This window comes from Miscanthus floridulus, chromosome 8 (genome assembly GCF_019320115.1).
Source record: "Miscanthus floridulus cultivar M001 chromosome 8, ASM1932011v1, whole genome shotgun sequence".
Lineage (NCBI taxonomy): Eukaryota > Viridiplantae > Streptophyta > Magnoliopsida > Poales > Poaceae > Miscanthus > Miscanthus floridulus.
The window spans coordinates 95835505-95907008 of record NC_089587.1 but is presented as its reverse complement, the minus strand read 5'-3'; the positions used below and the strand labels follow the sequence as shown (position 1 = coordinate 95907008).

Sequence of the window (71504 nt, the reverse complement as noted above, 5' to 3'; positions counted from 1 at the left end):
ATGTTGACAATTGAGCTTCTCTAGCATTGAAATCAACTAAGTATAGATTCTCATATCTAAATCCTTTGAATATCAAGTTAGAGCCATCTACACTTATAATCTCTACATCATCCACACCAAATATGCACTTGAAACCAAGATCACATAATTGAGCTACCGATAATAGGTTGAAGTTCAAGCTCTCTACTAGTAGCACATTAGAAATGCTCAAATCATTGGATATTGCAATCTTACCAAGTCCTTTGACCTTGCCTTTGCCATTGTCACCAAATATTATACTATCAATCCCATTGCTCTTGCTTTCATTGATTGAATTGAATATTTTTGGATCACCGGTCATGTGTTGTGTGCACCCACTATCAAGCACCCAATGCCTTCCTCCGGCTTTATAATTTACCTATAAAAAAAGATTAATTCTTTTTAGGTACCCAAACTTGCTTGGGTCCTTGTAGGTTAGTTACCAAGGTCTTTGGTACCCAAATAGCCTTCTTCTTTGGGCCCACAATTGATGTACCAATGAACTTAGCCTTCACACCATTGGCACCCTTATAAAGCATGTAACAAGAATCAAATTTGATTGAGGATACATTAGGTAGCTTGTTCTTGTTAGTCTTATAATGTTTCTCTATATGCCCAACTTGCTTGCATCTATTGCAAAACCGACTATTGCCCTTCACAAAGCTAGCCTTGGGAGTGACAAAGGCCGCCTTGCCTTTCTTGGGGGTATAGCCTAATCCCTCTTTGTTGAGAGAAAACCTTTGGCTACCTAAATACTTTAGCAAGCGGGCATCTCCACCATAGGCATTGCCTAAGGCATAAGTGAGCTCATTTACCTCCTTCTTGAGGTTCTTATTTTCCACCATTAGTGATGTATCATTCATAGGTGGAGTAGAAGTGGTAGTTCTACAAGAAGAGTTAGTGAGAGCAACTATAGTGGGCATACAAGAATCATCAATAATATCACATGTTAGTCCCACATCACATGTAATCATTACTTGCTCCTTTTTGGCCTCCTCCTTCTTGACTTCCTCCACTTTGACTTGCTCAATGAGAGAGAAGTGAGCTTTTTCAAGCTTAGAGTGAGTTTTGCCAAGCTTCTCATGGGCTTCCATTAGCCTCTCATGAGTGGCATTTAGCTCATCAAAGGATTGCTCAAGAGATTTTAATTTCTTGCGCAATTCTTTGCACTCCTTTCTCTTCATCTCATTGCAAGCATGCGCTTGCTCATACATGTCCAAGAGCTCCTCCTTGGAGTACTCCTCATCATCATCATCACTCCTACAAGCATCACTTTCGCATTCATCATCATCACTCACATCATATTTTACCTTGGTAGGTTTTGCCATGAGGCACATCGATGGAGTGTCGAAGATGGAGGGCTTGTTGTTGATGGTGATGCTTGCTAGTGCTCTCTTGATAGATTTCTTGTCATCATCACTAGAGCTATCACTATCCGAAGAGCCATCACTATCCCATGTGACTACATAGCCTCCACCCTTCTTCTTCTTTTGGAAGGTCATTCTCTTTTCCTTCTTCTCCTTCTTTTATTTCTTATCCTCCTTGTGCTTCTTCTTCTCATCCTCATCATTATCACTATTGTATGGACAATTTGCTACTACATGAACGGGGCTCTTGCAATTGTTGTATCTTCTCACATACTCTTTCTTCTTGGTGTGATCTCTTCTCTTTCTTGCACCACAGTCCTTCTTCTTCATGAACTTGCCCATCTTGCGCACAAAGAGAGCCATAGCCTCATCATCAATATCACTTAGATCTTCATCATCACTTGATTCTTTCTTGGACTTACCCTTGTTTTTGTATGATGATGAACTAGCCTTCAATGCTATGCTTTTCTTCTTCTTGTCCTCTTCTTCCTTCTTGTCCTCCTTGTCATCCCCCTTCCTTTCCACATGGTATGTCTCTTATGTCATGACATCACCTAGTACTTGGTTGGGGGTAATGTCCTTCAATCCTCCTCTTATGATGAGCAATTTTAACATCTCAAATCTTGGAGGTAAGCACATTAAGAATTGATGGGAGACATCATCATCCTTGATCTTCTCTCCCAAAACCTTCAAGTCATTGACAATGACTTGCAATTGATGGAACATCTCCGGGATGCTCTCATCATCCTTCATCTTAAAACTTGTCAACTTGTCCTTGAGGATGTACAACTTGGCACTCTTCACCACCGGTGTGCCCTCATATGTTTCCTCCAATCTCTTCCACACCTCATTTGCTCTATCACAATCCTTGATTTGCTGAAACACCTTGGAATCAATGGCATTGTATATGGTGTTGAGAGCCATTATATTGCATTGCTTGTTGATCTTATCTTGATTTGTTGGATCATCAGGATCAATGATAGCATAGTCATTCTCGGTCACTTCCCAAACTTGATCATTGATTGAACCAAGATACATTCTCATCTTTCTCTTCCAATAACCATAGCATGTGCCATCAAAGAATGGTGGTTTGCCCCCTACATGGTTGAACACAACTTGAGCCATAATTTGACACTGAGGTTGTTAAGCCTTTAATCAAACGGTGACCACGGCTCTGATACCACTTGAAAGGTCCTAATATGGCTAGAGGGTGGGTGAATAGCCTATTTAAAAATCTATAAATCAACTAGAGCAATTTGATTAGTATGACAAATAGCGTAATGCAAACTTGCTCTAGCTCTACAAGGGTTGCAAGCCACCTATCCAACAATTCTAGTTGCAATGATTACTTAGGCACACAAACTTGCTACTCTAAAGAGCTCAACTAGATGAAGGTAAACAATAAAGCAAGCTCTCAATTCTAATTACACTAAAGAGCTTGTATCAACTAGTTTACAAGAATGTAATCAAGTAAGTAGGGTGATTATACCACCGTGTAGGGGATGAAACAATTACAAGATGAAGATCAAGCCAATCACCGAGAGAAAGCAAATGACAAGAGACAATCAATTTTCTCCCGAGGTTCACGTGCTTGCCAACACGCTACGTCCCCGTTGTGTCGACCAATACTTGGTGGTTCGGTGGCTAAGAGGTGTTTCACAAACCTCGTCCATACGATAGGACACCGCAAGAACCGACCCACAAGTGAGGTAACTCAATGACATGAGCAATCTACTAGAGTTACCTTTTGGCACTCCGCCGAAGAAGGTACAACTCCCCTCACAATCACCGAAGGCGGCCATGAACAATCACCAACTCATGCCGATCCTCCACCGCTGCTCCAACCGTCTAGGTGGTGGAAACCACCAAGAGTAACAAGCGAAATCCACAGCGCAACATGAATGCCAAGTGCCTCTAGATGCAATCACTCAAGCAATGTACTTGGATTCTCTCCCAATCTCACAATGATGATGGATCAACGATGGAGATGAGTGGGAGGGCTTTGGCTAAGCTCATAAGGTTGCTATGTCAATAAAAATATGCAAGAGAGTGAGCTTGAGCTGGCCATGGGGCTTAAATAGAAGCCCCCACGAAATAGAGTCATTGTACCCCTTCACTGGGCACACTGCGGGCTGATCGGACGCTCCAGTCAGACTGACCGGACTCTAGACCCAGTGTCCGGTCAACCGATGTAAGCCACGTGTCATCCTGCGTTCAATAGGAGTCGTCTGATCTCAATGGTCATGACATGACCGGACGCGTCAGTTACAAAGTGACCGGACGCTGGATCTCAGGGTCCGGTCGTTTCCAGTAAGGTTCCAAACGTGAGATTTTACGACCGGACGCGTCCGGTCATGCTCGATCGGACTCACCCAGCGTCCAATCACTCAACTTCTCTTCTGTATGCCCTATGTCAGCGTACGTCAGCACTGACCGGACGCACCCTGTCAGCGTCCGGTCGCTTTCAGCGCCAGCGTCCGGTCGAAGACCAAAACACACACCCTCTGCTGCTACTGACCGGACACTCCGGTCCAACCAAGGCCAGCATTCCACTAGATCCTAAATACATATGCAAATAAGTTAGAGCATCTAGTGGCACTTTGATAACCGCATTTCGATGCGAGTTTCACCCCTCTTAATAGTACGGCTATCAATCCTAAACGTGATCACACTCGCTAAGTGTCTTGATCACCAAAACAAACTAGCTCCTACATTTTATACCTTTGCCTTGAGCCTTTTGTTTTTCTCTTTCTTCTTTTCCAAGTTTAAGCATTTGACCATAACATTGCCATCACCATTGTCATGATCTTCGCCATTGCTTCATCACTTGGAGTAGTGCTACCTATCTCATAATCATCTTGATAAACTAAGTTAGCACTTAGGGTTTCATCAATTAACCAAAACCAAACTAGAGCTTTCACCAGCCCACCACTAGACAGTCCCTGGCATTCCCCCCTTCTTAGGGCCTGTTTGGAACGAAGGAATCCAAAACGCAGGAATAGGAAAAAACACATGAATAAGGTATGATGAAAAGTGAAAAACTACGGGATTTTAAAACATAGGAACAGAAATTTTAGGCTGTTTGGAACACAGGAATTTATAAACATAGAAATTGTAACATGTTATCTTCTTATCTGCTCTCCTGCTCGTCGATCTTTTACTTTAGCAGGTGTACTGTATTCATTAACTACATCCATTCTCTCTCCTGGACGTTGTTATCTTCTTATCTGCTCTCTCTATCCAAGGCGGGAAGAGCGTATGCAGCCGTGATAAGCGCCAGAGAGATTTCCATTGGTTCTGACCGGATGCTTTTTTTCCTGTGAAATGCACGTAGCTCGTTTCCTTTCCTCAGGAACGGAAATCTCATTTCCCATGTTTCAAACGCACCCACGTACTTCCTTTCCTTAGGAACGGCATCCTCCAAAAATCCTGCAAAAATCCTACAATCCAAACAGGCCCTTAAAGTTCGGCTTGCTCCGAGGCCGATCGAGAAGATGAGAACCACGAGGATCCCAAAGACTGAACGAGCTCTTGTTGTGAAGATCATAACCTCTGCACCTTCCACTTAGAAATGCGATGTGATCGGTGGAAGCACCACACTAGAGTTGTCTTGACTCTGGTCTTAGCTCCCAAGCTACTATTTCAGGTACGAGCCTATACCGAGACTCCTGTGTGACAAACAGCGCTCGATCAAGCAGCAACTTGCTGTAACTTGAGAGCCACATCATACTAGTAGATGACACTTCACCATATAAGTTGATAGCATGTATCTCAGCCAATACGTTTGATCGTGGTGCCCATTCAGCACTCTTCTGATGCTGGATACACAACGATAGCTGTACCTCTTCAGGACATGATGGCCAAATGATTCTCTCTTGCCTCCAGGACAACTGCTCTGCCACATCAAATGAGCAGATGGCAAGTTCCCTCATGCCATAGCACATATGCGCATGATCAGACACCCCAAGATGAGAAAGCTGCTGACAATCATGGATTTCTGCAATCCAGCATTGAGTTGTTGGCAAACTCCAGCATCTTCCTCGGACAAACACCTGCCATCCCACTGAGTTCAAGGAAGCAACACCAAGTTCAAACTGAGAGCGTTTGAAAAATAGATGTGGCTGCTAGGACACCTGAACCATGCTAACAGCAATGCAGACTTCCACTCGGTAAGAAATAGGGGTCCCTGATGCACTGTTGATCGGCAGGAATCCAACAATGGCAGTCCCAAACCTGCCATCTAGCCCAGCTGAATTTGAAGCCTGCGCAGGAGAAGCACCAAGTAGCTGCAACATTGTACGACAACCAAAGGAAGGCCAGGGTGTTGGCCGGAACTTAGCTCCATTAGACATGATCTCCAGTTGAAGGTCGGCCATGAGCATCCAATCAAGAACAGGCAGCTTGCTGGCAACTAAACCTGTCACAACCAACTCATTGTTAACGGTAACAAGAAGTATTTCAGGAGGTGGCACTGGCTGGAACACAATGCAGCAGGTCATGGACCAATGCAGTCCAGCTCTGAGTAAACAAATAGTTGCCAAATGGGTGTCCAACACTAGTACTGAGGTCAGGTTGCTGTTCAACAAGGCCTTCATAAGGTTCAGAATATCCTCTACTTGCCTTTGAGTAGCAAGAGATGACGCCGACAAGTATTTTATCTGCCTTCAGACGTATGTTGCAAGCGTTGGATCTGGATGTTTCAAAAGTAGATTGGTGTGTTGCACATGAGATGAGTGGGAAGCAAGAGGGGATGACTGCGGGCGACGTCCGGGCGACGCAAGCGGGGGCGTGTTGGCACGATCGCGGAATGCAGGCGTGCCTGGGAAACGAATTGGCACGGGCCACGTACTGTCTGATGGATCAGTATCCGATTAGATGTCCGGGTGCCAACAGTTCTGTTAAATAATGGAAATGGAAAAAGTCACATGACCTTCCTCAACTATTGTTGGACAAGCGCCGCCGGCGCAAGGAGAAGCGCCGGGCCTTGGCGCGGAAGCCCTTCGGCCTCGCCTCCTGCTACGGTTGTGGCACCCTGATGCAAACAGCAGAAGGGGCCGCACCGAGATATGATGCATGTTGCTAGCGTACATTTTAAATGTTTCAAATGTTTAGAAGTATGTTACAAGTGTTTTTATACGGATGTTGCATATGTTGAATTAGTCCATGGTTGTACACGTACATTGCAAGCGTCTATCCCCCAATGTTTCATATGTTTTTCAGACGTATGATGCAAATATGTTCATCCAGATGTTGCATATGTTTCACACACATGTTGCAAGTGTTTAATCTGGATGTTGCGTATGTTTGCAACGGTTTTCAAGTGTTTTCAGGTGTTTTTGTAAGTATTTCAGACGTATGTTTCAAGTATTTTATCTGCCTTCAGACGTATGTTGCAAGCATTGCATCTGTATGTTTCAAAAGTAGATTGGTGTGTTGCACATGAGATGAGTGGGAAGCAAGAGGGGACGACTGTGGGCGACGTCCGGGCGACGCAGGCGGGGGCGTGTTGGCACGACCGCGGAATGCAGGCGTGCCCAGGAAACGAATTGGCACGGCCCACGTACTGTCTGATGGATCAGTATCCGATCGGATGTCCGGGTGCCAACAATTCTGTTAAATAATGGAAATGGAAAAAGTCACATGACCTTCCTCAACTATTGTTGTGGTCTTGTTTACTTCCTCAAACTAGAAACCGGATGTTTTGGCTCTGCAACCATTGAAACTGATTATTTATTCTCCTTGGGTGGTTTTTAAGGCGGTTTAGTCTTACGTGGCGCTACGTCAGACATTATACTTGACGCCACATCAGCCACGAGGAGGCAAATCAGATTACATTGATAGTACAAGGTAGGGTTGGACGAAAAAATCACAGCTCGGCAGTTCGCTTAACTTGGCTTATTTGTGGCTCGGCTCGAGCTAAGCCAAACATTTAAGTCATGTGATTAACGAGCTAGTTTGCTCGCTAGCCTAAGGCCAAGAAGAGCCATATGGACAACAAACCGGCCCAATTAGCACACATGACCCACTTCCATGAAAACTACAGTTGCTAAAGGCTCCGTTCGGCTTACCCAGAAATCGGTTTGTTCGGCTTGTTTTTTCAGCCGGAATAATATTTTTCTCTCACAACAATTCAGCCGGAACAGTGTTTTCCATCAATTTCAGCCAAGTTTCAGCAAGCCGAACGGGGCAAAAAAAAAATATGAAAATCTACAGAAAAAAATCAATGGGGACGGTTGTGTGCCCTATCTATAATCATTTGGATGAAGATTGTAGCCATCTTTTTCTCAAATGCACAAGGTTCAAAGAGTGCTGGCGTGAATCTAGAGAAAGAAAAAGCTCTGCTTGAAGGATGTAAGTCAGGGACTAGAGTTGAAACACAAGATACTGGTTTTCCTGTGGCAACGGTGGTTGGCAAGGAACAAAGCTAATGCAGGAAAAAGAATGGCCTGTGAGTGTGAGATCTGCAGCTCTATTGCTTACCATCAGATGCAGTTGGGGAAGATTCAGAACATGTCCACATTAACAAGGCTGAGACAAGGTCCTAATGGAAGCCGCCACCGTTTGACTGCTACAAGATTAGTCTTAATGCCTCTTTCTTTCGGAATATCGGCAATGGAGGAAGGGTTTTTTTTTTCTAAGAAATATGTAGATGTGCAATGTGCTTGAGGTAGGGACTGAGAAGTTGCAGACTTGCATGTAAAGGCTCTAGCAACGGTAAAAATAGGGATAAAAATGGACGAAAAATCCCTCTTCCGTATCTATTTCCATATTTTTTATAGATACGGGATCAGATTCGGAAAAGCAGGGATAAAAAAACGGAATCTAGATATGCAAATATACGGAAAGGGACAAATACGGATAGCCGACAAAACTAAATTAAAATTACATAATCTAGTTTTCTCAAGTATGCATGTATAAAGTCACACACAATATTAAACACATATAAAGATTAATATAATATTCACTTTCATATCATGTGTGTTAACATGTTAGCATGCATATTTGGAGATTAGTAGGTGTATTAACATAACACGAGAACATGTAATTGTTACACATATCACGCGTAGATTGAAAACGGGATGAAAACAGGATAAAAACGGGCCTATCCCATATTAAAAAGGGATCCCGCAAAAAATGATGAAAACAACCTCTAATGTTCTCACAAATCCGGAAAATGAGATTCCGCAAATATGGAAACCGATGGGGAAAATAGAAAATAACATGGGACGGGACGAGATTTTTCCCATATATTTTTATCCCTACTTAAGGAGACGGAAAAGATTTGTACGCATTGGGATGACTAAGATTTGTACAGAGACTGGTTCTCAAAACATATGTTTTGAGTGCTCAAAACATATAGCAAAACATATGTTTTGAGTGCTCAAAACATAAGATTTGTACAGAAAACATTTAAGTAATGTGAAGTGCTCAAAACATCAAAGTGGGACCGGAATCCAAATCCATACGGGGTTGTGTTTTAGACAAATTCGAGGTTTATTGCTTTCTAAGTTTTCCACTTGCTTAGTTTCGGTTTCTAACAGATGTTTAGTTGCCTATGGTGATTCAAACGTGTTTATGGACTATACACCACACTTTGTAATTCAAATGGTCCCCGGCGATTAGTATCTACCGTGCCCTGCTCCATCTTCCTCTTCTCGCTAGCGTCGTTCCATGTGTGTGCTTTAAGTTCCCTTGGCTTTGGTTTGTCCAGCTACGTTGATGGATGTTGTTGTAGTCGTTTGCCTAATTGCAGCGGATACTTTGTCGTTATCGCTCTTCTTTGGTTGATGGTTTGCTATCGTTGTTGCTCGGGTGGATGCTTTCTCGTCGATGTCGCGTTGGCCTCCCTTCGTAGATGCTTTGCCCCTGAGTGCGTGATGGCCCCTACCGCCTGCGGATACTTTGCCGCACCGGTTCTTCGCAATGAATACTTGGCCGCTAGCGCTTTCTTTGGCGGATGCTTTGCCGTCGTTGCTGCTTGGGCGGATACTTTGCCACTACTCTCTTGCGGACACTTTGCCGCTCTTGTCGTCTCTGGCGGATGCTTTGCCGCCGTGCTACCGGATGTTCGTCTCGTCTCCTGTTGGTGGATACTTTGCCATCACGGCTTCATTATCTGTGTTAGGCAACCTGGCGCTGTGTTTTTTTCTTCCGCATGTCTGATCGGTTAGGTCTGAGGTGAAGGATTCCTTCTCCCCGCTTTTTCTTGTTGGTCTTACTGTTCTGTGAGTTTAGTGGTAATCCCTAGATTACCTGTTGGCTCACTTGTAATGAAACTTCTATTTTTTTCTTAATGAAATATCAATTAGGCACGGCCGAGAAAAAAAATAGTATCTACCGATGCAAAGGAAGCTCTTTGTTTACGAGTTTCAAAAAAAAAAAGATGTAATGAATTCCTGTCGGGAAGGGATTAAGCCTCACGTCTGACGGCCCTCGCGTTTTTTTATTTTTGGGCACGACACGCCGTATTCTGGGTTGTTGCGACTGAATATTATCAGAGAGCGCGTGCATGGTTCCGATAATAATTTACATAGATAGATCGGCGTTGCCAGACTGGCAGTACAGTACGTATAATATATAGCATTTTCGCTTGACTGATAAGTCATGGCAGAAAGTATTGTTGGCTAATTTATTGGTATGGCTTATAAGCCAAGCTAACAGGGTCATTGGTATGGCTTATAAGCCAAGCTAATAGGGCGATAGTAGGGCCTTGTTTAGATGGCCTCAAAATTCAAGTTTTTTCACTCTCTCCATCACATCAATTTTTGAACGCATGCATGGAGCATTAAATGTAGGTAAAAAAATAACTAATTACACAGTTTGGTTGTAAATCACGAGACGAATCTTTTGAGCCTAGTTAATCCATGATCGGACAAAGTTTGTCAAATACAAACGAAACGTGCTACAGTGTCCAGATTACAAAAATTTGCAATCTAAACAAGGCCTAGGTGAAATTTTACGGTCCATCCATTCAGATAGATCTGTTGGCTATAAAATAAGAACCAATATAGTAGAACTTAAGTTGTGAGCTAGAATCAGAAATATGTGAGTCCAGAACTAAAAATATATGCGCAAAGAATTATTTCCAAAATAAATTTAAAGGGTAGAATAGTACTTTTGTGTAGCTGCTGCCTCTTATCTCTTGTGCGAGCCTTCGTCTCTCCTTTCATGTCTGCGAGCGCAGGCGGCGCGGCTCGCAGGCCTCGGGGGCTGGCATGAGGCTCCCCGGCGCATGCAGCCCCGGTGGATGAGCCCTGCAACTCCCTCCCTTTCCTAGGTTCTAGCACGACCGCACTGTCAGAGATTTTTTTTTTATTTTTAACACTTTTGTAAACTAATTTTAAATCTAACACTGTTTTATTTTTTTTTTCAAAACTAACACTTTTGTCCGTGCCTATTTCCCTGGTGTAGCGAAACGCCAGTGCCACGCCATGCATGTTGGCGAGGCGAGAGGGATGACGTGGCGACGACCGGGGCGCTGACCGGTGACGTGGCACAGTCTGACGTGTCACTGATCTTGACGCGGCAGTGACGCGCCCTGATCGGTGGCGCGGTAGAGCCGGCTAAAGGCCCGCGGCCCAGTCCCGCCGCGCCACACCCTACCCACCGCACGCACGCCCGCACCCGCCGCGCCTGCTCGCCGCGCCTGCCCGCTGTAACACCCTCGGTGTTACACTGTACGGTTTTTGCTAAGACACTACATGAGCATCAAACTTGTGTGTAAATATGTGTAATATAGAGTATACATCGATATTCGGAACTTGAAACGTTCATTTGAAACAAGAAACAAATGTTACATTTCATGTCTCTTTGTATCGTTTAGGGTTCTTAGTGATTTTTTATCGAACAAAAATGCTATAGAATGTTTATGCGAACTTTGATAAAGTTTGTGGTACGAACTTCGTAGGCAACGATAAAATACGTGCGGTCGGGGACGGGGTTCGCTAGCTAGTGTATCGTGTAACTTGAAAATCGCATTTGACGCGAAATCGTTAGGACTTAACCGAAATTTCCCACATCGGACAATGCATTGACGAAGCTACGTTCGGTAATTTTTGTAGAACGACCAGGTTAAGGAGTGGTAAGATGCTTTGGCTTAGTTCGATAGCCCTAGGTACCCGCTTGAGTGTAGAATAGCTGGTTGGACTCTTGAATCATTAGGTTTGAGTTCTTGAACGACTTTAAAAAGCGTGCAAGTCACGTGTTGAGTAATGCCAGCGCTTGGGGCGCGGTCACCGCACGGCTCTCGGTGCTGCCGCACCGGCCGCCATCGCGCCTGCGCGTGCACACCCGCACGTTGGCTCTGTGCTGTCGGCCAAGGTCTCCTGTTGCCGTGCTCTGGCACACGGCATGCGCACGCGCTGGGCCCGGCCATGCCTGGCTGCTCTGCTCCCCCTCCCTCGCGTCTGCCCGAGGCTGCTGCTCACCGTCGCGTCGCTCGCACTTCACGCCGTCTGGCGCTACCGCACCGCTACTGCTCCCGTTGATGTTCGGCTGTGCGCACGCGTGGCCTTGCCCTGCTTGTCTCATTCTCACGCTTGCGCACGAGGCCACGCCAAAGGCTCCCATCACGTCGCCTAGAAGGTCGCAGGCCGGCAAAGCCGTGCCAAAGCCTAACCAATGTGCTGGCCCCTTTCCTTGTACCGAGCATGTTTGGTGGTCGAGTGGAAGGACAATGTCGTGCCTAACCGGCATTGTTGTGGTGGTACAAGGGAGGGGCGTCAATTTAAGTTTTGCCGTCGCCGGCCGCCATAAGTCCGTAGGCGTCGTCCCTACAAATTGGCCTCGCATGCTCCACAACTTTCCAATTAACCGTGCACACTACGAGCTAGAGTAGTTAGCTTGTGACTGGAGTCGTCCCGACATTCGTTCGGCCTACAGTGAGGTAAGGCGGGGCGTTCCCCTCGCGGCGGTCCGCCATGGCCGCCGGAGCGGGCGCACGGCCAGGGCGTCGTGTGGTGCTTCGCTGTTTCAATTAGGGTATGCATTACATAGTGATTGACTTGGTGATCATGCTCGTGCAGTGGTTTCGCCGGTGGAGTCGTGGGTCGCCGGGAATGTTGTCGCCGCTCTCGCCGGGAACTAGAGCGACCCCACGTACATGGCCAGTTGCCTTGCCGTGCCCCGCGACCTCATCCAGGCTGTCCTACGCGTCGCTGGTAAGGCCCTCCTTAGCTGGGTGAGTCAATTGGGGCTGAGGCTCGTCAGAGTGCGTGGCCACCACCGACGGACGCCGTGTCATCACTATGTCCGTGGTCGGTTGGATTGGGAGAAGGATTGCCATATCTAGAACCTCTAAGGGGTTATCGGTACTCTAGGGATGGAGGCTAGGAGTAGTGGTAGAGCTAGGCTGGTGAAAGGTCCTAATGGCTAGAGGAGGGGTGAATAGCCTAATAAAAATTTTTACAACAACACTTAATAAAATGGTTAGACAATAATGAGGTGAAGCAAGTGTTGCGCTAGCCTACTCAAAATGCAAGCCATCTACCATAATTCTAGTTTAGATAGTATCTATTCACACAATAGCTATGACACTATCCTATGCTAGTGTGCTCTCAAAAAACTAACTAAAGAGCCACACCAACCAAGCAAGCAAGCTCTCACAACTAGCTACACTAAAGAGCTTGATAAATAGTTTGCGGTAATATAAAGAGAGTGATCAAAAAGGTTATACCACCGTGTAGATGGAGGAACCAATCAATCACAAGTATGAATAACAATAAAAGCCAATCACCTCGGAATCAATGATGAACACAATGATTTTTTTACCGAGGTTCACTTGCTTGCCGGCAAGCTAGTCCTCGTTGTGGCGATTCACTCACTTGGAGGTTCACGTGCTAATTGGCTTCACACGCCAAACCCTCAATAGGGTGCCGCACAACCAACACAAGATGAGGATCACACAAGCCATGAGCAATCCACTAGAATACCTTTTGGCTCTCCACCGAGGAAAGGTCAAGAACCCCTCACAATCGCAACGATCGGAGCCATAGACAATCACCGCTCTCCGCTCGACGATCCTCGCTGCTCCAAGCCATCTAGGTGGCGGCAACCACCAAGAGTAACAAGCAAATCCCGCAGCGAAACACGAACACCAAGTGCCTCTAGATGCAATCACTCAAGCAATGCACTTGGATTCTCTCCCAATCTCACAAAGATGATGAATCAATAATGGAGATGAGTGGGAGGGCTTTGGCTAAGCTCATAAGGTTGCTATGTCAATGAAAATGGCCAAAGGTGTGAGCTTCAACTGACCATGGGGCTTAAATAGGAGCCCCCACGAAATAGAGTCGGTGTACCCCTTCACTGGGCACAATGCGGGGTGACCAGACGCTCCGGTCCAATCGACCGGACGCTGGCCCTCAGCGTCCGGTCACGTGATACATGCCACATGTCCCCTGCTTCAAATACTATTCATCAGATTTCAATGGTCATCTATTCACCGGACACAGCAGCTCAATGTGATCGGACACTGAGCCCCAACGTCTGGTCATTTCCAGTAAGCATCCAGAGATGACTTTCTTTGACCGGACGCGTCCGGTCATGCTTGACCGGACCCTACGAGCATCCGGTCACTCAGTAATTTTTCTCTACGCTGCCCGACAACAGAACTGGACACACCCTGCCAGCGTCTGGTCGCTGGATGACCTAGTGTCTGGTCGTTTGACCGACGCCAGCGTCTTCGCTGTTACAACTGATCGGACGCACCGGTTCCTCAGAGACCAGCGTCCGGTCACCTTGTGACCAGCGAGATTAACTCCTTTTTACTTCTAACTTCTTTACCCTTGCTCAAATGTACCAACCACCAAGTGTATCACCTTGTGCACATGTGTTAGCATATTTTCACAAACATTTTCAAGGGTGTTAGCATTCCACTAGATCCTAAATGCACATGCAATGAGTTAAAGCATCTAGTGATACTTTGATAACCGTATTTCGATACGAGTTTCACCTCTCTTAATAGTATGGCTATCAATCCTAAATGTGATCACACTCTCTAAGTGTCTTGATCACCAAAACAAAATAGCTCCTATGGTTTATACCTTTGCCTTGAGCTTTTTGTTTTTCTCTTTCTTCTTTCCAAGTCCAAGCACTTGATCATCATCATGCTATGATCTTCATTTGATTCACCACTTGGAGTGTGCTACCTATCTCATGATCACTTGATAAACTAGGTTAGCACTTAGGGTTTCATCAATTCACTAAAACCAAACTAGACCTTTCAGCCGGATGTTTAGCTGGCGTCACCGCGGCCAAACCCCGCCGTGGTGCATGGCCATGCCTCTGTACGCCACCAATCGTGATGCTAGATTCCTCGTTCAACTGTGGTTGCATCGAGGAGTGTCTCGGTGGCAAGTATTGCTGTCGAGAGGATCGGTGCTCATTGGCGTTGGCCAAAAACGCCGCGGCCTCTGTTAAATCCGGCCAAGGGTGTCAGAATGTAAATTCGAGGTGAGATAGGGGGATAAATGCGAGCGTCAGTGAGAGAGTAGAATAGTAGGAGAGACAGCGGAGTCATTTAGCGAAAATCTAGGGTTTCTTTTGCATATTTGCCGGCGTGCGTGGGTCCTCCCCGCCATGGGCTGTCAGCGCTCTGGGCTGGGCCACGCCGTGTGGGCTGCACCGTGCGCTGCGTGTACACGCACGCATCGCACCGGTTTGGGCCGAGCCGAGGAGTTGGGCCGCGCGGTAGAATTCCTTTTTCAATTCTCCAACGAATTACCAACGTTTATTCAATATAATTTTTAGCTGAACTTTGATAAATTATAGTAAATTATGTAGTCGTCCAAAAATAGGAAAACCAAGTTTGTTAGGTTTATAAAAATACCACCTACTTGTTAGTTTAGTTAGATTATAGTTAGCTGTAATAATGATAGGTTCATAAATTCAAACTAAAGAGCTTAGTATTATATAGATAAATAATTGTAGGAATTTTTGTGGTAAATTGGTGAAAGCTATAGCTATGAAAATTTTATAGTAGGCTCACTAGATTATTATATACTTGCTGTAAATTTTATAGCTCTAGAGTAAATTGATAAATAGAGTAGCTATTATCCTTGCTTTATCATATATAGCGTAAATCAGCATTAGGAGTAAGAATACCTGTAGTTGCTCTAATAATGTATGCCACACTTCATACTTGTTATTGGTAACACTAGATAACTTAGTATCGTGGTCGGTAGCACTAGCTTAGTAGTTAAACAAACATACTTTTATTTTAAGAGTTGTTGTTGCTATATTACTAAGCATTGCATCATCATTTCATGCATGTAGATCACGAGTTGGTAGAATTCGTGCCCGTCGACGAACAGGAGTACGACGAAGTCATTGAGGAGTATGAGAAGGAGATCCTCGTGTAGGAGGGAGCCCCAGAGCCTTTTGGTGCTGACCTTACTGACCCGTCGCCTGCCCAAGACAAGCCCCGGTGCATAACCCCTATTTTATGATCACTATATATATATATATGATGTGCATTTAAGTTACAGGCATTTTATGAAAACTACGTGCATAAATATATCCACCAATGAGTCCTACTAGTATAGGTCGAGTAGCTGCTATGCTCAGGATGGCAGTAGCGTGGGTAACCTGTCGTTACTCACAAATAGGTGATAAATATGATCACTCATGATAAAATAGCGGGAAAGGAAAAATGGTGACCGGACAGGGATATAGTTTGGGTACTGGTGGATGTAAGATGTTGTGTCCTGGGGCCAACGGGACATAGCTTGGTTACACTTTTTTCTGTTTGGTCGGTTAAGGACTGGTCGTTGCAATGGACGCAAGGCAAGTCATAGATCTATTGTCCCGAGCACATACTTGGGTATGGGCATAGGTAAAACTTGTTGCTCTCTTGTTATGGATCTGGCTCTTTCTGGATTGACTGATTGGAGGCGGAGATGGTGGAGGTCCTTGCACCGCACTGAGTCTGGGACTCAGGAGTGGAGGTTTGGAGTCTGAGTTTGGACGGGGACCTAGACACCTAGGACAGGAGGGCGATGGGTTAGTCCTACTTGTGCCTGGAGTACAGGCAGGGCGTGTGTTTTCAGAGCACCCAGCTAGGCACATTGGTTCGTGAATCGCTACCAAGTCGGTACGACTTGTCTTATCTCTAGCATCATAGTAAGAACTGAAAGTTGAAAAAAAAACAAATGGAACTGATTGCTCAACTCTTGCTTGAAAGTAGAACATGTGCTTATATAGACTGGATAGATAATAACTTAATATGGCAGATAATAATAACAATAAGAACGTACTATTAGTATTGCTTTTTGCCAAAAGAAACCAGCAAACCATAAAGCTTATCATATTCCTTGGAGTCAGAAAATTATTCCCACTAGTCAGATAAGTCTTACGAGTATGTTGTGTACTAAGAGTTTATTTACCCCTGTTGCAGATAATGCATGAGAAGTACCCTTGTGTGGGGGATTCTTCTGGTGGGCACAGACGGATCCTCGTTCTTATCGCTAGATGTTTATTTTAAATTCCACTGTTTATCATTCCGCACTCTGACATTTGGTAATGTAATAATGTAATTTTTAAGAAACTCTGATGTATGAAATAGACAAGTATTGTAACTCGTTCTCATTATTGGATCCTTAGGAAAAATATGGATCTTTCGGGTTCTCCCTTAGGGTGTGCCCGACGGATACCACCCGCTGTAGCTTGCTTTCGGGGTGTTTAGTGTCTGGCGGAAGACGAGCACCTCCGTAAGCGTGTTATTTCGAACGGTTCTGCCACACCCGCACGCCACTCGCACGCGCTCGCTACGCCACGAACGCCGGCGCGCCACGTCCACCCACCGCGCTCGCACGCTAGCACACCACCCCCTCTAGCCGCCCACCGCGCCCTCCGACCACATACATAGGTATTTGTAAAATTTTGCTAGCTTCTGTAAAATTCATATAGGTATTTGTTAGAGTTGGGATGGGATTCCCCCTTACAGTTAGAAAAGGTCGTATCTTTTAAAGTGGGACAAATGATTCTTTGTAGGGCAACATGAAATCAATGTTTTTACCCTAGGGTGGTAAGGAGGGGTAGAGGCAATGTTAGTAGGCTCTCCTCAATTATAGATTGTGTAAATTATATACTATAAATCAACAGTGCAATGAAAAAGAAAGGAAAGCTATATAGCAAATGCAGTTATGACATCTTCTAGTTGTCTTGTGTCTGAATAGCTATACATAAAAGTTACTTATTTTCGTAGTAAAGTTGTTTAATATGTCTGTTAATGTTACTTTAAATATATATATGTGCTTTCATATTGTGTTCGTATTGCATAACAAGTAGTTCAAATTTTGCAATGCTACATAATATTAATTTAAATATTGTTCATTTGAATACTCTAACCCTTTGTTTATCAATTTGTAACAGGATGGCCCCTCCCATGCAGCACCAGTACCCCTTCTTGAGGTGGAGTACAATGACCCGTACCAAGCACACTTCTTGACTGACACCGACGCAGATGTGCCCTTGCCTCCTTTGAGGCCCCGCACGCACACCAGGACGCACCAGTGGGATAAGCGTTATGCGTCGTACATACGGTGTGTCGGCTTCCTCGAGCTTGTCCATGTTGTCAACTATGGTCTTCCACCCCTTGACCCAGCACTACTTACTGCAGCTGTATACTGGTGCGAGTGCCTTCATTGTATGTAAACATTCTTATAACAAATTTGAGGTAACTAACAGTCGTTCTATTCTTATAACAGGTGGAGGCCTAAGACCCACACGTTTCACCTACCTTGCGGTGAGATGACCTTGACCATGCAGGACGTGAAGGCTATCTTTGGCCTTCGGTTGGGGGGACTTCCAATGATAGATATAGTTGACAATGATCACTGGAGCGAGCTGGTGGTCAAGATCACTGGAGGGGACTTCCACCACAAGGTAGGTGGAACGATCAGTTCACTGGCTTTCTTCCATCGGATGACGAGGTTTCCAAGAAAAATAAGTGAGCAATTCAAGTCTATTTAATACTTGCATTGCTTTCCTGCAGCCATCGGGTCTCATTTTCTTTGGTGAATTTCAGAAAAAGTTCTGGTGTTTCATCGTCGTGGATCACAGAGCGCTTTGATTACTTGGACCCATAGGCTGATGAGGCTTAGATCGACAGGTTCGCTAGAGTGTGGCTCTGGCACTTGGTGCTTTTCTATTCCCAGACGCCTCGGGCAACACCATCAGTTGGATCTTTTCTGACATACTACGCCAGCCGTGGGATAACATATCAATGTACAGCTGGGGCAGCGTAGTCCTGGCATGGACATATCGACAGCTATGCGTCGCCTGCCGTCGCACCTCAAGGTATGCGAACCTTGGAGGTTGCTCCTATCTACTCTAGGTTTGGTGTTGGGAACGATGGCCCGTTGGGCGGCCCCTTGTTACTGGTTTCCCTGTAAGTACTTTGGTTCACTATATTCTTCGAGGCAGTTACATATGATGAAATTATTAATAGTTAATTTATTATCGTGTTCAATGCAGCATTGGAACGGGCAGGATACATTGCCTATAGCTCTGTATATCTGGACGCAAGCAGAGTTAGTTAGAGGGAATGTGAAGCACAAGTACAGGAAGTACACGGACTGTCTCGACGTCCTGACACAGCACCAGGTTATGCTCTCTTTACTATCATACATGTGTTTTGTTCGATGTACACTATATCACAACCTAACTCAATTACGAAATGTTCAGGTGCATTGGTGTCCTTGGGATGCTCCGGAGCTCTAGGACTATTTGAGTCCTGTCACTAGGGATGAGTCAGACGAGTATCGCTACAACGTCCCTCTTATTTTCTTCCACGTGGTCGAGATTCACTTGCCTATCAGAGTTTGCAGGCAGTTTGGAAGAATGACAGGCTACCCACCACCGCTTTACTCCACCAACTAAGAATTGCACGGGTGCGTTATCGATTAATAACAAAGCTATAATTCAGAGGTGTGTATGGTACAACTAACAATCGTTTTGTTGCAGGTATGACCGCAGAAAGAGGTATAAGACCAAGGATTGGCGCGTGATACACAACGCGTACATCTAGTTGTGGCAGACCAGGGACCGATAGCCGGTCGATGTGGGTCCCCCACACGACCAGCACACCTTCGACGAGTACCTACAGTGGCTTCACCGGTCTATGAGGACATATATCAAGCCCCCGTACACTGAGGAGACGATTGACTAGGACGACGAGGAAGATGTGTACGACGTTGCCACTAGGGACGACACACAACTACAGAGAGCCCCGCTTCAAAGATACATGGTAAGATACTCGAATGATATAATTTGTTATCCATTTGGTATTAAGTATGTGTACTAAAACTGTCCAACCGCGTTTCTGTACCTAGGCGACACAATTGTCAAGGCTGTCCAACGAAGCAGCGTTTCGGCTTCATGAATCTAGAGGGCAGGGGTCAGGCGTTCTCGAGGCTTTTATGGAGGTAAACATAAACTTGTCCGTTCTAAAAATATTTCTTTAGTGTATATGCGTTTGTGAAAGGCACTAACTTTAACATCTATTCATGCAGAAGGTGAAGTGGAGCTACATGAAGTTAGCTCAGAAGTTGAGCTGTATGGACACTCCTTGGGTGGAACCCGATTACCCGGCGCGGTCGGGTGCCATGTCTTCTGGCTCTTTAAGGACACCAGCCGGCTCTTCTCAGCTGGTGACAGGTGCCGCTTTCGCTGTGCGTACACCACCACATTATAGCGTCGGGAAGGACCCTGCAAACTAGGACGGCGAGGACGACGATGACGACGACGACGACGACCCTCGGGCTTCCGCATACAGCACCACTAGTGGGACCCTTGGTAGCAGGACGAGATCGGCATGTCTCAGCTAGGTGGTACCTCGCTTGGTACCCAAGGAGCCTCACATGTAGTAACAAAGGTAGTTTCTTTAAATACGTAGGCTCCATGAACTAACGATCATAAAGATTATAAGTAATCGTGTATATCATACACTTGCAGGGTACGAGCCATACGCACCAGCAACGTGACTACGCCGACGTTGGCTACACTCCCAATGTGTTGCCTATAAATTCGAAGAGACAGAGGCGTCCGAGGGATCCTTACACTCCTGTGACTTAGTTGGTTATGTCGAACTTATATCGAATAAATATTATCATCCGAAACTTGCAGACTCATGAACCAATGAAAATGTTATGTAGCAACTTGTCAACTTGCGCACAGACTCTATTTATTTGCTTTATATTTATTTCAATACGTCGCGGCAGCACTTGTAGTTGTTTACAGCACCGACAGCGGCTTCCGTTCAATTGCAATTGAGGCTGGTCGGCTTCTGTCTACGTCCAGGTCCTGCCGCGCCGTGGGCCTTGGCGCGTTAGATCGATGGCGCGGCACATCCTTCCACGTCACTGGTCAGCGCCCCGGTCGTCGCCACGTCATCCCTCTCGCCGCGCCACCATGCACCGCGCCAGGGAAATAGGCACAGGTAAAAGTGTTAGTTTTGAAAGAAAAAAAAACAATGTTAGATTTAAAATGAGTTTACAAAAAACCGTTAAAAATAAAAAAATCCTGTCAGAGGGACGGAGGGACGCACCGCCATGGCTCTCGGCTTCTGCCGCTGCCATGGTCCGATGATCGCACTATTGTTGGAGAGGAACTTCCGTTGGCACGTCGGCACACATGCTGCCATGGCTGCTGCACCACGCCGTTGAGATCACGCCTCCATGGGAAGCTCTAAGACACCCCAGCCGGCAGTGCCAAGAACTCGAGCTGGAAAACAGCTTGTGGTGGTTCTCAGAGAGAGAACTCAGGCATGATGCTGATGTGTTCTTGGCCAAATACATGTCTTCACTTCTCCATGTCTCTGAATAGCAATGTGCCATACTCTCTGAAATGCAATGTAATGGTAGTGCTGTTCTCTGAATATGTAATGTATGTGTGCTCTCTGAAATTTTAGTGCTGCTCATTTCTGAATTAATGCATGTTCAGTTTTATTTTCAGCAATTCTATATGCATGGTCAATGTCTGAATATCACTCGTTCCATTCTACATTCGGTAGCAAACATTTCTTGATAATTTGTAGGTCATTTTAGTAGAGTTGAGTACGTTGTTGAGGTTGTAAAAACATCGTAACACCTTTTTTTCATTTCTATCGTCTAATAAAAATCCGGCAAAAGCTTTTTGCCGCCTTTCGAAAAAAATAATTTGTAGGTCATTGTATTCCTGAAAAATAGATTCACCCAAAGGAATTTCATGCTGTCATCCTCTCTACTTGACATCAGTTATATGCTGTCAAATTGAGATTATCACAGTTCTGAAAACATCAGTCGTTCACATTCATTATTTACTAACAATACCAATTCACATCAATTTACAATCTGAATTTAATAGCGAGAAATTCACTCTCAGTGTAGATCAATTATAATCTAAATTTGACATCCAGTCCTAGTATTATTCACTTAATTTCACTCTAAGCTCACATCAATTACAGTCTCAATTTCACATCGATTCTTCCTAGACGTGCTGCTCTGCTGTTTCTGCAGAATTGAAATTGAGAACACCGTTACAATCACAGAGCAGACCCGCGCAAGGCAATCAGCAGAGCACCGGGCGAGCAGGCAGACAACGATGACTACCGGCTGGCCAGGCGGTCAAACTCTTGTGGCCCCTTCCAGGCGGCAGGGGTGAGCCCGGTCGAGCGGCGGCGAGGACATTCCATGCGCGGGCAGCGGTGAGCCCCTGGCAGGAAGGCAGCCGGCGGCGCGAGCTCCTGGCAGGCGTGCGGGCGGCGGTCAGCCAATCCCTCCACCTGCCGCGACAGAGCAAAATAGAACGGATAACCCTCATGTAATGAACAATTAAAATTACTAAACTATCCTTAATTATAATTAGTTTTCTATTTTTTCAGTAAAAAAAATCGAGTGGGAGGAACCGGTGGTTCCTCTCAAGCATAGTAACACAGCTCTATATAGTAGTAGATGCAAGCCTGGCAATTGCAAGCGCAGGTGGCGGCGTGGCCGGCGTGACGCGAAGAAAACAAGAATACGCGTGTGCAGCATGAGCATCTTTGGCTATTGTTATTCTCTCAACCTAAGGTCGTCGCCTCTCTGTCGTCCGGCAGCGGCAGGGCAGCTCCAGGGTGTTCACAACCCTGTCCATTGTACGCGCGGTGCGGCGGTGAGCTCCCGTGCATTCCCGCGGTCGGCGCGCAGCCTCCGTCTTCTTTCTCCATGTCTTGCATCGTATCACCACATCATCCTTTCACTATGTTTCTCCATTGTTGACGATGATAACGACACATAATAAGATAAGATAATATGTACGTGCGTGCCTGCGGAGTAATCATTTTAGTTCCATAGCTATGGCCTAAGACTCTGTTTGGTTCCTTAATTCTTAAAATGATCATTTTTAAATTTTCTTTTAGGCCTAGTTTCATCTAGAACTATCAAAGTAACAATTATAATCTTTAAAATTCATATTGTTTATATCCTAATCCGTGTACTAAATAGGATCACCGTTAGGGCTGTCTAAATTAACCAAGCCAGATCCGACAGCATCGGCCGGTGCGTAGCTACCACCTGTCGCAATCACAGCGGTCACCCGATGTGACAGGGAAGCCAAGGAGGGGTATCCAAACACCCCATGAGCACGGCGAGGCAAAACTACCGGGACGATAGAGACCTCACGAGTCTTAGAAGATAAGGATAAGGAAATAGAAAAAGGAAAAGGAAAAGAAAGGGAAAAGAAAAGAAAAAAGAAAAAAAGTTGTTAGAGATATTTCCCTTTTTATCTACTACAAGCTTCATCTAAGGGGTGTTTGGTTCGAACTACTAAACTTTAGTAGCTACTAAACGGTTTAGTCACTTTTAGTAACTCCAGAGTTACTAGAGAGGACTAAAACTCTTTTAGTAGCTTTTAGTCATAATGTTTGATTAAAAAGTTACTAAAGTGACTAAAAACTACTAAATTTAGTAGCTACTAGGCGAACCAAATATGCCCTAAATCAGGGAAACTCTTTCGGAAGCTAAAAGTAAAAAAAAAACACTTCACCAATAAAACAGGGCTGTACCAAACGGATCCAAGGAGGCAAAAAAAAAAAACCAAGTGGTAGGGTGTTGTGTGTGGCTGGGTATGATGGTTAAGATCACCACGGATGTGTTTGTTTATGGATCAGACACCTAGAATGATGATCCCCAACCGTCGCTCCCAATACGTACGTCGCATTACAACGCATCACACAGGGACGTAGAGAGATCGCTACTCTATCTGAACTATCCGCGAGCACGGCGCCGACGCTGCGGTTCTTTGAGAGAGCCAGGAGCTGCGCCTGCGCGCGTCTGGTGCGGTACGGTGCGTGTGCGTCCAAATGGACCCCACGCGGCATTGTTTTCGCGGTGGGTCGTCGGCCGTGAGCGCGCGGCGTGCCGGGACGCGACAAACGCCCCCCGCCTCCGTGCTCCCGTCCACAGGCCGAGATGCCATCACCGTCCCGGTGGTCTGGGAAGTATCGCGGCCTGGACGGCCGCCACCGCCCGGTATAATTTCTGCCACCCATCACACTGCACGTCTGCACCCCGTCCCGCTCCCAGGCTCCCAGACGTGCACGACTGTCTGCTCTACCCGGCCTCTCCTTAGCCATGGACGCCGCCGCAGCAGCAGCCTCCACCACGCTCCTCTACGGCGCACTCCTGCTGGCGGCGTTCCTCTTCGTGGCCGCCGCGGTGCGCGGCCGCGGGAGCAAGAGCAACGGCGGCAGCCTCCCGCCGGGTCCCACGGGCCTGCCGCTGGTGGGCAGCCTGCCGTCGCTGGACCCGCAGCTGCACGTCTACTTCGCGCGCCTCGCGGGCAGGTACGGTCCCATCTTCTCCATCCGCCTGGGCTCCAAGCTGGGCGTGGTGGTCACCTCCCCGTCCCTGGCGCGCGAGGTGCTGCGCGAGCAGGACCTCGTCTTCTCCGGCCGCGACGTCCCCGACGCGGCGCGCTCCATCTCCTACGGCGGCGCGCAGAACATCGTGTGGAACCCCGTGGGTCCCACGTGGCGCCTCCTCCGGCGGGTGTGCGTCCGGGAGATGCTCAGCCCCGCGGGGCTGGACAACGTGCACGCGCTCCGCGCGCGCGAGTTCAGGGCCACGCTGGCCCACCTCCACGCGCAGGCCGTCGCCGCGGCGCCCGTCGACGTCGGCGCGCAGATGTTTCTCACCGTCATGAACGTCATCACGGGCACGCTGTGGGGCGGCAACGTCGGCAGCGACAGCGAGCGCGCCGCGGTCGGGAAGGAGTTCAGGCACCTCGTCGCCGAGATCACCGACATGCTCGGCGCGCCCAACGTGTCCGACTTCTTCCCGGCGCTCGCGCGATTCGACCTGCAGGGCATCCGGAGGAAGTCCGACGTGCTCAAGGAGCGGTTCAACCAGATGTTCGCCAGGATCATCGAGCAGAGGGTCAGCGCCGAGCGCGGCGGCGGCGAGCCCCCCGCGCCCGACTTCTTGGAGTACATGCTCAAGCTCGAGAAGGAAGGCGGCGACGGGAAGGCATCCTTCACCATGACCAACGTCAAGGCACTGCTCATGGTATGATTGATCGAGCACCTGCTGCTAATCAGCCAACCTGTACTACTCTAATACAGCTAATGCGTCCAATAAACAGGACATGGTGGTCGGGGGCACGGAGACCACGTCGAACACCGTGGAGTGGGCCATGGCGGAGCTGATGCAGAAGCCGGAGCTGCTGGCCAAGGTGCGGGAGGAGCTGGACGCCGTGGTGGGCAGGGACGCGGTGGTGGAGGAGTCGCACCTCCCGCAGCTGCACTACCTGCACGCGGTGCTCAAGGAGACGCTGCGGCTGCACCCGGCGCTGCCGCTGATGGTGCCGCACTGCCCCAGCGCCGACGCGACGGTGGGCGGCTACCGCGTCCCCGCGGGGTGCCGCGTGTTCGTCAACGTGTGGGCGATCATGAGGGACCCCGCCGTGTGGAAGGACCCGCAGGAGTTCATCCCGGAGAGGTTCCTGGGCGGCGCCGGCGGCGAAGGCGAAGGGCGCAAGTGGGACTTCAACGGCAGCGAGATGGACTACCTCCCGTTCGGGTCCGGGCGCAGGATCTGCGCCGGCATCGCCATGGCCGACCGGATGACGGCCTACTCGCTGGCCATGCTGCTGCAGGCGTTCGACTGGGCGCTGCCGGCCGGCGCGCGGCTGGAGCTGGACGAGAAGTTCGCGATCGTCATGAAGAAGGCCACGCCGCTGGTGGCCGTGCCGACGCCGAGGCTGTCCAAGCCTGAGCTCTACTCCGCCTAGTCCATGTCCATCCACGATCCACATCCACTGGAATGGGTCATTCCACAGAAGAATTTGTCCATCTGTCCTCTCTCGTGAATACGTTGTGTACTGAACAGTGATGTTTTACAAGTTTAGTCATAAACTCACAAGATGAGCAGTAACAATTGAAAGCTCCATAGTAGATCGTTGCTTCTACCTAGGACAAATTTGGCACGCGCGCGACAGCACCCGTTGAATGGGGGACATCTAATTATTTGCCACTCTTACGGAGGCCGCCTCTCTGATTGCCAACTTTGTGGTGGCAACTACAAAAATGTCCCAGAAAATAGTAACTCGCCTAATTTTTTGCCATTTTTACTGACGTGGCATGCCAGATCAGCCAGCCAGCTCGGGAACGGGCCGTTGACGCTCGAAGACCGAAGGCAAAAGACCATTCTGCCCCCGCCGTGTATTGCTTAACGAGCGCTGTCTCCTCCCATGTGCTCAGTCCCAACGGTTCTCTCTGGCCTGCTCACTGCCAGGGCGGGCCCACCTGTCATGTTGTCTTCAACCTCCGTCAGGAATTCCTCCCTCTCTCTCTCTTCTCCATTAACGGAGAATCCGAGCTCCAAAGAGCCCACCTCCTTTACTCCTGCGGCAATTAAATTCCATAATAGTGCTGCTATAACGTTGCTCTTCAATATCCCTACATCAAATGGACGTTCCTCCATTTCCTCTGTCCGTTACTCCGGCCGCCATTGATGGCAATGAACCGAGCTTCATTCCCGTCCACGTTCATCGTTCATCTCCCTATAAAAACTGGAACGAGGTCGCAAGTGCACGCTGCTGCTCCTACGCCCCTCCTCGCAACTTCTTTCCCGCGCCAGCACCCCCAACTTTCGCCGTCGCCGCCATTGCCGGGTCGGCTCGAGCTCGTGATCTCCCACCTCCCACCACCTCTGGACTCGATCGGTTCTTCGCCGGCACCACAGGGTCGCCACGAGCTCACCCCGCTACTCCTCATCGTCGATCCATGGCCGCATCGTCGAACTCCACCGAGCTCCGCCACCACCGTCCGCCCGCACCTCTTCGTCGTTCGTCATCTCCAGACCACCCCGAGCCATTCTGCTGACAAAGAGGACCACCAACATACACGCCGCGGTCGCCTCTTCCTTTTCCGCCGGTCGCCGCGCGTCCCCGGCCACCGGAGCCGCAACCCGGCCGACGCCGTCGAGCCCCCGCCGCACGGGAGCACCACCACGCCGACGTCCCTGCTGCTGTGAAGACAACCAGAGCAGAGGCTCCTCTTGGCCATCCGTTTCCAGATCGACGGCCACAATTTCATCTTGACCGTTGGTCAACCAAAGTCATGTTGAGGCCACATCATCTTTTATCTTCCAATCAGCATGCGCCACGTACTCGGTCAGCAGCCACGTCATCTTTGTTGGCTATTCAACCGTCCAGTCAAACTATATTTGCAGTCTAGCCCCTGAGATCCTTCGAAAACAGTTGGGACTGAGCAGATGGGAGGAGATGGCGCTCGTTAAGCAATACACGGTGGGGGCAGAATGGTCTTTTGCCTTCGGTCTTCGAGCGTCAACGACCCGTTCCCAAGCTGGCTGGCTGATCTGGCATGCCACGTCAGCAAAAATGGCAAAAAATTAGGCGAGTTACTATTTTCTGAGACATTTTTGTAGTTGCCACCACAAAGTTGGCAATTAGAGAGGCGGCCTCCGTAAGAGTGACAAATAATTAGATGTCCCGTTGAATGGTGGATAGCCATGTGCGCCGGAGAATATGCTCTTGTTATCTATTGTTATCCGACAGCGACGGCGGACGAGGCGACGGCGCCCCCCACGCTGCGCGCGGCCGTGGGCCCCGGCGGCGGGCGACCCCGGCCCGGCATGGCGCTCCGCTGTCGCGCCTCCCTAGCTTCGCCGCCGCCGTTGCGTCTCTCTCTCTCTCTCTCCCTTCCTCTCTCTCCTCTCCCGGTGTGGCGGCGCACCGATTGGGCCCCCCGCGATGGCCGTCCTCCGGCGAGGCGGCGCACCGGCGCTGCCGGGCCCGCTGGTGGCCGCAGCCGCTGCGCCCCCTGCGCCGCGTGCGCATCTCTCTCTCCCTCTCTCCTTGTCTCCTGATGTGGCCGCCCATGGTGGGTGTCCTCGGTGCGGGTTGGCCCCGGCGGTGCCGCGGTTGGCACAGAGCAGTCTCAGGTGCTCCCGTTTCCTCTTATTTTGTGATGTTGCTTTCGTTTCTCTGATTTCTCCCCACACTGTTCGCTTGCTGGTTTCAACCAGTCCAAATCAGCTAGTCAACAGTATTTTTCTCTCACAACAAACCAGCACCAGCCAGCCCAAATCAGCCCAGAAACCAACCAGCGAACAGGCCCCCTGTTCTAGGGTTTGGCCTAAACCTGCTGCTCCAATGTTTGCATGCTCTGTGTTCATCTCTGGGAGGACAGCACCAATTGTCAGGCTTTGTTTGTTTTGTTATGCTGAACCCATTGTCTTGTGGCATTTGGGTTTTACTATGTATAGGGCACTGCTGCTGCTCAACTGACTTTGGAGATATTCAATCATCTATATTTCTTTTCTGTACTTGAACTAGATTTGGATCCTTAGTTTGTAGTTCTTCGTCTGTTGTCATTTGCCCACAGGCTATTCTTTATGTTCGCAGCTAATGATGCTTATTTCTTCTTGATTGTGCAGGTCGCCGGCTAGCTGAAGGCCTCATTTCATCCTTAATGGATAGTGGGTGTGTTGTGGTATGACAGATCCTGGATCTTATCCTGCCAACTCCTCAAACTATTGGTGAGTTTACCAATGGGCCAATGAAAATTCCTCTTCTCTTCCTGTGTGCTGCTTTATGTAAGATATTTATGGTATATTATGGGTCCTCAGGTTATATGATTACGAGACTTCATTTCAGTTTAGTTACAGTTGTGAAATATATTTGGCAGAGTTGAAGGTTGCATACGATATCTAGCTTACATCCTGGATTGTAAAATAGATATGTAGGAGTGTGGGAGAGGAAATACTCCTCCATTTTCCTTGTTTGTTTTCATTCAGATGCTGTCTGAAAATCACATGTAGATCACTATAAATTCTAGGAGTGGCGGAACATATGCTCTATTGCACCAATTATTGGTTAGTAGAAGTTTGTGCAGGTTGAGACCTCATAAACAGTCACTGAGTTTCTATATCTGCAGCTTGATTAGAAAAATATAGGTGCGAAGCGATATTCAACAGGCCATAAAAGATCTTGCCTACCTTGATTTACAGGCTACCTGGAATTTATTATATATTGGTCACTGCAAATTATAGAAATTATGAGGAGTACATGGGCTAATTTTTATGATCATATCACTTACTATATGCTATGAGGTTTATGCAACCTGACGCCTTCTAACTGTTCACTGGGTTTGATCTCAGGGAAAAAATGATTGTTGCAGTCTTCTTCCTATCACACCTCTTGGTGGTTCAGTCATGCTGTTGCCTGGCAGTGCCTACCTTCAACATTGATTGGCGAATTACAAATGATGATCAAGGAGCATCACTGCATCAAACAGCTAAGGGGAGGTACATAGATTATCTGTTTTGGCATTACAGAAGGTGCATAGTTAACAACTGCAGTTATAAGTTCCTCAGTTGTTTACTTGCTGGATACGCCTTTACCATGCGCGTCGTCCTATCTATGAACTTTTATTTAGCCTTGCCGACTTATACATGCTCTCGCTAAAGAATATATTTTTGCCATGTATACATGTAACAGTGAGATGTCCCCTGTAATATATTATGTCCATATTACCTGTTTCAAATGTATTCTATGCCAGGGCACAATGGGAACCTAACGATGTTTCTCCAACTCATATGGATCCATTATGAATGTTACTTTCTTTTTTTGGAGATGGCTGCACGGGGGAAATGGCTCCAGATCTCAAACTGGTTATCAAGCGATGAGAGGTAAACAAGAAGCAATCATTCTCTACATGATGTACTGTTAAGATTCTGACTTCATCTTTGGTAAAAAAGATAAACAGAAGAAAAAGCATTGCCTACAGATTCACATGTCATAACAATAGATTCTTTTTGTCTAACAAACATAGTGATTTGTTGCTCACCGTGGGTTTATTTTATTTTTTGTGGAACGTACCTGCATTTTCTTATTGCATTGTTTTTGCCTCGATTCAATGGACATGTGGTTGCCTGCTTAATTTCCTCTACAAGATCTGTACAAGTTTACTAAGCGCCTTGTTTTTTAGGCGATTCCATGCATATAGTCTTCGTATAATTCATCAGGGCCAATTGATTGGTGTTTTTTTTCGTTTTCCTAGAAGATCAACTGCTGCCTTTTTTGGGAACAAAGCCTAATTTTGACCAGATTCAGTCACCTCTAGGGGTCTGACAAAAAGAAGCATTTACATTAGCCTGCGTGATGCCGAAGATCGTGGCCATGCCTTTGTTCCTATGTATTAGGTGAAGAGTAAGAAGCACAAGGTACTTGATTTACAGGTTAGTAACTTCCTTCATGCCTCGTTTGTGGTAAGGATTTTTTTCCCAATGCATAGTGTGCAAATGCCTAGGTTCAGAAAATTCAGTGTCACGTCATTCTTAAACTTAGTGACTATATTGTTACATGATATGCTAGGCCTGATGAAATTATTGTTTTTGCAATTTAGTAACCATCTGCTACCTCGGAGATATAAGGCATTGCAAAATCTTGAAACTGCCCCACTTCAAATTGATTTTGAACAGATACTGTCATATTTTTTAGTTCAGAAACCATCGACGTTGCCATTATCAGGTCCAACCTAACATTAACGCGAGTGTGCTCACAGTCACAGCAAAAGACATTCATACAGTCATGTCTTGTTGTTACCTTTAGTTCACTGATACTATCTTGCAACTTAGAACTGTGTGTTCAGTTTGCCTACACCTGCTACATTTTATATCATCTACACACACATATAGGTCAAAGTGATAGCTGACAAGGGTGACCCAATAATGAATATGCTGCCACAGTGAGGTTGGACTCCTATGGAAAGGAAGAAAAAAAAAGAGATCTGGACGAGTACCTAGGTAATCCCTTGGTCATGTTCCCTTTGTCTGATTTTGTGATTTCACAGTTTGGTTCACATTTGTTTGGCAGTGGAATTTCTATCAGTTGTATTTGCTTGCTTCAAGTAGATAAGTTTCTGCAGTGTCCTAAACAGTTCCCTAAGGATTGACAACTTTTTCTAAGGGATAGTGCAATGTATAACTGAATTTTTTCTGCACAGAATGTCGGCTTTTCTGGTGCTCCCTTTTGTTTGTCAAGTCTCAGGCTTTATCTTAGATGGTCATGGTGATTGATCAGCAATGGACTTTTGAGGGAATACCTAAAGAGCTAAAATCTGTTATGTCAGCATATTGGAGGTAAGTAACAGTGACTGTTCTCTAGCTTATCAGTTTTCAAGAATACTTGACTGCACACTGCAGATGTCCAGCAGAGTCAAATTAGGGAGTGTGCTTGCATGCTTGTATTAGGTGTTTGCATTAGTTGATATTCAAGGGAAATAAACCTTGCTTATGGCTGCAGTATTATGTTTTAGTAATAACGCAATTTGATATCACAAAAGGGCAACTTATCAACAAGTCAAATTTGGCAATCGACGTCTCAGTGACATACTTTCGACATGTGTTCATTTCCTCCCTTTAGTTTCCTGTCAATTGATTCCCACCTCTTTTTTTAATCTTTGGACCTCTGCTAGACAATTCTATACATGGCAGATTTTAAGTTCTTTTTGTTACTATCTCAGTGTGTCATATATGTGAACAGTTAATCAACGCGATTTTGCCCTCCAATTTGACATCTTCCCACCTCTTTTTTTAATCTTTGGACCTCTGCTAGACAATTCTATACATGGCAGATTATGTAGTGAAATCAAATTGGAGGAGGCTGCTATTCTGCATTACACCTACACATAATTCTCAGACCTAACCTCAAGGAGGGATAGGTGTGGCTGCAACCCAACTAAAGAAGATGTGAAGCATGTCTTATCTTGGAATTTGACCATTTGGTGAGCTATCTTTTCTTCCCTTTCTTGTATCTGCATACCATCTATTGTTTTCTGGCAGAAATGTTAAAATGGTACATTTATTCCATTAAAGTGATATGATGTAAAGAATGAGAGGGAAAGAAAAATGGCTAGATGGTTTGTTATACCTTGGAAATGCCTGTGGAAACTGTCAGGGGTGGAAACACTTTCAATTTTCTCAATATACATGTACTATCTTCTTTAAACTGAAATGGATGTAGTTATGTATAAAGCAGATACTGGGGTGCTGGGACATTGCTCAAGCACAACATTGTACCCTTGTTTGTGTGCCATATGCTAATCACAGAAATGCTTCCCGTGGTCCATTCTTCATTATACAATGTATAGCCAGCCATGCTAGATAACCATACAACTCTCTTTTGAATGCCCCTCTTTCTTACTCAGATTTTACCAACTTATTTAGCTAAAGGACCAATTTGGTCATTATCCCGAAGTTCTTGGCTATAAGTTTGCCAAAAAAAGAAAAATAAAAGGAAAAAAAGGATACTGATATGCCTCTTACTAGGTAGCATTATTCATAGGTAGCTAATTGGGTAACTAACTTGGGAGCGATAATGAATCCTGCATTGTGCTCTGCCATGGCAGGCCTTTATAATTGCATCAGCAGCGACTGAGGAGGAGATGAGGAACTGGTAACACTCTTAGCTTTCTGCTTCTGTTTACCAAGCACCAACCATTCCTCTCTATCCTACCTGAATTAAGAGAGATCCCCCTGGTCTAACTACCTACTATTTTTAAACTGATTGTCCTTGCTGCTGCAGAGTGACAACATGGAACAAGATGGCTGCTTCATCATTTGGCGAGATGTGCGAGGTTATATTTATCACATCAGACGCAGCCGTGATTGCTTTGCCATCTCAATCCTATGTACATATATACCAACGGCTCCTGGGAAACACACATCAGTCTCTTTAGAAACTTCGTCGTGTCACTCCGTGTACTCATTATGTCGCTACTTCGACTATGCTTAATCTACTATGGTTGTGTAATGTTACCAACTACTTACTTGTCTATTTGACTGCTAACTCGGTTGGTTCTGCATTGAATGATTCAATATATATTTTCGAATGTGAGCTTACCTGTGTCTTACCAACGCGCGCAGGGGCGCACGCCTTCCACTAGTAGATATTCCTTGACAAGATAGAGTTGGGTGGTTAGATAAATCTAGTACTTCGAAGTTCAATTTATTTTTCCTACAAAATTCCTTTGTTCCAAGGAGCCTTAAAATAAAATATAATCTTCACAACATACAAGCAGTTTGTTCCATAAGATAAGTTTCTTTTAAAAAAAACAAAATTGGAAAAGGTAGAGCTAAGTGGTTAGATAAATCCAATTGTTCAAAAATTTGAGTTAGACAGACAAGATTAGAAATTTGAGCTAGACATAGACAAGATTAGGTTTCAGTATCTTAGGAGAGAGAGAGAGAGAACTTTTATAGGACTCCCTAAAGGTTTGACCTTTACAACCTAGCTGCACTTTTCCTCGTAATAATAGGAAAAAGTCCACCTTACCTCTTTAACTTTTGCAAAAGTCTGTTTTTTCTCTTTAAACTCTAAAACCGGGTAAACCACCGCCCTAAACTTTTAAAACTATTCGTTTTACCTCCCTGACCGGTTATAAGAGGTTTTCAAAGGCGGTTTGTCTTTTTATTTTTTATTTATTTTTGGCTAAATCTCTGAAAAATCATAGTAAATTATAAAATAAAAAATCTAATTTTGTTGCACTCCAAATGAGTAGATCTATACAGTGAACATATAATATGATATGCTTTCGTATAAATTTTTTGCTGTAGCTTTAAATCTAAGTTTTTCTGTAATTAATCCGTAGTTGTAGTTTCCATGGTCCAATTGTGGTGAAATTTTTATGGTGGACTAATTATTGTGTGCTTAAACTACAGTAAAAATTTCATACTCATTGAATCATGTATAACGTAGATATAGATTTGTAAATACTTTTTAACAAGCATACACCTAAATAAATCTATAACTAAACTATAAATGATCCAATGAGTATGGAATTTTTACTATAGTTCAAACATATAATAATTAGCCCACCATAAAAATTTCACCACAACTAGATTATAGAAACTACAGCTATAAATTAATTATAGAAAAACATAGATCTAAAGATACGTGTGGGGTTCATAAACCCAGGGTCCCTCATGAACCTGCTTCCGAGCAACAGCTCGGTCCAGCAAACGACATTGCGAACGACGCGTAACTCTAGGGCCGGCCCAAAAAATAGAAGGCCTGGCCAAGGAAAGAACGACGCTCGCTTTCGACTCTGGCCCACCTCTTCGACCGGAAGGCCTGGCCAAGGAGGAACGACGCTCGCTTCCGACTCCGACCCGCCTCTCCGACCGAAAGGCCTGGCCAAGGAGTAACGGCGTTCACTTCCGACTCCAGCCCGCCTCTTCGACCGAAAGGCCTGGCCAAGGAAAGGACAATGCTCGCTTCCGACTCTGGCCCGCTTCTCCATCTGGAAAGCCTGGCCAAGGAGGAATGACGCTCTCCTCCAACTTCGGCCCGCCTCTCCGACCGGCGCTCGCTTCCGACTCCAGCCGTCTCTCCGACCGGAAGGTCTGGCCAAGAAGGAACGGCGCTCGCTTTTGACTTCGGCCCGCTACTCCGACCGAAAGGCCTGGCCAACGCCGCTTCTGACTCCGGCCCGTGTCTCTGATCGGGGATACGTCGAACCTCTACTTATGGCTCTTCTCTGACTGGCATAGTCGGAGTCGATTGGGACCAACCGACCGGGGACGCTCGCTCGGTGAGGACCCAGGAAACAAATGGAGCAAGTAAGGAAGGGCGCTCAAATCAACCGCAATACCAAGGACCGTTCCCTGCACACCTGCAGGACAGTACCGACAAGGCATGTTAGAAGGGTGCCCTACAACCTTTCAGGCATGTCAGAACCCAAGCAGTGTTGCGGGCGCCGACGTTTTCCCTACAGTGTTATGGGCGCCATCAATTCACATTCCAGGCGAACACGGTAAAACCCCCCACACGCCTCTGGGCATCAACAGTGTTGTGGGCGCCGTCATTTGCCATACATGGTGAACACAGGTAAAACCTCTCACATGCGTCTGACATAAACAGTGTTGTGGGTGCCTACAATTATTTTGTACCCGACGGTGTGGGCAACAAGACTTAGTAGCATACGCTCTCTCTCTCTTGTAAGGTTGTTCCCTTCATCTATAAAAGGGGATGCGCTCTCTCCCAACAAACGATTCGAACAATAGATGGATCAATCTAGATCAATCCATAGAGTCGAACAACCTATGATTCTAACGATTCCAACAGAGCACACGCTCAAATACTTAGCGCACGTAGGAGCTCCCGTCTCTCTTGGCCCTTCAGTCCAGAGTCCCACCGGACCTCTTGCACCCCCATCTTACTCCCTCTCGTTTGTAACCCCATAGCAAACTTCGAACACCTGGGCTCAGGAATAAAGTCATCGATCGACTCAAACTAGACGTAGGGCACGTTGCTTGTACCAGTATAAACCCTGTGTTATTTAGTGCTAGGCCATATTCAATCACAACGTATAGCAAAACTATAAATATTTACGTGTTGGTCACTTTCTGCACCGACAGTCGGCGCCGTCCATGGGGAAAATGCCGCATGTTCACGCTTTTGGTCATCGGATGGCCCACCTTTCCGCCATCTTTGCCATGGCGGGCTCAAGCGATATGACTCGCTTTGGCTCATAGGAGTTTTCTGTACTCCCACCTATTGGGATATGGGTTCCACCCATCTTTGAGCCATCCCAGACCTTCCTCTTCAGAAGCCTGGACTTCATCGCCGATCGGCTCGGTGTGCTTCACCTTCGCAAGAATGAACTTATTTCGGCGCCCGTCGGAGGGGCGCCCTTCGTTGGCTCTAGGACTCCCGGTGACCTCAACGACGAGGTGCCTGCGCTTCGCTCCGAGCCTATGCTAGGCTCAAACCTCACTATGAGTAACGCACATGCTGTTATTTACTCACTAGTTACTATTTTCTATCGATTCTTCGGAGGGACACCGTTGTCCCCGCTGTGACCGCCATGCAATCGGTTCCCCTACGGCCTCGCGTCCTCCGTAGACGCTCGGGGGCTCCAAAGGATGCTGGCGCCGCCCCCTCTCATATCCGAATTCATGGGGATGGCGAGCTACGCTCTCGTTGCTTTTCACGACCTCATGGATGAAGATGTTGAGAGCGACGCCTCCAGCATCGGCGACGTTGTGGCACCTAGCCACCCTCTGTCCTGGGAGTACGCTATGACGAATGCTTTGGGACATCCACCGGTGGTGGCGGAGTCTCTACAGACCCATACCCCTATAGACCCCCATGCAGAGGCCCTCTCATGTGCATAGGAGCACGGCGAGGAGCTACGACAAAGGCGGCAAAACCATCCACCACCTGCACCTAGTGCGCTCGATGCAGCACGCTGCGCCCCATGCGCATAACCCGGCGAGCAGCGCCCGGGGTCGCACCCGCTAGGTTCAGCGCAACATCATCGATGGGGGGAACGATCCTCCATAGTTCGCTCGGGCTGGACAGAACATCGCCGTGGCAATGATGCTTCTGCATGGCCTTCCTGAGCCTGTCGACCCACAGGAGCAAGCGGTCCACCGGAACCTCCGGGCGCTGGTGGAGACCGTCGTCGTTCAATAGGCGGAAAGCTCCGTGTCGCGCCACTGACTCGCGACCTCTTTCCCTATCAGAGGAATAGGGGCGTGCCAGTCCAACCACTCCATCCGCTCACCACTACGGCTGCTGGGCATGGAACAGGAGGGCAAAGTCACGCCACGGCCTGACTCGACGCCCGCTCCACACCGGCCAACCATGCGTGAATGCCTTGGGCTGAACTGAGACGCTCATAACGTCATCAACAACCAATGTCGGGCCCAGCATGATGATGATGTCCATTGAGCAGTGGTGAGAGCAGACGACATGGGCTACCATCGAGGGGACCGGTGAAACGCACCCCAAGCGTGGTCACTGACCCAACGACCAGAATCCCAGCCCAAATGGCCCAAGACCATGGGCCTTTGGCTGGCACATCTAGAGAGCACCATTTCCATAGCGCTTCTGACCGCCTACCAACATCACCAAGTATACCATAGAGACGAATCCCGATATATGGCTCAAAGACTTCCAGCTCATCTACCGAGCCGAAGGAGTGGATGATGACCACTTCATCATCCAGTACCTCTGCATCTGCGTGGGGGAACATGTTCAAGCGTGGCTCGAATTCCTCCCACATGACAATATTCACGTCTGGGGGGACCTCAAGAGGGTCTTCATCGGGAACTTCTAGGGGACGTATGTCCGCTCTAAGAACTCCTAGGACCTCAAGAGTTGCTAGCAAGAGCCTAATGAGTCCCTATGGGATTACATCCATAGGTTCTCGAAGTGGCGCAACTCTCTTCCTGGTGTCGTCGATGTGGACGTCATCAGCGCATTCCTCTCTGGGACAAGCTATGAGTCCCTGATCCATAAACTTGACTGCCTCTAGAGCTTGCGAATGACCCTGAACCGATCCACATGGTTCACACCTTTCTTCCTAGCCTATAGACCTGAAGCAGTGCTGCCCTCTGACCTCTACCACGGCGCTCCAAGAGTGAAGGCCTTCGACCGCGACTGAGCCGCGAAGGCTCGACAAGACGCAGTTGACCTACTCGAGGAAGCCCGTGAGATGACCGTCATTCGCTCTGCTCGCTACCAGCAGACTCTCCGCAGGTACCATGATAGGAAAATCAGAGGAAGGATCCTCAAGGTCGGAGACCTTGTGCTTTGAAGGACTCAATAAACCAAAAAGAAATGCAAACTCTCTCCGCCTTAGGAAGGACCCTATACGGTGACCGAAGTGATCTGACCGGGCGCCTACCGACTAAAGGACGACAATAGCGACGTTCTCACCAACACTTGGAACATCGAATAGTTACGTCAGTTCTTCCCCTAAAAATTCAGTCTTACCGCTTTCTTTCATTCAACGTTTGCTCCTACAAAGCAGCCTGACCCAAACACCTTCGGCTCAGGTCGCTCAGGGGCTCCACGGGGGTGTGATACCACCTCTCTTTTTTACTATCATATGGTAAATACTTTTCACCCGAACGAAAGGGTAGTCCATTCCTTTAATTACCTTACATAACTTTGCTTTAAACATTCCGACCAATCACACCCTGCCATGACCTACGGTTATGGGCAGGTGCAAAAGAAAGAATAAAAAACAAAGTTATGCTAGGGTAAACATAAGGAATGGATGGGACAAGCTTCCCCAAATGAAGTGATTCCATCACAAAAACAAAACTGATTGTATTCATTAATACACAAAAACATTTACAAGGGGGGTCCCCCACGAACTTATCCCTTACATATGCTAATTTCCTTCTACTTTAAATACTACTGTGGCCACCCGGCGGCATTGGCTGACGGCGCAACCGGTGAAGACAAGGGCTGCTCGTTCTCCGATGGGGCAATGCTTGGCTCGGTCGAAGGCGGGGTGACATTCGCTTTTGATCCTAGCTGCACTCCATCCATAGGCTGGGCAACGTCCTCCTGGCGCGTGCCTTTAGCCATGCCCGCACGGTGAGCCTCCATCACCCATTGTAGCCAGGCGTTTGACTCCTCCACCCTAAGCATCTGGCCCCAGAGCGTGAGCACTTCCTGGTCGACCTCTGATTGGGCCTTCCGCTCTGACTCCAGTGCCTCCAGGGAACTCTAGAGCGCCACCTCGGTCTCCACTAGGGACTTATGGAGCACCGCCTTGGTCTCCACCTAGCAGGCCTTCGCCGCCTCAAGTCCTCGCTCAGTGGCAATCTCCCACTCCACCATGAGTAGTTCCACCACCCATGCCTCCATCGCCTCGGCCACCCAATCTTGAGACTCATGATGGACGGACTCCAGTTGGAGCTTGAGCTCAGTGACCCACCACAATGCCGTGGCCTCCTGCTCCATCTGAGTGTGCTCCTCCCTGAGAAAACATGACTTGTGGCTTGACATCTCCTCCAAGCCCTGCGAAGCAAGAAGCAGGTGTGCTGAGACAACCGGTGAAAGACCAAGGAGCCAAGGATGAACATAGAAAACTTACCTCTACGATGTAGGGCAGGTTGACCATCACCGCCTAATGGATGGACTTGAGCCGCTCTAAGGCCTCCTCAAGCCTTGCCCTGGTTTGGGCAAGATCGGACTCCATCACGAGCCCTCTTTCCAAGCACGTCCTAGAGCTACACTTCTTGCTCATCCTGAAGGATGAACCGAACCTTCCTCGGGTCCTCGGGGTAGGGCCACACTAGGTCGGTGGTCGCCCCAACCCGCTGGAGGGCCTAGCCGATGACCGAACCACCACCAGCTCCTATGACGACGCTGGCGGCTCCACCCTATCACCTACTTTGCTATCAGAGAGGACCTCCACTATCTCGATTTCATGCCCCAGCAGCGGATGTTCTACCTCTGTCCTGGCCGCGTCTCCCCCCGACACCTCCAGCTCCAACCGGGAGGGTGAGCCGTGCGGCCCTCCGACTAGCGAGGCAGGGAGCCTGGTCTCCCTCCCCTGTTCCACCGCAGTTGTTGTAGGAGGGATCGCAAGGGTCACCTCCGACCTAGCCTCCGCCACCATCGGGATCACCACCATCACCTCTACCGCCACCGCCGTACTTGTGACCGGCTAGGAAGGCACCACCCCTGGAGGGGAAGGATGCGCCGCCACTGACCTGCTCTCCCCACCACTCACCACGGCTCGATGTAGGCTGGGTGTCCACTCCACCCACATGGGGGTTGGGGCGATGCTCAGTCCTGTCAGCATCTGGCCGCTGTAAAAAAGAACAGGCCAGTCGCACTCTAAAAACTCAACTATGAGATAAAAAAACAAAGAATACATACCGAGATATAAGCGGTAGGGCTCTGAAGCCCCGACCCACTGGCAACAGGCCTGCCAGATGAGGGTCGCTCACAGCTCGTGATCCATGCCCCCTCATCTCGATCGAGGGGGGGGGAATCAACCTGGCCGGCTCCCGATCGGCCCATGAGTTGCCGTGGCCGCCGGCTCGAGGCACGCCGATCGGAGCCACTGGTGGAGTGTCCCCGCATTGTGGGTCGCACACCGGCACTGGGATCGATGATGCGGTGGTGCGAGCCCGCTCCTCCGAAGGGCGTGGCAACCACGTCCACTTTGCCTCCCACACGTCGACGGCGTCCGAGATCGTGGCACGCTTCCTTAGTGTGGGAACATCACCATCCCTCTCTATGTCCCGCCCACCGCTGGCAGACATGGCCGTAGGCTTGCAATGCTCCACCGAGGTCATGGCGGCGTCCCAACCTCCACCATCTGTAACACCCTAGGTGTTTGGCTTCTACAAAATTGCATTTCATTTCATAAACATGTGCATCATCTATCTCATCATGCCATTGTCATTGAAACATGCATATGCAACATTCGCAATTATGTTTGTTTCATACTTGATTGCTTACGAATGGTAGTAGTGCAACATGGTAGTAATATGACAAGTTTAAAATTTCAACAAAGTCATGAAGCATGTGAAACATGGAATTGCAACATTAGAGTGAAATTGATTGTTTTGTTGCTTCATCACATGTGATCATTAGAAGTTGGTATAGCACTTGTGTAAAGTGGTTGATTATGGTCTAATACATCTTAACTACACTTAGGGTAATTGATGGGACATTGTTCATGTGGAACAAAATGACTAAAATGCCCTCTAGTGGAGGTTTGACTTAGAATGACCTATAAAGTGCCACTGTTTGACTAATTCAAAAGACCAACCTAGAGACCTTGCATGGCTATGCACTCTTTACCAAAGTTGTAGTCAATTTAGCAAGGAACAAAAGTCTCAATATGACCATCTCATGAAAATGGCTAGAACATGCTCAAACAAGGCCCACAAGTCATATTTCCCTGCTGATTTCATACTTAGAAAAATTTTCTAAGTCATGAATACCATTCCTGTTGGATCGAGCCAACTTTGGCTTGATACAACTTAGGATCCAGGGAGAATTAGCTGTTGATTTCTAAATCAAAGTTGTAGCTCTACCGTAGCTCTACAACTTTTATATACATTACTTCCACTAACTCATCATGGTTTAAGAGATCCAACACCGTTAACTTCGCCTGTCAGTCGTCGTCATGGAACACTGAATCAAAGTTTCAGAAAACCTTCAGTGAGCGCCGTGGCCGATAGTTTCAGATTCCGACTACCGCGTGGCATGCATGCTCTGCCAGTGCCTCCACGTCGCGTGTCCGTGCTCCAGATAAAAGCCAGCGCCTTGCTCACTCGCCTTTCACCTCGCTATTTCACCCCTGCCATCTCCTTCCTCCGCGAGCGCAGCGACCGAGAAGCAGTGGCCGCCGCCAAGCCAAATCCCACTCAACCGAGCGCCATTGTCCGATTTAGCTGAGCCATAGCACCACCGTGAGCTCCTCCATGTCTGCGACCACACCATCATCTCGTTTTTGCCTCAGGTAGAGCTCACCGTGAGCGCGGCTCCACCAGGTTGCCATGACCACTGTTGGCCGAGCTCGCACGGGGCTGTGCCACTCGAGCCTCTTATCGTCCCCTCTCTCCCTTGCGCTGGGTCCAGGGAGTGATGCTGATGCTCGTAGGGTAGGCCACTAGGGCCGTTGGTACCCAAGGAGCCTCACATGTAGTAACAAAGGTAGTTTCTTTAAATACGTAGGCTCCATGAACTAACGATCATAAAGATTATAAGTAATCGTGTATATCATACACTTGCAGGGTACGAGCCATACGCACCAGCAACGTGACTACGCCGACGTTGGCTACACTCCCAATGTGTTGCCTATAAATTCGAAGAGACAGAGGCGTCCGAGGGATCCTTACACTCCTGTGACTTAGTTGGTTATGTCGAACTTATATCGAATAAATATTATCATCCGAAACTTGCAGACTCATGAACCAATGAAAATGTTATGTAGCAACTTGTCAACTTGCGCACAGACTCTATTTATTTGCTTTATATTTATTTCAATACGTCGCGGCAGCACTTGTAGTTGTTTACAGCACCGACAGCGGCTTCCGTTCAATTGCAATTGAGGCTGGTCGGCTTCTGTCTACGTCCAGGTCCTGCCGCGCCGTGGGCCTTGGCGCGTTAGATCGATGGCGCGGCACATCCTTCCACGTCACTGGTCAGCGCCCCGGTCGTCGCCACGTCATCCCTCTCGCCGCGCCACCATGCACCGCGCCAGGGAAATAGGCACAGGTAAAAGTGTTAGTTTTGAAAGAAAAAAAAACAATGTTAGATTTAAAATGAGTTTACAAAAAACCGTTAAAAATAAAAAAATCCTGTCAGAGGGACGGAGGGACGCACCGCCATGGCTCTCGGCTTCTGCCGCTGCCATGGTCCGATGATCGCACTATTGTTGGAGAGGAACTTCCGTTGGCACGTCGGCACACATGCTGCCATGGCTGCTGCACCACGCCGTTGAGATCACGCCTCCATGGGAAGCTCTAAGACACCCCAGCCGGCAGTGCCAAGAACTCGAGCTGGAAAACAGCTTGTGGTGGTTCTCAGAGAGAGAACTCAGGCATGATGCTGATGTGTTCTTGGCCAAATACATGTCTTCACTTCTCCATGTCTCTGAATAGCAATGTGCCATACTCTCTGAAATGCAATGTAATGGTAGTGCTGTTCTCTGAATATGTAATGTATGTGTGCTCTCTGAAATTTTAGTGCTGCTCATTTCTGAATTAATGCATGTTCAGTTTTATTTTCAGCAATTCTATATGCATGGTCAATGTCTGAATATCACTCGTTCCATTCTACATTCGGTAGCAAACATTTCTTGATAATTTGTAGGTCATTTTAGTAGAGTTGAGTACGTTGTTGAGGTTGTAAAAACATCGTAACACCTTTTTTTCATTTCTATCGTCTAATAAAAATCCGGCAAAAGCTTTTTGCCGCCTTTCGAAAAAAATAATTTGTAGGTCATTGTATTCCTGAAAAATAGATTCACCCAAAGGAATTTCATGCTGTCATCCTCTCTACTTGACATCAGTTATATGCTGTCAAATTGAGATTATCACAGTTCTGAAAACATCAGTCGTTCACATTCATTATTTACTAACAATACCAATTCACATCAATTTACAATCTGAATTTAATAGCGAGAAATTCACTCTCAGTGTAGATCAATTATAATCTAAATTTGACATCCAGTCCTAGTATTATTCACTTAATTTCACTCTAAGCTCACATCAATTACAGTCTCAATTTCACATCGATTCTTCCTAGACGTGCTGCTCTGCTGTTTCTGCAGAATTGAAATTGAGAACACCGTTACAATCACAGAGCAGACCCGCGCAAGGCAATCAGCAGAGCACCGGGCGAGCAGGCAGACAACGATGACTACCGGCTGGCCAGGCGGTCAAACTCTTGTGGCCCCTTCCAGGCGGCAGGGGTGAGCCCGGTCGAGCGGCGGCGAGGACATTCCATGCGCGGGCAGCGGTGAGCCCCTGGCAGGAAGGCAGCCGGCGGCGCGAGCTCCTGGCAGGCGTGCGGGCGGCGGTCAGCCAATCCCTCCACCTGCCGCGACAGAGCAAAATAGAACGGATAACCCTCATGTAATGAACAATTAAAATTACTAAACTATCCTTAATTATAATTAGTTTTCTATTTTTTCAGTAAAAAAAATCGAGTGGGAGGAACCGGTGGTTCCTCTCAAGCATAGTAACACAGCTCTATATAGTAGTAGATGCAAGCCTGGCAATTGCAAGCGCAGGTGGCGGCGTGGCCGGCGTGACGCGAAGAAAACAAGAATACGCGTGTGCAGCATGAGCATCTTTGGCTATTGTTATTCTCTCAACCTAAGGTCGTCGCCTCTCTGTCGTCCGGCAGCGGCAGGGCAGCTCCAGGGTGTTCACAACCCTGTCCATTGTACGCGCGGTGCGGCGGTGAGCTCCCGTGCATTCCCGCGGTCGGCGCGCAGCCTCCGTCTTCTTTCTCCATGTCTTGCATCGTATCACCACATCATCCTTTCACTATGTTTCTCCATTGTTGACGATGATAACGACACATAATAAGATAAGATAATATGTACGTGCGTGCCTGCGGAGTAATCATTTTAGTTCCATAGCTATGGCCTAAGACTCTGTTTGGTTCCTTAATTCTTAAAATGATCATTTTTAAATTTTCTTTTAGGCCTAGTTTCATCTAGAACTATCAAAGTAACAATTATAATCTTTAAAATTCATATTGTTTATATCCTAATCCGTGTACTAAATAGGATCACCGTTAGGGCTGTCTAAATTAACCAAGCCAGATCCGACAGCATCGGCCGGTGCGTAGCTACCACCTGTCGCAATCACAGCGGTCACCCGATGTGACAGGGAAGCCAAGGAGGGGTATCCAAACACCCCATGAGCACGGCGAGGCAAAACTACCGGGACGATAGAGACCTCACGAGTCTTAGAAGATAAGGATAAGGAAATAGAAAAAGGAAAAGGAAAAGAAAGGGAAAAGAAAAGAAAAAAGAAAAAAAGTTGTTAGAGATATTTCCCTTTTTATCTACTACAAGCTTCATCTAAGGGGTGTTTGGTTCGAACTACTAAACTTTAGTAGCTACTAAACGGTTTAGTCACTTTTAGTAACTCCAGAGTTACTAGAGAGGACTAAAACTCTTTTAGTAGCTTTTAGTCATAATGTTTGATTAAAAAGTTACTAAAGTGACTAAAAACTACTAAATTTAGTAGCTACTAGGCGAACCAAATATGCCCTAAATCAGGGAAACTCTTTCGGAAGCTAAAAGTAAAAAAAAAACACTTCACCAATAAAACAGGGCTGTACCAAACGGATCCAAGGAGGCAAAAAAAAAAAACCAAGTGGTAGGGTGTTGTGTGTGGCTGGGTATGATGGTTAAGATCACCACGGATGTGTTTGTTTATGGATCAGACACCTAGAATGATGATCCCCAACCGTCGCTCCCAATACGTACGTCGCATTACAACGCATCACACAGGGACGTAGAGAGATCGCTACTCTATCTGAACTATCCGCGAGCACGGCGCCGACGCTGCGGTTCTTTGAGAGAGCCAGGAGCTGCGCCTGCGCGCGTCTGGTGCGGTACGGTGCGTGTGCGTCCAAATGGACCCCACGCGGCATTGTTTTCGCGGTGGGTCGTCGGCCGTGAGCGCGCGGCGTGCCGGGACGCGACAAACGCCCCCCGCCTCCGTGCTCCCGTCCACAGGCCGAGATGCCATCACCGTCCCGGTGGTCTGGGAAGTATCGCGGCCTGGACGGCCGCCACCGCCCGGTATAATTTCTGCCACCCATCACACTGCACGTCTGCACCCCGTCCCGCTCCCAGGCTCCCAGACGTGCACGACTGTCTGCTCTACCCGGCCTCTCCTTAGCCATGGACGCCGCCGCAGCAGCAGCCTCCACCACGCTCCTCTACGGCGCACTCCTGCTGGCGGCGTTCCTCTTCGTGGCCGCCGCGGTGCGCGGCCGCGGGAGCAAGAGCAACGGCGGCAGCCTCCCGCCGGGTCCCACGGGCCTGCCGCTGGTGGGCAGCCTGCCGTCGCTGGACCCGCAGCTGCACGTCTACTTCGCGCGCCTCGCGGGCAGGTACGGTCCCATCTTCTCCATCCGCCTGGGCTCCAAGCTGGGCGTGGTGGTCACCTCCCCGTCCCTGGCGCGCGAGGTGCTGCGCGAGCAGGACCTCGTCTTCTCCGGCCGCGACGTCCCCGACGCGGCGCGCTCCATCTCCTACGGCGGCGCGCAGAACATCGTGTGGAACCCCGTGGGTCCCACGTGGCGCCTCCTCCGGCGGGTGTGCGTCCGGGAGATGCTCAGCCCCGCGGGGCTGGACAACGTGCACGCGCTCCGCGCGCGCGAGTTCAGGGCCACGCTGGCCCACCTCCACGCGCAGGCCGTCGCCGCGGCGCCCGTCGACGTCGGCGCGCAGATGTTTCTCACCGTCATGAACGTCATCACGGGCACGCTGTGGGGCGGCAACGTCGGCAGCGACAGCGAGCGCGCCGCGGTCGGGAAGGAGTTCAGGCACCTCGTCGCCGAGATCACCGACATGCTCGGCGCGCCCAACGTGTCCGACTTCTTCCCGGCGCTCGCGCGATTCGACCTGCAGGGCATCCGGAGGAAGTCCGACGTGCTCAAGGAGCGGTTCAACCAGATGTTCGCCAGGATCATCGAGCAGAGGGTCAGCGCCGAGCGCGGCGGCGGCGAGCCCCCCGCGCCCGACTTCTTGGAGTACATGCTCAAGCTCGAGAAGGAAGGCGGCGACGGGAAGGCATCCTTCACCATGACCAACGTCAAGGCACTGCTCATGGTATGATTGATCGAGCACCTGCTGCTAATCAGCCAACCTGTACTACTCTAATACAGCTAATGCGTCCAATAAACAGGACATGGTGGTCGGGGGCACGGAGACCACGTCGAACACCGTGGAGTGGGCCATGGCGGAGCTGATGCAGAAGCCGGAGCTGCTGGCCAAGGTGCGGGAGGAGCTGGACGCCGTGGTGGGCAGGGACGCGGTGGTGGAGGAGTCGCACCTCCCGCAGCTGCACTACCTGCACGCGGTGCTCAAGGAGACGCTGCGGCTGCACCCGGCGCTGCCGCTGATGGTGCCGCACTGCCCCAGCGCCGACGCGACGGTGGGCGGCTACCGCGTCCCCGCGGGGTGCCGCGTGTTCGTCAACGTGTGGGCGATCATGAGGGACCCCGCCGTGTGGAAGGACCCGCAGGAGTTCATCCCGGAGAGGTTCCTGGGCGGCGCCGGCGGCGAAGGCGAAGGGCGCAAGTGGGACTTCAACGGCAGCGAGATGGACTACCTCCCGTTCGGGTCCGGGCGCAGGATCTGCGCCGGCATCGCCATGGCCGACCGGATGACGGCCTACTCGCTGGCCATGCTGCTGCAGGCGTTCGACTGGGCGCTGCCGGCCGGCGCGCGGCTGGAGCTGGACGAGAAGTTCGCGATCGTCATGAAGAAGGCCACGCCGCTGGTGGCCGTGCCGACGCCGAGGCTGTCCAAGCCTGAGCTCTACTCCGCCTAGTCCATGTCCATCCACGATCCACATCCACTGGAATGGGTCATTCCACAGAAGAATTTGTCCATCTGTCCTCTCTCGTGAATACGTTGTGTACTGAACAGTGATGTTTTACAAGTTTAGTCATAAACTCACAAGATGAGCAGTAACAATTGAAAGCTCCATAGTAGATCGTTGCTTCTACCTAGGACAAATTTGGCACGCGCGCGACAGCACCCGTTGAATGGGGGACATCTAATTATTTGCCACTCTTACGGAGGCCGCCTCTCTGATTGCCAACTTTGTGGTGGCAACTACAAAAATGTCCCAGAAAATAGTAACTCGCCTAATTTTTTGCCATTTTTACTGACGTGGCATGCCAGATCAGCCAGCCAGCTCGGGAACGGGCCGTTGACGCTCGAAGACCGAAGGCAAAAGACCATTCTGCCCCCGCCGTGTATTGCTTAACGAGCGCTGTCTCCTCCCATGTGCTCAGTCCCAACGGTTCTCTCTGGCCTGCTCACTGCCAGGGCGGGCCCACCTGTCATGTTGTCTTCAACCTCCGTCAGGAATTCCTCCCTCTCTCTCTCTTCTCCATTAACGGAGAATCCGAGCTCCAAAGAGCCCACCTCCTTTACTCCTGCGGCAATTAAATTCCATAATAGTGCTGCTATAACGTTGCTCTTCAATATCCCTACATCAAATGGACGTTCCTCCATTTCCTCTGTCCGTTACTCCGGCCGCCATTGATGGCAATGAACCGAGCTTCATTCCCGTCCACGTTCATCGTTCATCTCCCTATAAAAACTGGAACGAGGTCGCAAGTGCACGCTGCTGCTCCTACGCCCCTCCTCGCAACTTCTTTCCCGCGCCAGCACCCCCAACTTTCGCCGTCGCCGCCATTGCCGGGTCGGCTCGAGCTCGTGATCTCCCACCTCCCACCACCTCTGGACTCGATCGGTTCTTCGCCGGCACCACAGGGTCGCCACGAGCTCACCCCGCTACTCCTCATCGTCGATCCATGGCCGCATCGTCGAACTCCACCGAGCTCCGCCACCACCGTCCGCCCGCACCTCTTCGTCGTTCGTCATCTCCAGACCACCCCGAGCCATTCTGCTGACAAAGAGGACCACCAACATACACGCCGCGGTCGCCTCTTCCTTTTCCGCCGGTCGCCGCGCGTCCCCGGCCACCGGAGCCGCAACCCGGCCGACGCCGTCGAGCCCCCGCCGCACGGGAGCACCACCACGCCGACGTCCCTGCTGCTGTGAAGACAACCAGAGCAGAGGCTCCTCTTGGCCATCCGTTTCCAGATCGACGGCCACAATTTCATCTTGACCGTTGGTCAACCAAAGTCATGTTGAGGCCACATCATCTTTTATCTTCCAATCAGCATGCGCCACGTACTCGGTCAGCAGCCACGTCATCTTTGTTGGCTATTCAACCGTCCAGTCAAACTATATTTGCAGTCTAGCCCCTGAGATCCTTCGAAAACAGTTGGGACTGAGCAGATGGGAGGAGATGGCGCTCGTTAAGCAATACACGGTGGGGGCAGAATGGTCTTTTGCCTTCGGTCTTCGAGCGTCAACGACCCGTTCCCAAGCTGGCTGGCTGATCTGGCATGCCACGTCAGCAAAAATGGCAAAAAATTAGGCGAGTTACTATTTTCTGAGACATTTTTGTAGTTGCCACCACAAAGTTGGCAATTAGAGAGGCGGCCTCCGTAAGAGTGACAAATAATTAGATGTCCCGTTGAATGGTGGATAGCCATGTGCGCCGGAGAATATGCTCTTGTTATCTATTGTTATCCGACAGCGACGGCGGACGAGGCGACGGCGCCCCCCACGCTGCGCGCGGCCGTGGGCCCCGGCGGCGGGCGACCCCGGCCCGGCATGGCGCTCCGCTGTCGCGCCTCCCTAGCTTCGCCGCCGCCGTTGCGTCTCTCTCTCTCTCTCTCCCTTCCTCTCTCTCCTCTCCCGGTGTGGCGGCGCACCGATTGGGCCCCCCGCGATGGCCGTCCTCCGGCGAGGCGGCGCACCGGCGCTGCCGGGCCCGCTGGTGGCCGCAGCCGCTGCGCCCCCTGCGCCGCGTGCGCATCTCTCTCTCCCTCTCTCCTTGTCTCCTGATGTGGCCGCCCATGGTGGGTGTCCTCGGTGCGGGTTGGCCCCGGCGGTGCCGCGGTTGGCACAGAGCAGTCTCAGGTGCTCCCGTTTCCTCTTATTTTGTGATGTTGCTTTCGTTTCTCTGATTTCTCCCCACACTGTTCGCTTGCTGGTTTCAACCAGTCCAAATCAGCTAGTCAACAGTATTTTTCTCTCACAACAAACCAGCACCAGCCAGCCCAAATCAGCCCAGAAACCAACCAGCGAACAGGCCCCCTGTTCTAGGGTTTGGCCTAAACCTGCTGCTCCAATGTTTGCATGCTCTGTGTTCATCTCTGGGAGGACAGCACCAATTGTCAGGCTTTGTTTGTTTTGTTATGCTGAACCCATTGTCTTGTGGCATTTGGGTTTTACTATGTATAGGGCACTGCTGCTGCTCAACTGACTTTGGAGATATTCAATCATCTATATTTCTTTTCTGTACTTGAACTAGATTTGGATCCTTAGTTTGTAGTTCTTCGTCTGTTGTCATTTGCCCACAGGCTATTCTTTATGTTCGCAGCTAATGATGCTTATTTCTTCTTGATTGTGCAGGTCGCCGGCTAGCTGAAGGCCTCATTTCATCCTTAATGGATAGTGGGTGTGTTGTGGTATGACAGATCCTGGATCTTATCCTGCCAACTCCTCAAACTATTGGTGAGTTTACCAATGGGCCAATGAAAATTCCTCTTCTCTTCCTGTGTGCTGCTTTATGTAAGATATTTATGGTATATTATGGGTCCTCAGGTTATATGATTACGAGACTTCATTTCAGTTTAGTTACAGTTGTGAAATATATTTGGCAGAGTTGAAGGTTGCATACGATATCTAGCTTACATCCTGGATTGTAAAATAGATATGTAGGAGTGTGGGAGAGGAAATACTCCTCCATTTTCCTTGTTTGTTTTCATTCAGATGCTGTCTGAAAATCACATGTAGATCACTATAAATTCTAGGAGTGGCGGAACATATGCTCTATTGCACCAATTATTGGTTAGTAGAAGTTTGTGCAGGTTGAGACCTCATAAACAGTCACTGAGTTTCTATATCTGCAGCTTGATTAGAAAAATATAGGTGCGAAGCGATATTCAACAGGCCATAAAAGATCTTGCCTACCTTGATTTACAGGCTACCTGGAATTTATTATATATTGGTCACTGCAAATTATAGAAATTATGAGGAGTACATGGGCTAATTTTTATGATCATATCACTTACTATATGCTATGAGGTTTATGCAACCTGACGCCTTCTAACTGTTCACTGGGTTTGATCTCAGGGAAAAAATGATTGTTGCAGTCTTCTTCCTATCACACCTCTTGGTGGTTCAGTCATGCTGTTGCCTGGCAGTGCCTACCTTCAACATTGATTGGCGAATTACAAATGATGATCAAGGAGCATCACTGCATCAAACAGCTAAGGGGAGGTACATAGATTATCTGTTTTGGCATTACAGAAGGTGCATAGTTAACAACTGCAGTTATAAGTTCCTCAGTTGTTTACTTGCTGGATACGCCTTTACCATGCGCGTCGTCCTATCTATGAACTTTTATTTAGCCTTGCCGACTTATACATGCTCTCGCTAAAGAATATATTTTTGCCATGTATACATGTAACAGTGAGATGTCCCCTGTAATATATTATGTCCATATTACCTGTTTCAAATGTATTCTATGCCAGGGCACAATGGGAACCTAACGATGTTTCTCCAACTCATATGGATCCATTATGAATGTTACTTTCTTTTTTTGGAGATGGCTGCACGGGGGAAATGGCTCCAGATCTCAAACTGGTTATCAAGCGATGAGAGGTAAACAAGAAGCAATCATTCTCTACATGATGTACTGTTAAGATTCTGACTTCATCTTTGGTAAAAAAGATAAACAGAAGAAAAAGCATTGCCTACAGATTCACATGTCATAACAATAGATTCTTTTTGTCTAACAAACATAGTGATTTGTTGCTCACCGTGGGTTTATTTTATTTTTTGTGGAACGTACCTGCATTTTCTTATTGCATTGTTTTTGCCTCGATTCAATGGACATGTGGTTGCCTGCTTAATTTCCTCTACAAGATCTGTACAAGTTTACTAAGCGCCTTGTTTTTTAGGCGATTCCATGCATATAGTCTTCGTATAATTCATCAGGGCCAATTGATTGGTGTTTTTTTTCGTTTTCCTAGAAGATCAACTGCTGCCTTTTTTGGGAACAAAGCCTAATTTTGACCAGATTCAGTCACCTCTAGGGGTCTGACAAAAAGAAGCATTTACATTAGCCTGCGTGATGCCGAAGATCGTGGCCATGCCTTTGTTCCTATGTATTAGGTGAAGAGTAAGAAGCACAAGGTACTTGATTTACAGGTTAGTAACTTCCTTCATGCCTCGTTTGTGGTAAGGATTTTTTTCCCAATGCATAGTGTGCAAATGCCTAGGTTCAGAAAATTCAGTGTCACGTCATTCTTAAACTTAGTGACTATATTGTTACATGATATGCTAGGCCTGATGAAATTATTGTTTTTGCAATTTAGTAACCATCTGCTACCTCGGAGATATAAGGCATTGCAAAATCTTGAAACTGCCCCACTTCAAATTGATTTTGAACAGATACTGTCATATTTTTTAGTTCAGAAACCATCGACGTTGCCATTATCAGGTCCAACCTAACATTAACGCGAGTGTGCTCACAGTCACAGCAAAAGACATTCATACAGTCATGTCTTGTTGTTACCTTTAGTTCACTGATACTATCTTGCAACTTAGAACTGTGTGTTCAGTTTGCCTACACCTGCTACATTTTATATCATCTACACACACATATAGGTCAAAGTGATAGCTGACAAGGGTGACCCAATAATGAATATGCTGCCACAGTGAGGTTGGACTCCTATGGAAAGGAAGAAAAAAAAAGAGATCTGGACGAGTACCTAGGTAATCCCTTGGTCATGTTCCCTTTGTCTGATTTTGTGATTTCACAGTTTGGTTCACATTTGTTTGGCAGTGGAATTTCTATCAGTTGTATTTGCTTGCTTCAAGTAGATAAGTTTCTGCAGTGTCCTAAACAGTTCCCTAAGGATTGACAACTTTTTCTAAGGGATAGTGCAATGTATAACTGAATTTTTTCTGCACAGAATGTCGGCTTTTCTGGTGCTCCCTTTTGTTTGTCAAGTCTCAGGCTTTATCTTAGATGGTCATGGTGATTGATCAGCAATGGACTTTTGAGGGAATACCTAAAGAGCTAAAATCTGTTATGTCAGCATATTGGAGGTAAGTAACAGTGACTGTTCTCTAGCTTATCAGTTTTCAAGAATACTTGACTGCACACTGCAGATGTCCAGCAGAGTCAAATTAGGGAGTGTGCTTGCATGCTTGTATTAGGTGTTTGCATTAGTTGATATTCAAGGGAAATAAACCTTGCTTATGGCTGCAGTATTATGTTTTAGTAATAACGCAATTTGATATCACAAAAGGGCAACTTATCAACAAGTCAAATTTGGCAATCGACGTCTCAGTGACATACTTTCGACATGTGTTCATTTCCTCCCTTTAGTTTCCTGTCAATTGATTCCCACCTCTTTTTTTAATCTTTGGACCTCTGCTAGACAATTCTATACATGGCAGATTTTAAGTTCTTTTTGTTACTATCTCAGTGTGTCATATATGTGAACAGTTAATCAACGCGATTTTGCCCTCCAATTTGACATCTTCCCACCTCTTTTTTTAATCTTTGGACCTCTGCTAGACAATTCTATACATGGCAGATTATGTAGTGAAATCAAATTGGAGGAGGCTGCTATTCTGCATTACACCTACACATAATTCTCAGACCTAACCTCAAGGAGGGATAGGTGTGGCTGCAACCCAACTAAAGAAGATGTGAAGCATGTCTTATCTTGGAATTTGACCATTTGGTGAGCTATCTTTTCTTCCCTTTCTTGTATCTGCATACCATCTATTGTTTTCTGGCAGAAATGTTAAAATGGTACATTTATTCCATTAAAGTGATATGATGTAAAGAATGAGAGGGAAAGAAAAATGGCTAGATGGTTTGTTATACCTTGGAAATGCCTGTGGAAACTGTCAGGGGTGGAAACACTTTCAATTTTCTCAATATACATGTACTATCTTCTTTAAACTGAAATGGATGTAGTTATGTATAAAGCAGATACTGGGGTGCTGGGACATTGCTCAAGCACAACATTGTACCCTTGTTTGTGTGCCATATGCTAATCACAGAAATGCTTCCCGTGGTCCATTCTTCATTATACAATGTATAGCCAGCCATGCTAGATAACCATACAACTCTCTTTTGAATGCCCCTCTTTCTTACTCAGATTTTACCAACTTATTTAGCTAAAGGACCAATTTGGTCATTATCCCGAAGTTCTTGGCTATAAGTTTGCCAAAAAAAGAAAAATAAAAGGAAAAAAAGGATACTGATATGCCTCTTACTAGGTAGCATTATTCATAGGTAGCTAATTGGGTAACTAACTTGGGAGCGATAATGAATCCTGCATTGTGCTCTGCCATGGCAGGCCTTTATAATTGCATCAGCAGCGACTGAGGAGGAGATGAGGAACTGGTAACACTCTTAGCTTTCTGCTTCTGTTTACCAAGCACCAACCATTCCTCTCTATCCTACCTGAATTAAGAGAGATCCCCCTGGTCTAACTACCTACTATTTTTAAACTGATTGTCCTTGCTGCTGCAGAGTGACAACATGGAACAAGATGGCTGCTTCATCATTTGGCGAGATGTGCGAGGTTATATTTATCACATCAGACGCAGCCGTGATTGCTTTGCCATCTCAATCCTATGTACATATATACCAACGGCTCCTGGGAAACACACATCAGTCTCTTTAGAAACTTCGTCGTGTCACTCCGTGTACTCATTATGTCGCTACTTCGACTATGCTTAATCTACTATGGTTGTGTAATGTTACCAACTACTTACTTGTCTATTTGACTGCTAACTCGGTTGGTTCTGCATTGAATGATTCAATATATATTTTCGAATGTGAGCTTACCTGTGTCTTACCAACGCGCGCAGGGGCGCACGCCTTCCACTAGTAGATATTCCTTGACAAGATAGAGTTGGGTGGTTAGATAAATCTAGTACTTCGAAGTTCAATTTATTTTTCCTACAAAATTCCTTTGTTCCAAGGAGCCTTAAAATAAAATATAATCTTCACAACATACAAGCAGTTTGTTCCATAAGATAAGTTTCTTTTAAAAAAAACAAAATTGGAAAAGGTAGAGCTAAGTGGTTAGATAAATCCAATTGTTCAAAAATTTGAGTTAGACAGACAAGATTAGAAATTTGAGCTAGACATAGACAAGATTAGGTTTCAGTATCTTAGGAGAGAGAGAGAGAGAACTTTTATAGGACTCCCTAAAGGTTTGACCTTTACAACCTAGCTGCACTTTTCCTCGTAATAATAGGAAAAAGTCCACCTTACCTCTTTAACTTTTGCAAAAGTCTGTTTTTTCTCTTTAAACTCTAAAACCGGGTAAACCACCGCCCTAAACTTTTAAAACTATTCGTTTTACCTCCCTGACCGGTTATAAGAGGTTTTCAAAGGCGGTTTGTCTTTTTATTTTTTATTTATTTTTGGCTAAATCTCTGAAAAATCATAGTAAATTATAAAATAAAAAATCTAATTTTGTTGCACTCCAAATGAGTAGATCTATACAGTGAACATATAATATGATATGCTTTCGTATAAATTTTTTGCTGTAGCTTTAAATCTAAGTTTTTCTGTAATTAATCCGTAGTTGTAGTTTCCATGGTCCAATTGTGGTGAAATTTTTATGGTGGACTAATTATTGTGTGCTTAAACTACAGTAAAAATTTCATACTCATTGAATCATGTATAACGTAGATATAGATTTGTAAATACTTTTTAACAAGCATACACCTAAATAAATCTATAACTAAACTATAAATGATCCAATGAGTATGGAATTTTTACTATAGTTCAAACATATAATAATTAGCCCACCATAAAAATTTCACCACAACTAGATTATAGAAACTACAGCTATAAATTAATTATAGAAAAACATAGATCTAAAGATACGTGTGGGGTTCATAAACCCAGGGTCCCTCATGAACCTGCTTCCGAGCAACAGCTCGGTCCAGCAAACGACATTGCGAACGACGCGTAACTCTAGGGCCGGCCCAAAAAATAGAAGGCCTGGCCAAGGAAAGAACGACGCTCGCTTTCGACTCTGGCCCACCTCTTCGACCGGAAGGCCTGGCCAAGGAGGAACGACGCTCGCTTCCGACTCCGACCCGCCTCTCCGACCGAAAGGCCTGGCCAAGGAGTAACGGCGTTCACTTCCGACTCCAGCCCGCCTCTTCGACCGAAAGGCCTGGCCAAGGAAAGGACAATGCTCGCTTCCGACTCTGGCCCGCTTCTCCATCTGGAAAGCCTGGCCAAGGAGGAATGACGCTCTCCTCCAACTTCGGCCCGCCTCTCCGACCGGCGCTCGCTTCCGACTCCAGCCGTCTCTCCGACCGGAAGGTCTGGCCAAGAAGGAACGGCGCTCGCTTTTGACTTCGGCCCGCTACTCCGACCGAAAGGCCTGGCCAACGCCGCTTCTGACTCCGGCCCGTGTCTCTGATCGGGGATACGTCGAACCTCTACTTATGGCTCTTCTCTGACTGGCATAGTCGGAGTCGATTGGGACCAACCGACCGGGGACGCTCGCTCGGTGAGGACCCAGGAAACAAATGGAGCAAGTAAGGAAGGGCGCTCAAATCAACCGCAATACCAAGGACCGTTCCCTGCACACCTGCAGGACAGTACCGACAAGGCATGTTAGAAGGGTGCCCTACAACCTTTCAGGCATGTCAGAACCCAAGCAGTGTTGCGGGCGCCGACGTTTTCCCTACAGTGTTATGGGCGCCATCAATTCACATTCCAGGCGAACACGGTAAAACCCCCCACACGCCTCTGGGCATCAACAGTGTTGTGGGCGCCGTCATTTGCCATACATGGTGAACACAGGTAAAACCTCTCACATGCGTCTGACATAAACAGTGTTGTGGGTGCCTACAATTATTTTGTACCCGACGGTGTGGGCAACAAGACTTAGTAGCATACGCTCTCTCTCTCTTGTAAGGTTGTTCCCTTCATCTATAAAAGGGGATGCGCTCTCTCCCAACAAACGATTCGAACAATAGATGGATCAATCTAGATCAATCCATAGAGTCGAACAACCTATGATTCTAACGATTCCAACAGAGCACACGCTCAAATACTTAGCGCACGTAGGAGCTCCCGTCTCTCTTGGCCCTTCAGTCCAGAGTCCCACCGGACCTCTTGCACCCCCATCTTACTCCCTCTCGTTTGTAACCCCATAGCAAACTTCGAACACCTGGGCTCAGGAATAAAGTCATCGATCGACTCAAACTAGACGTAGGGCACGTTGCTTGTACCAGTATAAACCCTGTGTTATTTAGTGCTAGGCCATATTCAATCACAACGTATAGCAAAACTATAAATATTTACGTGTTGGTCACTTTCTGCACCGACAGTCGGCGCCGTCCATGGGGAAAATGCCGCATGTTCACGCTTTTGGTCATCGGATGGCCCACCTTTCCGCCATCTTTGCCATGGCGGGCTCAAGCGATATGACTCGCTTTGGCTCATAGGAGTTTTCTGTACTCCCACCTATTGGGATATGGGTTCCACCCATCTTTGAGCCATCCCAGACCTTCCTCTTCAGAAGCCTGGACTTCATCGCCGATCGGCTCGGTGTGCTTCACCTTCGCAAGAATGAACTTATTTCGGCGCCCGTCGGAGGGGCGCCCTTCGTTGGCTCTAGGACTCCCGGTGACCTCAACGACGAGGTGCCTGCGCTTCGCTCCGAGCCTATGCTAGGCTCAAACCTCACTATGAGTAACGCACATGCTGTTATTTACTCACTAGTTACTATTTTCTATCGATTCTTCGGAGGGACACCGTTGTCCCCGCTGTGACCGCCATGCAATCGGTTCCCCTACGGCCTCGCGTCCTCCGTAGACGCTCGGGGGCTCCAAAGGATGCTGGCGCCGCCCCCTCTCATATCCGAATTCATGGGGATGGCGAGCTACGCTCTCGTTGCTTTTCACGACCTCATGGATGAAGATGTTGAGAGCGACGCCTCCAGCATCGGCGACGTTGTGGCACCTAGCCACCCTCTGTCCTGGGAGTACGCTATGACGAATGCTTTGGGACATCCACCGGTGGTGGCGGAGTCTCTACAGACCCATACCCCTATAGACCCCCATGCAGAGGCCCTCTCATGTGCATAGGAGCACGGCGAGGAGCTACGACAAAGGCGGCAAAACCATCCACCACCTGCACCTAGTGCGCTCGATGCAGCACGCTGCGCCCCATGCGCATAACCCGGCGAGCAGCGCCCGGGGTCGCACCCGCTAGGTTCAGCGCAACATCATCGATGGGGGGAACGATCCTCCATAGTTCGCTCGGGCTGGACAGAACATCGCCGTGGCAATGATGCTTCTGCATGGCCTTCCTGAGCCTGTCGACCCACAGGAGCAAGCGGTCCACCGGAACCTCCGGGCGCTGGTGGAGACCGTCGTCGTTCAATAGGCGGAAAGCTCCGTGTCGCGCCACTGACTCGCGACCTCTTTCCCTATCAGAGGAATAGGGGCGTGCCAGTCCAACCACTCCATCCGCTCACCACTACGGCTGCTGGGCATGGAACAGGAGGGCAAAGTCACGCCACGGCCTGACTCGACGCCCGCTCCACACCGGCCAACCATGCGTGAATGCCTTGGGCTGAACTGAGACGCTCATAACGTCATCAACAACCAATGTCGGGCCCAGCATGATGATGATGTCCATTGAGCAGTGGTGAGAGCAGACGACATGGGCTACCATCGAGGGGACCGGTGAAACGCACCCCAAGCGTGGTCACTGACCCAACGACCAGAATCCCAGCCCAAATGGCCCAAGACCATGGGCCTTTGGCTGGCACATCTAGAGAGCACCATTTCCATAGCGCTTCTGACCGCCTACCAACATCACCAAGTATACCATAGAGACGAATCCCGATATATGGCTCAAAGACTTCCAGCTCATCTACCGAGCCGAAGGAGTGGATGATGACCACTTCATCATCCAGTACCTCTGCATCTGCGTGGGGGAACATGTTCAAGCGTGGCTCGAATTCCTCCCACATGACAATATTCACGTCTGGGGGGACCTCAAGAGGGTCTTCATCGGGAACTTCTAGGGGACGTATGTCCGCTCTAAGAACTCCTAGGACCTCAAGAGTTGCTAGCAAGAGCCTAATGAGTCCCTATGGGATTACATCCATAGGTTCTCGAAGTGGCGCAACTCTCTTCCTGGTGTCGTCGATGTGGACGTCATCAGCGCATTCCTCTCTGGGACAAGCTATGAGTCCCTGATCCATAAACTTGACTGCCTCTAGAGCTTGCGAATGACCCTGAACCGATCCACATGGTTCACACCTTTCTTCCTAGCCTATAGACCTGAAGCAGTGCTGCCCTCTGACCTCTACCACGGCGCTCCAAGAGTGAAGGCCTTCGACCGCGACTGAGCCGCGAAGGCTCGACAAGACGCAGTTGACCTACTCGAGGAAGCCCGTGAGATGACCGTCATTCGCTCTGCTCGCTACCAGCAGACTCTCCGCAGGTACCATGATAGGAAAATCAGAGGAAGGATCCTCAAGGTCGGAGACCTTGTGCTTTGAAGGACTCAATAAACCAAAAAGAAATGCAAACTCTCTCCGCCTTAGGAAGGACCCTATACGGTGACCGAAGTGATCTGACCGGGCGCCTACCGACTAAAGGACGACAATAGCGACGTTCTCACCAACACTTGGAACATCGAATAGTTACGTCAGTTCTTCCCCTAAAAATTCAGTCTTACCGCTTTCTTTCATTCAACGTTTGCTCCTACAAAGCAGCCTGACCCAAACACCTTCGGCTCAGGTCGCTCAGGGGCTCCACGGGGGTGTGATACCACCTCTCTTTTTTACTATCATATGGTAAATACTTTTCACCCGAACGAAAGGGTAGTCCATTCCTTTAATTACCTTACATAACTTTGCTTTAAACATTCCGACCAATCACACCCTGCCATGACCTACGGTTATGGGCAGGTGCAAAAGAAAGAATAAAAAACAAAGTTATGCTAGGGTAAACATAAGGAATGGATGGGACAAGCTTCCCCAAATGAAGTGATTCCATCACAAAAACAAAACTGATTGTATTCATTAATACACAAAAACATTTACAAGGGGGGTCCCCCACGAACTTATCCCTTACATATGCTAATTTCCTTCTACTTTAAATACTACTGTGGCCACCCGGCGGCATTGGCTGACGGCGCAACCGGTGAAGACAAGGGCTGCTCGTTCTCCGATGGGGCAATGCTTGGCTCGGTCGAAGGCGGGGTGACATTCGCTTTTGATCCTAGCTGCACTCCATCCATAGGCTGGGCAACGTCCTCCTGGCGCGTGCCTTTAGCCATGCCCGCACGGTGAGCCTCCATCACCCATTGTAGCCAGGCGTTTGACTCCTCCACCCTAAGCATCTGGCCCCAGAGCGTGAGCACTTCCTGGTCGACCTCTGATTGGGCCTTCCGCTCTGACTCCAGTGCCTCCAGGGAACTCTAGAGCGCCACCTCGGTCTCCACTAGGGACTTATGGAGCACCGCCTTGGTCTCCACCTAGCAGGCCTTCGCCGCCTCAAGTCCTCGCTCAGTGGCAATCTCCCACTCCACCATGAGTAGTTCCACCACCCATGCCTCCATCGCCTCGGCCACCCAATCTTGAGACTCATGATGGACGGACTCCAGTTGGAGCTTGAGCTCAGTGACCCACCACAATGCCGTGGCCTCCTGCTCCATCTGAGTGTGCTCCTCCCTGAGAAAACATGACTTGTGGCTTGACATCTCCTCCAAGCCCTGCGAAGCAAGAAGCAGGTGTGCTGAGACAACCGGTGAAAGACCAAGGAGCCAAGGATGAACATAGAAAACTTACCTCTACGATGTAGGGCAGGTTGACCATCACCGCCTAATGGATGGACTTGAGCCGCTCTAAGGCCTCCTCAAGCCTTGCCCTGGTTTGGGCAAGATCGGACTCCATCACGAGCCCTCTTTCCAAGCACGTCCTAGAGCTACACTTCTTGCTCATCCTGAAGGATGAACCGAACCTTCCTCGGGTCCTCGGGGTAGGGCCACACTAGGTCGGTGGTCGCCCCAACCCGCTGGAGGGCCTAGCCGATGACCGAACCACCACCAGCTCCTATGACGACGCTGGCGGCTCCACCCTATCACCTACTTTGCTATCAGAGAGGACCTCCACTATCTCGATTTCATGCCCCAGCAGCGGATGTTCTACCTCTGTCCTGGCCGCGTCTCCCCCCGACACCTCCAGCTCCAACCGGGAGGGTGAGCCGTGCGGCCCTCCGACTAGCGAGGCAGGGAGCCTGGTCTCCCTCCCCTGTTCCACCGCAGTTGTTGTAGGAGGGATCGCAAGGGTCACCTCCGACCTAGCCTCCGCCACCATCGGGATCACCACCATCACCTCTACCGCCACCGCCGTACTTGTGACCGGCTAGGAAGGCACCACCCCTGGAGGGGAAGGATGCGCCGCCACTGACCTGCTCTCCCCACCACTCACCACGGCTCGATGTAGGCTGGGTGTCCACTCCACCCACATGGGGGTTGGGGCGATGCTCAGTCCTGTCAGCATCTGGCCGCTGTAAAAAAGAACAGGCCAGTCGCACTCTAAAAACTCAACTATGAGATAAAAAAACAAAGAATACATACCGAGATATAAGCGGTAGGGCTCTGAAGCCCCGACCCACTGGCAACAGGCCTGCCAGATGAGGGTCGCTCACAGCTCGTGATCCATGCCCCCTCATCTCGATCGAGGGGGGGGGAATCAACCTGGCCGGCTCCCGATCGGCCCATGAGTTGCCGTGGCCGCCGGCTCGAGGCACGCCGATCGGAGCCACTGGTGGAGTGTCCCCGCATTGTGGGTCGCACACCGGCACTGGGATCGATGATGCGGTGGTGCGAGCCCGCTCCTCCGAAGGGCGTGGCAACCACGTCCACTTTGCCTCCCACACGTCGACGGCGTCCGAGATCGTGGCACGCTTCCTTAGTGTGGGAACATCACCATCCCTCTCTATGTCCCGCCCACCGCTGGCAGACATGGCCGTAGGCTTGCAATGCTCCACCGAGGTCATGGCGGCGTCCCAACCTCCACCATCTGTAACACCCTAGGTGTTTGGCTTCTACAAAATTGCATTTCATTTCATAAACATGTGCATCATCTATCTCATCATGCCATTGTCATTGAAACATGCATATGCAACATTCGCAATTATGTTTGTTTCATACTTGATTGCTTACGAATGGTAGTAGTGCAACATGGTAGTAATATGACAAGTTTAAAATTTCAACAAAGTCATGAAGCATGTGAAACATGGAATTGCAACATTAGAGTGAAATTGATTGTTTTGTTGCTTCATCACATGTGATCATTAGAAGTTGGTATAGCACTTGTGTAAAGTGGTTGATTATGGTCTAATACATCTTAACTACACTTAGGGTAATTGATGGGACATTGTTCATGTGGAACAAAATGACTAAAATGCCCTCTAGTGGAGGTTTGACTTAGAATGACCTATAAAGTGCCACTGTTTGACTAATTCAAAAGACCAACCTAGAGACCTTGCATGGCTATGCACTCTTTACCAAAGTTGTAGTCAATTTAGCAAGGAACAAAAGTCTCAATATGACCATCTCATGAAAATGGCTAGAACATGCTCAAACAAGGCCCACAAGTCATATTTCCCTGCTGATTTCATACTTAGAAAAATTTTCTAAGTCATGAATACCATTCCTGTTGGATCGAGCCAACTTTGGCTTGATACAACTTAGGATCCAGGGAGAATTAGCTGTTGATTTCTAAATCAAAGTTGTAGCTCTACCGTAGCTCTACAACTTTTATATACATTACTTCCACTAACTCATCATGGTTTAAGAGATCCAACACCGTTAACTTCGCCTGTCAGTCGTCGTCATGGAACACTGAATCAAAGTTTCAGAAAACCTTCAGTGAGCGCCGTGGCCGATAGTTTCAGATTCCGACTACCGCGTGGCATGCATGCTCTGCCAGTGCCTCCACGTCGCGTGTCCGTGCTCCAGATAAAAGCCAGCGCCTTGCTCACTCGCCTTTCACCTCGCTATTTCACCCCTGCCATCTCCTTCCTCCGCGAGCGCAGCGACCGAGAAGCAGTGGCCGCCGCCAAGCCAAATCCCACTCAACCGAGCGCCATTGTCCGATTTAGCTGAGCCATAGCACCACCGTGAGCTCCTCCATGTCTGCGACCACACCATCATCTCGTTTTTGCCTCAGGTAGAGCTCACCGTGAGCGCGGCTCCACCAGGTTGCCATGACCACTGTTGGCCGAGCTCGCACGGGGCTGTGCCACTCGAGCCTCTTATCGTCCCCTCTCTCCCTTGCGCTGGGTCCAGGGAGTGATGCTGATGCTCGTAGGGTAGGCCACTAGGGCCGTGACGCCGTCACCTCGCCGGAGCCGGCCAACCCATGGCCGTGCACCATCATGGTCGTCGCCACTCCCTCTAGCCGCTGGAATCGCTTCAATAGATGGTATCCCTAGGTGCGCATGGGTGAGGTGAACACGTTGGTGCTGATGGCCTCGCCGGAGCTGCCACCGGCGACGAGTTACGCCATTGTCCCTTCTTCCTCCCCTGTCTGTCTCGCTGACTCGCGAGACCCGCTCGTCAGTCGCCGAGCTGAGGTGGGAGCCTAACCTGGGCCGTGCCGAGTTCTGGGCTACACTAGCGCGTGCTTCGTGGGCCGCCGTTCTTTCGGGCCGGCCCAGCAGTAGCTGATTAGGCTTTTCATTTTTGTTTTGTTTTATTCTTTTCACAGATTTGAGTACATATTCAAAAATGTGCATCTCTTAGTTGGTAGATCCAAATGATGTGGTTCCAATTTTGTTGAGTTCCTGATAATGTCTAGTTTATATTAAAAATATAATTTATGCCATGTTCTGTTATGAAAAATGGAGTTGCTAATTATCTCTTTTAATCATGAGGGAAATAGGGGTAATTATATCTTTTTCTGTGTAGCTCCAAATGGCATGAAATTTTTATGGTGTACTGCTCATATCATGGATAGCTTGTAGTTAAATTTTCATACATTTTGGACACTGTATGTAGGAGTTAGGAAATTCTCTTGTTTGCACAGATGGATCTTGTGTGAATTTTCATAATTTTTCTATAGATCCAGTAAAGGTAAAATTTGTTGAGTGCTATTCTTATGCTAGAATGATGCTAGGAAAAATGTGAAATCTGTTGCTTGACACTTTTCATTAGGGTTTCCTAATTATGCTAGAAATAGCCCTGCCATCTGTTATTTTTGATACAGCAAGTTCTGCTTGACCAATTGCTTTGAAATTTTTATGGTAGTCTATGTGAAGCATGAGATAGCTACTGTACTTTTTTAGAATTTTCTAAATAGTTTTACTATATATTGCTTTAATCACCTAATTAACTAAATAAATTAGGAAAGGACATTAAATAATTTATTTAGAGGTTGACACTATACTTTCTGATGTTCCTCTGGTATGCACAACAAGTTGGTAAACTTGGTTTGGTCCAATTATGCTTTTGCATCATCACTAAATAATTAATTTAGTAAACCTGTCATTTCTGGACAGATTTTATGTTTACCTTAATTCGATTTGGTTAACGTAAGAATCATGCTTTGATGTTTATAAATGATTTGTAGAGAATTTCATAAGCTTTCCAGAATGTCCTCTTGCAAGTCATTTGAAATTGTAGAACTCTTGTTGTGATTAAATTAAGGAACTGTTCGTTGCATATGAAACTTTAACTGTTGATTTAAGTATGCCTTTACTATTCCTAAGCTTGTGGTAATGTTCCTCGGTGTTAGGCCTTTAACTGAAGATGAGCATCTTTATCTTAGGTTATGCAAGTTAGGTAAGTTGATCTTGTTCTTCAAGTTAAGTTAGATACATGTTCTAAAGTGATTTGAATAGAGCTATTCTTAATCGGTAAACGAGTGTCCAGTGATGTTTTCGTTAAACACTTACTGTGATTCATTCATCATGAGCATCATGTCATTCCTTATGTATCCATGATATTTATCTTGTGTATCGGCATGCAATAGGGGTACCGGAAGGAGTGACACTACTGGAATTCGAGGAACCGAACGAGCAACAGCAGCCGACACTGGAGGTTCAGGAGGTGCAGCCCTCGGGAGAAGTGCCAGACGAGGTCGCCATTGAGTGTCTGGATCACCGTTCGTGCAACTTTGTGAAAGGCAAGCCCCGGAGCATATTAAGCCTCCTAATTTCTGAAATGCAGTTAAAGTATTATTGTTACATATATATATGGTTGCATTAAGTTTAGGTGTTGGATACAAACACTTGCTGCATTGGTTATCCAATCCTTATCCAGATATTGATACCTTGAATCCTATGTAGCTCTGGCTCGTGTAGTGCTTAGCCCTGCTTAAACGCGGTAGAAGTCAGGTGATTTTCTATCACCTGCGAGATATATGAATATACATATGGCACGGTTGGCTATATTTGCTATAGTGGAAAAGAACCTGTCTTAATTTGAATTGAAGACCGGGCGGAGGCTTGCCGGTTTGTAGTGACTCCATCTGTGTCGCTTAAGGACTGAATCTTGGAGCCTTTCCTGTTTATGTTGAACGCATGCCCCTCTCTTAGTTGGCCAGGTCTGGAGACCGACCACAAAGTCAAGTAGCTCACCTCAGGCCAGGAGTCGATAAGTATAAAGTATGCCTCGGAAGGGAGCCATAGGCGTGAGTCCAAGGGCAGGTGATTTAAAAGTCCTGATCGTCCTGGCAGAAGGGTAATCCCTAAGAGTGCTGGCGCTGATCGAACCTACGAATTTGGTTCCTGAGTTGTCCCAAAGGTGACCCACGGCTACCCTTGCAAAGTATGCCAGGGTGAGAGTTAGGAATACCCCCTCAGCTGAGTTGTAATTCGATTCGAGTCGCCATCTCTCTCGGTTAGTGAGAACTTGATGGGTTTATCTCCAAAGTAGATACACTAAATAACATAATGGTTCAGAAATGATGATATGATGACGACAGCCTGATTATACCTGCTATGGTTAATATTGTTTGCTCCTAATAAGTGAGTGCTCTAGTACAGGTGCAAATCTAGTGGATAGGTAATTGATGATAAACTTGATGCAAAGTTTAAATTAGTTACTATATTCATAAGCTCCTTTATGCAACTGTGTCTAGCTAGCCCACCTCATAAGCCTTGCATGACCCTTGGTGTCTTTTATTTTTGGTTTTGATGGGTAAGTCTAGCTGAGTACCTTCTCGTACTCAGGGTTTATCTCCCACCTGTTGCAGATGACCAGTTCTACTTTGGTTGCTGCAAGTATTGCCTTCTCCTGGCTGGGGATGAAGACTAGATCGTTGGGCGCGGTCTCTCATAGTTCTCGTACCTAAAGATGCTTTTGTGGGACATGACTAAGATCTGGCAATGTATTTGAAACTATGAAGTTATGTACTAAACTATGTTGCTTCCGCAAATTTGAACTTAGTTTGTAATATTTTATTTGAACTCTGATGGATGTAATCCGAATGCCACTTGTGAAATGTTGTAACGAATGATGTGTTGTTTTGAATCACTACGGTCTTGGTTTGTATGTCGAGAGTTGGTTGAAATCCTTTGTGATTTCCAGACTACCGGGATTATGGGAGCTTAAGTACATGAATTTGATCGCTTCGGTGATTGTTTTTGTACTTACGTTCTTATGATTTGGTCGGTTCTGTTACAGCTGGCATCAGAGCAAGATTCGACACTAAACATGTCATTTGTGTATTTAAAACAAAAGTATTTGTGAAAATTCTAAATTAAATACTAAGTATTACCAGTGGTCATATCCCTTATGCCCAAATAAGGACTCTTAGGTGGCTTATTAAAGTACTAACTTGGGGGTTCCTACTTGTTTCTGTTTCATTATCCATACGGCGTGCTATTGTATGGATGCCATCCACTTGGGTGGTAATGTATGGATCAAAATACCTCTATGCTCTGGTAAGTGGGAGTTGTGAGAGCATGACCGTTCAACCGTCGGTCTAGGGGAGAGTAGTTGTGGTTGCTCGCATACTTACATGTTCGATCATGTATCTATAAGAGTACTTAAGTGTGGGTATCTCTGTCGGGTAGCGGTGATACTAGAGTATATACATCAGGGGATGTATGTATGAAAGTATTTAGTTTACTACTTACTTTACATGCCTTGTTGGGAAATTATTGGGCTGAAATGAAATTTGCTGCAGGTACACTAACAATGTATCGTTGTAGATCGACTAGCTACCGTATACGAGAGAACGTATGTATGCCACCGTATATTTTGCTAGCCTTTAAATTTTTCTAGGTTTGTGAGGACGTATGGATCGTGCATGCATCATGTTCAAGCATACATGGCATTTCTTGCATTACTCCCTCCTTTAAAATATGATGGTCCTGACTAATTAAATTTCGTATCCCTTAAATGATTCTCCCCTTATGTTGCAACTTTTTGCTATAGATGGCGGGCACGAAATGCACTGCTCGCAAGTCCGCTGGAGGTAGGGCGCCTCATCACCAGTTAGCTCCTCGTGAGCCCCGTCCAAAGCTTACTGTGGCGGAAAGGCTGAGGGCAGAGCTGGCCCGGGTGACTGCTTAGAGGAGTGCGGCTCAGCACCGTTTGGAGCAAGTAACACAGGAACAGGATCAAGAAACCCTGGAGGTTCAAAGGTTGACAGTTGCTCACCGCAACTATGAGCACATGTTGATTCATGTGCTGAACCAACGGAATGAAGCCTGGAACGAAGAGAATGTGTTGAGAGCGCGACAGGTGGAGCTAGAGCAGCAATTGGCAGTTGCAGAAGAGTACAATGACCATCTCCATGAGGAGGTTCACCTATTACATAATCAACTTCACCCTCTCCTGCCCCCTGATGATGAGGATGAGATGGGCTCTGGTGTCATCATGGCTGAAGGTGATGATGACATTGAGGTTAATGGACCTGAGGATGTTCCACCTAAAGAGGAGGAAGATGAGGAGCTAGAGCCTGCTAGTGATGAAGATGGAGGAGAGATCTTTGACACTAACTCCGAGGACGATGCGTAGTTTAGCTTACTACTTAGCTAATGCGCTAGAGCTAGTCTTTTGTTGATCCTCATGCATGAACGAGTAGCTTGTAATAAGTTAATCATTGGGATGTAATATCGAACCTTAAGTTATCTTTGATGTCAGTTTGGAACCTCTATGGCTTGGATGTAACCTATCAAACGTGTTATGCTCCACATATGTGAGCCTTTGATAATTTCTGTCTGTGCGGTCTATAGATCTCATTGTTGGTTAAAGTTCATCGCATTAATGTGTCAATTGATGCGCTTGATGAGTTGTGTGATTGTGATGAATGATTGTTGTTGATTGTATAAATTCATTCTCTCCAATGGACTCAGTTGGGCATAATTATACAATTCATCTACAAAATTTTTCACATCGTCAGTGCTCATTGGCTATACATTTTGTAGATGGCTTATAATCTTCGTCGTGGCCGTAGCCTTGGAGATGAGGAACAACCACCTCCTCCACCGCCCACACCAGCTGAGCTAATGCAGACAGTCGTCGAAAGTCAGCACATGCTAGCTGAGGCTATGCACCAACTGGCTAACCGTGATGACCGATATGTCTGCCAAGGACCCGAGCCAAACCAGTATAGCAGCTTTAAGGACTTCATAGACATAAAGCCTCCTATCTTTAGAGAGGCAGAAGAACCATTACAAGCTGATGAATGGTTGAGTATGATAGAGCAAAGGTTTGGATTGCTCCGATTGACAGAAGGTATGAAGGCCTCATATGCAGGACACCAGCTCCAAGGCCCTATAGGCATCTGGTGGACCCATCATAGGACCACCTTCCCTGCAAACATCGAGATAGTTTGGGACTAGTTCCAGGAAGCTTTCAGGGGACATTTTATTCCTCTTGGTCTCATGGCCATTAAGCATACCGAGTTTATGAAGCTAACTCAAGGCAACAAGAGTCTTAATGAATACCTCCAGGCATTTAACAACCTAGCGAGGTATGCTCCTAAGTTCGTTGATACTGACGCCAAAAAGATAGCTAGTTTCAAGAGGGGACTTTCCCCTAAACTGATGAAGTCTATGGGCAACTGCAAGTGTGTCACCTTCAATGAGTTTATCAGTGACACCCGAGCCTCTTACCGTCCCCTCTCTCCCTTGCGCTGGGTCCAGGGAGTGATGCTGATGCTCGTAGGGTAGGCCACTAGGGCTGTGACGCCGTCACCTCGCCGGAGCCGACCAACCCGTGGCCGTGCGCTGCCATGGCCATCGCCACTCCCTCTAGCCGCTGGAATCGCTTCAATAGATGGTATCCCTAGGTGCGCATGGGTGAGGCGAACACGTTGGTGCCGATGGCCTCGTTGGAGCTGCCACCGGCGACGAGTTACGCCGTCGTCCCTTCTTCCTCCCCTATCTGTCTCGCTGACTCGTGGGACCCGCTTGTCAGTCGCCGAGCTGAGGCGGGAGCTTGACCTAGGCCGCGCCGAGTTCTGGGCTATGCTAGCGCATGCTTCGCGAGCCGCCATTCTTCCAGGCCAGCCCAGCAGTAGCTGATTAGGCTTTTCATTTTTGTTTTGTTTTATTTTTTTTCACAGATTTGAGTATATATTCAAAAATGTGTATCTCTTAGTTGGTAGATCCAAATGATGTGGTTCCAATTTTGTTGAGTTCCTGATAATGTCTAGTTTATATTAAAAATATAATTTATGCCATGTTCTGTTATGAAAAATGGAGTTGCTAATTATCTCTTTTAATCATGAGGGAAATAGGGGTAATTATATCTTTTTCTGTGTAGCTCCAAATGGCATGAAATTTTTATGGTGTACTGCTCATATCATGGATAGCTTGTAGTTAAATTTTCATACATTTTGGACACTGTATGTAGGAGTTAGGAAATTCTCTTGTTTGCATGGATGGATCTTGTGTGAATTTTCATAATTTTTCTATAGATCTAGTAAAGGTAAAATTTGGTGAGTGCTATTCTTATGCTAGAATGATGCTAGGAAAAATGTGAAATCTGTTTCTTGACACTTTTCATTAGGGTTTCCTAATTATACTAGAAATAGCCCTGCCATCTGTTATTTTTGATACAACAAGTTCTGCTTGACCAATTGCTTTGAAATTTTTATGGTAGTCTATGTGAAGCATGAGATAGCTACTTTAATTGTTGTAGATTTTTCTGAATAGTTTTACTATATGTTGCTTTAATCACCTAATTAACTAAATAAATTAGGAAAGGACATTAAATAATTTATTTAGAGGTTGGCACTATACTTTCTGATGTTCCTCTGGTATGCACAATAAGTTGGTAAACTTGGTTTGGTCCAATTATGCTTTTGCATCGTCACTAAATAATTAATTTAGTAAACCTGTCATTTATGGACAGATTCTATGTTTACCTTAATTCGATTTGGTTAACGTAAGAATTATGCTTTGATGTTTATAAATGATTTGTAGTAAATTTCATAAGCTTTCCAGAATGTCCTCTTGCAAGTCATTTGAAATTGTAGAACTCTTGTTGTGATTAAATTAAGGAACTATTCGTTGCATATGAAACTTTAACTGTTGATTTAAGTATGCCTTTACTATTCCTAAGCTTGTGGTAATGTTCCTAGGTGTTAGGCCTTTAACTGAAGATGAGCATCTTTATCTTAGGTTATGCAAGTTAGGTAAGTTGATCTTGTTCTTCAAGTTAAGTTAGATACATGTTCTAAAGTGATTTGAATAGAGCTATTCTTAATCGGTAAACGAGTGTCCAGTGATGTTTTTGTTAAACACTTACTGTGATTCATTCATCATGAGCATCATGTCATTCCTTATGTATCCATGATATTTATCTTGTGCATCGGCATGCAATAGGGGTACCGGAAGGAGTGACACTACTGGAATTCGAGGAACCGAACGAGCAGCAGCAGCCGACACCGGAGGTTCAGGAGGTGCCGCCCTCGGGAGAAGTGCCAGACGAGGTCACCGTTGAGTGCCCAGATCACTGTCCGTGCAACTTTGTGAAAGGCAAGCCTCAGAGCATATTAAGCCTCCTAATTTCCTAAATGCAGTTAATGTATTATTGTTACATATATATATGGTTGCATTAAGTTTAGGTGTTGGATGCAAACACTTGCTGCATTGGTTATCCAATCCTTGTCCAGATATTGATACCCTGAATCCTATGTAGCTCAGGCTCATGTAGTGCTTAGCCCTGCTTAAACAAGGTAGAAGTCAGGTGATTTCCTGTCACCTGCGAGATATAGGAATATACATATGGCACGGTTGGCTATATTTGCTATCGTGGAAAAGAACATGCCTTAATTTGAATTAAAGACCAGGCAAAGGCTTGCTGGTTTGCAGCGACTCCGTCTGTGTCGCTTAAGGATTAAATCTTGGAGCCTTTCCTGTTCATGTTGAACGCATGCCTCTCTCTTAGTTGGCCGGGTCTGGAGACCGACCACAAAGCCGAGTAGCTCACCATAGGCCGTGAGTCGATAAGTATAAAGTACGCCTCGGAAGGGAGCCATAGGCGTGAGTCCAAGGGCAGGTGATTTAAAAGTCCTGATCATCCTGGCAGAAGGGTAATCCCTAAGAGTGCTGGCGCTGATCAAACCCGCGAATTTGGTTCCTGAGTTGTCCCAAAGGTGACCCACGGCTACTCTTGCAAAGTATACCAGGGTGAGAGTTAGGAATACCCCCTCAGCTGAGTTGTAATTCGATTCAAGTCGCTGTCTCTCCCGGTTAGTGAGAACTTGACGGGCTTATCTCCAAAGTAGATACACTAAATAACATAATGGTTCAAAAATGATGATATGATGAGGACAACCTGATTATACCTGCTATGGTTAATATTGTTTGCTCCTAATAAGTGAGTGCTCTAGTACAGGTGCAAATCTAGTGGACAGGTAATTGATGATAAACTTGTTGCGAAGTTTAAATTGGTTACTATATTCATAAGCTCCTTTATACAACTGTGTCTAGCTAGCCCACCTCATAAGCCTTGCATGACCCTTGGTGTCTTTTATTTCTGGTTTTGATGGGTAAGTCTAGCTGAGTACCTTCTCGTACTCAGGGTTTATCTCCCACCTGTTGTAGATGACCAGTTCTACTTTAGTTGCTGCAAGTATTGCCTTCTCCCGGCTAGGGATGAAGACTAGACTGTTGGGCACAGTCTCTCCTAGTTCTCGTACCTGAAGATGCTTTTGTGGGACATGACTAAGATTTGGCAATGTATTTGAAACTATGAAGTTATGTACTAAACTATGTTGCTTCCACAAATTTGAACTTGGTTTGTAATATTTTATTTGAACTCTGATGGATGTAATCCGAATGCCACTTGTGAAATGTTGTAACGAATGATGTGTTGTGTTGAATCACTATGGTCTTAGTTTGTATGTCGAGAGTTGGTTGAAATCCTTTGTGATTTCTGGACTACCGGGATTATGGGAGCTTAAGTATAGGAATTTGACCACTTTGGTGATTGTTTTTGTACTTACGTTCTTATGATTTGGTCGGTTCTGTTA

General features: G+C 47.5%; 2 protein-coding genes and 2 long non-coding RNA genes across 26 annotated transcripts; all 4 read left to right on the top strand.

Moving 5' to 3' along the window:
• The first annotated feature begins 23834 nt into the window (after window positions 1-23834).
• Window positions 23835-25810, top strand: LOC136473001 (flavonoid 3'-monooxygenase CYP75B137-like). Its single transcript, XM_066470703.1, has 2 exons — window positions 23835-24907; window positions 24984-25810. The coding sequence occupies exons 1-2, from the start codon at window positions 23975-23977 to the stop codon at window positions 25629-25631; spliced, it is 1581 nt and encodes a 526-aa protein (XP_066326800.1). The 5' UTR covers window positions 23835-23974; the 3' UTR covers window positions 25632-25810.
• Window positions 25811-27565: 1755 nt separating this feature from the next.
• On the top strand, window positions 27566-32714 carry LOC136477030 (uncharacterized). 12 transcript variants are annotated; one of them, XR_010763842.1, is made up of 7 exons: window positions 27566-27805; window positions 28301-28402; window positions 29024-30103; window positions 30563-30670; window positions 30871-31650; window positions 32195-32321; window positions 32451-32714. It is a non-coding gene; the product is annotated as an uncharacterized lncRNA (long non-coding RNA). The 12 variants fall into 12 exon arrangements; XR_010763849.1 differs by lacking the exon at window positions 27566-27805 and having other exon boundaries at window positions 27909-28402; window positions 29024-29170; window positions 29499-30103; XR_010763843.1 differs by lacking the exon at window positions 27566-27805 and having other exon boundaries at window positions 27909-28402; window positions 29024-29170; window positions 29425-30103.
• Window positions 32715-44921: 12207 nt separating this feature from the next.
• Window positions 44922-46896, top strand: LOC136473000 (flavonoid 3'-monooxygenase CYP75B137-like). The gene is made up of 2 exons (XM_066470702.1): window positions 44922-45993; window positions 46070-46896. Exons 1-2 carry the CDS (start codon window positions 45061-45063, stop codon window positions 46715-46717), a joined length of 1581 nt encoding a protein of 526 aa, XP_066326799.1. The 5' UTR covers window positions 44922-45060; the 3' UTR covers window positions 46718-46896.
• Window positions 46897-48651: 1755 nt separating this feature from the next.
• On the top strand, window positions 48652-53800 carry LOC136477029 (uncharacterized). Of its 12 annotated transcripts, none has more exons than XR_010763830.1 (7): window positions 48652-48891; window positions 49387-49488; window positions 50110-51189; window positions 51649-51756; window positions 51957-52736; window positions 53281-53407; window positions 53537-53800. It is a non-coding gene; the product is annotated as an uncharacterized lncRNA (long non-coding RNA). The 12 variants fall into 12 exon arrangements; XR_010763837.1 differs by lacking the exon at window positions 48652-48891 and having other exon boundaries at window positions 48995-49488; window positions 50110-50256; window positions 50585-51189; XR_010763831.1 differs by lacking the exon at window positions 48652-48891 and having other exon boundaries at window positions 48995-49488; window positions 50110-50256; window positions 50511-51189.
• The last annotated feature ends 17704 nt before the right edge of the window (window positions 53801-71504 follow it).

Coding starts and splice junctions, on each gene's coding strand:
- LOC136473001 (XM_066470703.1), top strand. CDS start 23,975: ATGGACGCCGCCGCAGCAGCAGCCTCCACCACGCTCCTCTACGGCGCA. Junction 24,908..24,983: donor ACGTCAAGGCACTGCTCATG/GTATGATTGATC, acceptor TCCAATAAACAG/GACATGGTGGTCGGGGGCAC.
- LOC136473000 (XM_066470702.1), top strand. CDS start 45,061: ATGGACGCCGCCGCAGCAGCAGCCTCCACCACGCTCCTCTACGGCGCA. Junction 45,994..46,069: donor ACGTCAAGGCACTGCTCATG/GTATGATTGATC, acceptor TCCAATAAACAG/GACATGGTGGTCGGGGGCAC.